The sequence below is a fragment of a genome, unplaced genomic scaffold (genome assembly GCF_019419815.1).
Source record: "Pyrus x bretschneideri cultivar Hongxiangsu unplaced genomic scaffold, Pyrus_bretschneideri_v1 Contig17, whole genome shotgun sequence".
NCBI lineage: Eukaryota > Viridiplantae > Streptophyta > Magnoliopsida > Rosales > Rosaceae > Pyrus > Pyrus x bretschneideri.
Genome location: NW_025999468.1, coordinates 1322279 through 1383226, shown reverse-complemented (window position 1 = coordinate 1383226; position 60948 = coordinate 1322279). Strand labels below are relative to the sequence as shown.

Sequence of the window (60948 nt, the reverse complement as noted above, 5' to 3'; positions counted from 1 at the left end):
ACCTTCTTGTTCTTCACTTTCACATGGTATCAGACTTTCATAACATGTTGCTCTATAATCAACACCACCTCAACGCTTTCCAAAACATGTAGGTCCAAACGCAATGAACAATCCAAACAAGCACACATGCTCAACCAAATAAAGTATATAGAACATCCAGTATAGAAAATAACACATAGGCACAACAAAAACAATGAGGGGAAAAATAGTTGTAAGTCACCTGAACATGCTCTTTTGTCAATGGAGGAATAGTTGCAATCAGTCGGTCCCCATCCACTTTAGGATTTAACCCCAATGGAGATTCAACAATGACAGTCTCTAAGTTTGATAAGGCTTCATGAGCCTGAGCTTGAAGATGCAAGTTTTCCAATTCCAATGGCCTATACGAGCTCATTGGCCAAACGACACCGACTTGCCGTGTCTTCGTCACGTATAATCGAAAACATCGTCACCTCTGCCACCATGGCTGAGACCAATTGCAATAAGATATTCTTGTAGGCACCGCTATTTTGGCTTCATTTCATCGTCGATAGGAGCAAAAGGCTTAGAAATTGAATCACAATTGCATGTATTCTTTCTCAGACCAAAATTTTCATAAAATCCCACTTTGGTGAAGATTTAATAAACATTTGTCCAATTGTTAAAATTGCGTGATTGTTTGTTCCTTCATCCAAGCTCCAACAAAACCAAGACACCATTAAGCAAGACTTTGGGAGTGAGAATTTCAAATTGGGCAACATGCTTGAACCACCCATGCACGATGGAATTTGAAACTCGAATTCAAAAGATCCAAAACCCAACTCCATCAACCACACGAACACAACAATCCATCCCAGAAAAACAAAAGAGAAAACCTCAAACATTAGTTGAAGAATTCTAGTGCCCAGGATCAAAATATGATCAATGACAATAATAATTAGAATAATCGAATTTATTAAACATTCCACCAAAAACTATGTTCTAATTCACAAAACAAACAACTCAAAACATTCCCTTCTTTGAAAAGAAATATATGAATGTTATGACCAATGAGTTACAATTTCATGCAACCTAATTCATGTAACAATGTTTATCAAAAACCCATTTTGATGTGGTTTTGAAAAGCAATTGCCCATCGAAGCAATTCCAATGCTTCCTTAAATCTCTTCAAGATATTTTGCAAACACTGAGGATGGAGTGATATAGGTATAAATGTTAAGATAACTAAGTTTGAATCCAAGTAGACTATCCTTGCTCTGATACCAAATGTTAGACCTATAAATGGTTAGTCTTCAACAAGGTTCACAAGCCACATATCTTAAATATAACATTTAAAGAGTGGGATGAAGAAAGAGATCGATCATACGTGAGGATGTCATCAATCAAGCAGCAAAGATAGCAAAACCAAGAGAGTCTTCTACTGATTGAGGAACCTGATATCAAAACCCTAGCGATAGTTCTAGATCTTGTTTGGACGTAGTCTTCTTGTGAGCAGGGACACCTCTTATATAGGCAAATTACCCAACTACATCTCAACTATCATAGGATGGTTAAAGCCTAAAAACCCTCCACGTTTATTTAGTTGTAAAACCATAACTAATGCATGTATACTTAGTGTCCTACAAACAAGAAGATTAGCATCCTTAGTGGTTTTAACTTTAACTAATTAATTCCACGTCAATTATTCTTATCATGATAGAGTCCTTACAACCCCTGGTTTGCTGCATTGTGGTGGTGGCGTTTGGTCCTGGAGTAGCTAGTGGTGGTGTTATGTGATGTTGTTGGTCGTTGTGTGCTTGACCATCTTTTATTTTTAATTAGGCTTTTGTCCTCTTTAGGCATGTTGTAATTTTTTTTTTTAGTATCTTTATATTGCCTCTTTAATTGGATATGTAGAAACTGTGTTGTATACATTCTTTCGCTGAAAAATTATACATCAATTTCTTATCATGCCAATTTGTTGGGCTTTTCAGCCATTTCCAACTGAAGGGGCCTAACACAACTCTTTTCATAATTATATCTTTGTAGGAAATTAATTTTTAATTAAAATTATCAGACCATATTCATATAACATCTCGAACTAAAATGGCTAAACATAGCTCTCTTAATAATTTATTATTTTTCTAATGATCAGCCTCCTTAATCTTCATTAAGGTGGTGGCAACTTGGCAATAGTGTGTTAATGACTTACCATCCATGGGACTGCCAAAAGGGCAACTTTATTTCCTGCCATAAGATTTTGGGCATTAGGTTTGAGGTAGTGCAGTAACATAATTGGGATATTTGATGCGTTAGAGAAATTTACTGTCCGCGAATTCCATTACTCGAAACTAGTTTTGCTACTCGTGTATTTCCTTGATCATTTTTCCAGAGAATGAAGAAAACAATTTCAAATTTAAGCAATCAAAATGTATGTATGTATATTAATGTCTGAGTTTGAAAAAAATCAAAGGGCTCATAGTCACACAATATATATGATATTTATCCATTAAGACCAAATAAATGACTAATAATAATAAATAATAACTATTCAAGTTTCAAGTCATATCCTGTCAAAGACAGAATCAAGTAGTTTCACATACAACAGGTAAATTGTTATTAGAGTGTATGCATTGCATCACTTAAAATTACATATGAGGAGATGAAGAGAGAGAACGAGAAGATAGCACAAGTAGTAGTACTTGGTGAAGAGAGTGAAGGATGTCATAGTCAAGAGCGCTGAGAGTTGGGCAACACCGCGATGGCAAATGCAAAGAAAAAGGATGATAAGAGTTGACCAAGAAATATTGGCCTTTGCTGCAGACAAAGAGACTGTTGTGTTGGTCTTGTGTTGGATCGACGATGAGGATGAGGAGGCGGGACAAGATTTCAAATGATGATTTTGTTGGAGTCGAGGATGAGGAGGATGACCAGGAGTATATAGGTAATGATTAGAATATCCAGATAGCATGCAGCACCAACCCAGCAAACGAGTGGGTATCAGGCGAAGCTTGGCCAGTTCGATAACTCTTTGACCATATTTTGGCCTAGTGAGCTACATTGATTTTTAGCCTAGCCTTTAGCTGGGGATATATTTTGTTCAAATCAGGCCATATTTTGGCCCTTTAATCTTTTCTCTTTCTCCAACGAAGATGACCTTAAACTTCCATCTTTATAACATTTCTTTTATTAATGAAGTTCATGTTGAAAAAAAAAAAAAAGTACTTCGAGCAAAAGCATTCCTAAATGTGTCTTAGCCAGTTAGCCAAACGACATATCATTGGTAGTATGTTGTTCCCAATGACAACGTCTCAACACAATTCCCGGCGTCGTGATGCTATTCACATACCCTTTTTAACCTTCCACACAAACTTTGCTAATTTTTATTTTTCCAATACTTTAATTCATTCAATTTGATGGCTGTAAATGGAAGAATGTGTGAAAGGTAAAAAAATCAATATAATTACACTAACACCTCTTAAGGTTTATTTAAAACATTACACTAACACCCCCTGATATTCTAATTTACTTACGTAACCCCTCAAGGACATGTTTACCTCTAAGGTGATGTCAGAGTATTGTATAAAAGTGAATCAGAACCTCAGAGAGTTAGTGTAATGTTTCAAACGTGAGAGAATTTTGTAAAAAACAATAAATCAAAAGGGTGTTAGTGTAATTATGCGGCACCACCCTAACAATAATAAACTACATTAACCGATCAGAGAGTCCCTCAGACCTCTGTTTGGAACAGAAAGTGCAATCCGAGAAAACGAGAATCAAACATAAAAACAAGAACAATGGGAGAAGAAGAAATTAAGGAAGTCGAGTTTCCGCGGTCGATGACGAAGGCCCAGTTCCTCTCCTGGAAGCGCCAGAAGGTCCCTCTCCTCCTTTTTTCTCTCAATTTTTGACTTTCTCGCTTTAGATTTGTAGGCAGTACTGGCTAGGGTTTTATTTTCTCCCATTTTATTTTCTTTCTATTTCTGGTATCATATTGCAATAGTATACATTACATAATATAGATTGAATTGTTTATAATATGTTAATTTAGCTTTAATAAAGGTTGGTCAGATATACAAATGTTTGTGAAAATTTGATTTCTTTTTTAATTGGGTAGTTGTGTTTTTGTGTGTGTATGATTTTTGTTCGGATTTGCAATGTCGAATATGAGTCGAGTTCTTGTTTTTGTTCGGAATTGTTTCTGTTTGGTGGAACTAATGAGATTGTTGTGTAGGCTAATATGTTGAATTTTTTTTTTTTGGTAGGCTGATGATGCATCTGCTAAAAGAGCTGAAGCAGAGAGGAAACGCGCGGAGGATATTGCTGCAGGGACAGTGCAAATGAATGGCCGAGAGCTTTTTGTGCACGAACCTTGGGTTTTTGATAACACTATGTATTGAGGTTAGTTTTTTTCAAGAGAGAGATTCTGTTTTCTTTTTTGTTGAATGTGTTAAATTGGTGGATAACTTTTAGAATGTATTATTATCTCATTTGGATTTTTGTCATTGGGCTTTTGGAAATGAAAGTATAGTGAGTAATCAGAACCTAGTTGAAATAATATCACGGATGCCAAGTTCACTCTTCTTTGTGGACAAGCGTAAGATCTATGCCCCATCGCATAACACTGATCTTTTGACATGTTTCCAACCTTGGAAGTCTTGACTTAGCTTTGTAGACCAATCCTTTCCCTTTTGCATTTGGATTCAGCACCCACAGAGTTCCTACCACCTGTTCGAGTACTTGGAATGTCTCCTTGATCACTTTGAATGCCTCGAGCAGCCACTGGCTCACCTTGCCAACCTGTGTCTAGGGGCTTAGAAACAGCTCTCTTGTTGCCATGGCGCAATACCCTCTTTTCTTAGATATTTTTCAGTGTGCCAGGGACATGACTCGGTAAACCAAGTGTCATAATACAACTGTTTGGATATTTGAAAAAAAAATTTCAACCACTTGTATTATGACATTTGGTGTACCAGTCTGTCTTCCCATATGTTGATTTTGGGGTTCCCTTGTTGAGCACGCAGTTCTTCAACTCTCTTCCACCATTGACGTGCAGCACTCTGCAATTTGAGCTCTACAACCAACACTTTTCTATCTTCTGCATGCATCTTGCCAAAAACAACAGCAACTTAATCCTGGACCGTTTTCCAAAGCACGAACCAATCAATCTTCGAATCTGCCTCACACCCATTATGGGGTCCAGCATCATGAAAGGGGTTTTCGTCTTCCACGTTCTCTTCTTCATCCTTCTGGCTACCTTCCAGTAGGTTGAAGGGTCTGAGTCCGCATACCGGAATCTCCATACGGGCCTCTGCATGTTCCTGTCGTTGAAGAGCTTGCAGTACTCTTGACAGATCTTCAATCATACACCTCATCTCATCCATCTCTGCTTGATAGGTTTGGTTTCCACGGCCACAACCTCGTCCCCGGCCAGCCATGGTGCAGAGCGAAGCGGTGAACCTGCCCTGGTACCAATTTCGTGCTGCACAGCAGCTTAACGCTACTGTCCTGCATCACCTAGATTTTAACTCTCAAAAGGACTGGACATACCAGAAATTAAAATCTTGTTCGAGGACTCTTAGTACAGAAGTACAGCGGTAGGCTAAGGGGTTCAAAGCCAGTCAAAACATAGTACACAAACCAAATTTTTACATCTCTGCAGCAAAGCACCCGGGAAAACCGGAAACAAACTCTGTTTGAACACCGAACATAGAATCAGGAATACACAAGTATGAAGCTCTAGTATGAGTGTCCCTGACCATCTACCAGACTACAGAGCCCTAACTGCCTCCTGTATAGAAGAAAATATCCGCTCTTCTATTTTTGCATCACTTACAGGCCATCTATTTTTTCTTTGTTTCCACAAATGGTAATTCAAACCTCCCTAGACAAGCTTGATGCTTTAAGCTTATATGGACGGTTGTTTGTATAACAGATTTACACCTAGTATTCTTTCCTTTCAAACAGATCTGTGGTTTCATGTCCATTCTATCTCCACCAATTATGTTCTTCCTGGCCACTACCCATCCAATCAATCAAATATTAAGCTAAGAAACAATAGCATTTTGGTGTTCCTATTTCGTAACGGATGTTCTACGAATTTTCAGTACTTATTGGCATTTGACCTATTGCACATCCTTTTCCTTGAAACTAAGGGGATGATGTGTTCTTATGCAATTTTTTCCTCAGCCATAAAAAATAAATTATGATTGTATATAGATTTAAAGCATCTGCATACACGAAAACTGCAACTAGATAGAAATATTTTTTGGTAAAAATTTTAAATAAAATTCTTAGGAACCTTTAAGAAATCCATCAAGGAAAGACCTTAAACAATTGTCAAGGACTATAATGTCAGAATAAAACTGGCATTTTATTATTGAACAATAAATCACGGCAGGACCACATCTTGCCGGACAAGTTAAAGGTGACCAAGCCAACTATTTCTTTGCATGAGGATTCGGCTGGGGTGCTAGCAACATTCGAAGATGCGGGTCAATAGGCAATCCCATCGCCTCAAATGCTGGATCATAAAGACTATTTTTAATTTGCCTGAAATCATAAAAACTATAGTCAGCTTAAAGTTTACCAAGAACAGAAAGATGACCATTCAATAAAACTTCAAATACCTTGGATTAGGAGGAACTGAATAACTGGTGACTAGAGTTAATTCTTTTTCTTGCGGTTCAAAAGTACTCCTGTTGACTTCCCTACGACTAGAAGCTGCTGAAGTCCTCTGCATTTCAGTGAAGGATGATTTCATCAGTGATCATAATACAATGTTGATTCTGAAACCCTTTCCCATGGTTAAACCGTTGCAAAACCTAATGCAATGCGGTACTGAAAAGTTGCTACCTTTGAGCGTTTGGCCGAGGATGACACTTTTACTGGTCGTTTGCCATGTCGTTTTTCAGAAAACCCCTGTTCTGGTATCTCTCCCTAAAACATTTTCTATTCTTCAGAACCCTTATTTATGAAAACATATTCAAGAAAAGAAACCACATATTAATAGGATTTTTCTCTAAGTGCATCGAAGAATGTTTATGCGGATTGGGGAACCCCTTTACACACTATGGTAGAGTTCTTACAATATATTATATACTGCTAACTTATTGCTTGGTGAAGACTCATGTTGGTTGGGAAGTCAAAAATCAGTGTGATCCTTATAAAGTTTCCCAATGAAAATAATGTAGGATATTTGACGATAGATTCAGAAACTTATTTGAATTGTTGAGTAAGGAAGCCTCTTACTTGCTCAGTTGGGGAGTTTTGCAGTTGACTGCTCCTCTTAAAACTGCCATCATTTGTAACATTAGATTGATTCATTATCTCTTCAAGTTGGATGGGAGGAAACCTGCCAAAAAAAAAAAAAAAAAAATCAATAAAAGCATGAACCTGAACCATTAAAAGTACTGTTCCTAGAAGATACTTGTGATTAAAAGGAAACAATTCTGTAAGGGTTTCTTCATAAATTTAAGCGATTAACATAGGGTAAAATGTTTTGGACATAAAAGCACCAAGAGAAGGTTGATAGGCCAAGATCTGGTAGTGCGTCGTAAACCAACATCATCTTAACTATGAGATGACCTTTGCATAGTCCAAAGTATTTTAGTTGGTTGGTGCTATCCATACACCTTTTTTTTATGCACACTTTTTCTATTTCCAGCCTTTTGATTGAGTGAATTGAAGGAGTTTAAAGGACAGAAATTAATAAAAAAATGTAGAGGAGGAGAAGAGGAAAGTTTTTTTGTTTGTTTGGGGGGGGGGTGGTGTGTGGTTGGGGGTTGGCTATCGTGTGTATTGAACATCGCATCACCCTTTTAGTTTCAGTGAAAGGTTTATTTCTAATGGGCCACGTAAACAATTTTATGTTCTTTAAATGAAATATTAAGAATTTACAGAATTCTACCAATCTCTCAACTTCTGGAGCGGCAAGTGAAACAACCCCCACAAAAACAAAGAAATTGTTTATGACTGGCCTATCGTTTTATACATCTGAGAAAACCCTCCGTGCTGCATTTGAAGGCTATGGAGAGCTTGTTGAAGTTAAAATAATAATGGACAAAATTTCCAAAAGGTCCAAAGGTTATGCATTCATAGAATACACCACGCAGATCAGATTCAACAGATAGAGGTTCATCGTCTACTTGTTCAGAAAAGATGACCTACCGACATTTATCTAGGGATTACAAAGTTGAGCAAAAGGTTTTCATCTTAGAGGTTGAAGATAAGTCTTTTGGTGAAAGGATTCGTTTAACAGAGACAACTAGATACAGAGGGTACCAGATTTCTTTCGATTTGGGTTGCGCTGCTTGGCTCATTGATCAGTTAAAGGAGGCGGTAGTTACAAGCGGTCAGAAATTCTTCAGAAAATATAGAGGTCATAATTATCAGTTTTGGGTTGAAAGATTCCACAACAAAAACGGGGATTTCCTTGTTTTGTCCAAAACAGAAAAGGATGGTTTTGTCAGGAATATCTTCGTCCCTAAAGGAAGTAACTTTTTCGGCTGGAGAAGTTTGGAAGACCTACTGTCTGAAATCCTTCGAGGGGGAAAGAGAGTCGGGGCTTCTCAGAGGGATGGAATTGAGCCTTTGAGCAGCCACTCGGGGTTCGGCCCTAAGGTTTCGTATAGAGATGCAGTTCTCGAAGGCAAGACGTTGACAAATGAGGCATCCCTTCAAAACGTCAGAGAGGAAATATGGATCAAGAAAAACTGGAATATGAGAGATATTTTCACGGAATCCTATAGTTAGGGAAGTGTAATCGTTTGTGAGAGACTTGTGGTGCATCAGCCTTGGAGAGATGTGGAGGCCTCACTTCAAAATCTGCTGGGAAAGAAAATTTGGCTTTCACCGTTCCAATGCAACAAGGCCTTGTTTGTTTGTTAGAACGAAGAGGAAGCAACAAAAATTGCTCAACTTGGACTTCTAGCCATGAATAAGTTACCAGATGTGGTGTTGTCTGGATGGTGGGACAGTATCAAATCAAACGACAGAAAGGTGGTTAGTTATGGTGGATGGGTTGCTCTGGAAGGTTTATCGCCGCACCTTTGGACCAATGATTTTTTCCAAAAGATTGGCGATGCATGTGGTGGTCTGGTAGAAGTTGACCGTAGAACAGCTAACTTTGGTTTTTTGCTTGAAGCAAAGTTAAAAATCAAACCTAACAACACTGGCTTTATTCCAGAGTTCGTAAATGTGGCAGATGGAGAATCAGTATTCAGGGTAAAAATCCGTCAACTTTCGCCAGCAAAGAGACCTAATCTTTCGGCAGCAGATTGTGGTGTAACCAAAATACCAAATGGCTCTTTGAAGATTGAATTGAAGTTACAAAGGATCACTGAAATTATCCCTCTGGCGAAGGCAGCTTTACAACAGACTGCCCCTATATCGGGGACACGTGTCTGCTTTCAGATTGGAGATTTTGAATGCCCTGTCACTGTTGGATTTGAAAGAAAGCAAGGTGAGAGCATGCACGTGACTGAGGGTGCGCGGGTTGAGGAGCCTGCAATTAATGTGCCTACTTTTTCTGTAAGAAGGCATGGTGAGCAACAGTGAGCAGAAAAACTGACAGAAGCGACGGAAACGACAGAAGCTGTGGTTTTCACAGAAGGAGCAGAAAAAGGCAGTTGCAAGGGATTATTTTAATAATTCAAAAGAGAAGGGACGTCAGAAAGAAGTGTTCTATTTGGATAAAGGCAAGGGCTTGAAGGTATGTGGGACAGATGGTGGCGGTGGTATTTCCACCGAAGGAGCACAAAAATAAACGAAGGGGTTTTATTTTAATAGGACAAAAAGGGAGGTTAATCTCAAAAGTGGTCTCTTTTGGATTAAAGAAAAGGTATTGGAGGCATGTGGGCCCTCCATTAAGAAGGAGAATTCTTTATATGACTCTGCAAGGATGGTGGGTCTTGACCCACAAAATCTTTTTGCTGGGCCATGTCTAGGCCCAATTAATCTAAAATTCAATGGGCTGAGATCTCAATTACAAGAAGGAATAGTTTTGTCAACCATGGATAATACGCAGACACCCTTGTTGGTGGAATCAAAGCACTCGAATTGGTTGACAATAGGAAGCAGCAATTCAAAGTATTCAACAGTGAACAAATCTCACTGCCCTTCGGCTAAGGAAGCTCATCGCAAGGGTGTTTCAAGAAAAACCCCAATTTGTTTCAAATTGAATTTCCATGGGAGATTTGGCGAATCTGATAAATGTGGAAAAAGACTGAAGCTTGTTCTTCCAGATGAGTTCGGATCTTATCAGACTCCTTTCGAGAGGCCTAAATTGAAAGAAATTCAATCTCCCAATCTCACTTTCTTAAATACTGATTGTGAATAGATGGAAGAAAAGGAGAGTGATGTCGATGAAGTTCCAATAAGGCCATCAGGCAAGTTGATTGAGGAGGAATCATCTGAACAAAGGATGAGGTTAACAGAGGATCTTAGTCTGGATTATTCTCAATTATCAGATTTTGTTGAAGACGAATACATGTCACAATCATCAGATTCAGAGGAGGAGCTTGGTTATTCTTCACAAGACGAAAAAGAAACCTTCGATGTTTTTGATCGCTTTAACGATGTGGTTCACAATCTCTTCACTGATACAACAATAGAAACAAGGACGACGTTGGATGAGGTACCTTCTCAGTCGCATCATGTAGCAGATTTAGACACTGTGGAACAAGTTGAATACAAGGATGCTGGAAAAAACAAGAAACTGTTAAAGTACAACAGGAGGAAAAGGTCGGCTTGCGTATTAGTCAAACGTGAAGCACAAAATCGAACTACCAAATTCATGTCAAATATGAAAATTTCTTCGGTGCCACTGAAAAGGTCTTTATTTCATGAAAGGAATACTAGGAAAGTCATTGCTAGCAAGCTTGTGGGTGGAAACAAGACAGAAAAGAAAATTCAAAGGGGCATTGTCAGATTTAATGAAGATAATTAGCTAGAATGTTAGAGGATTGGGAAGTAGGCAGAAGAGGTTGATTTTGAAACAACAATTCAGGCGCTTAAAGCCCGATATCATTATCTTACAAGAAACAAAGAAAGAATCAATTGACAGGTCGCTTGTGGCTAGTGTTTGGGGAAGCAGATTTAAAGAATGGATTTATGCTCCTGCTCAAGGAAGATCTGGGGGTATAGCTGTAATTTGGAACACCAAACACATCTCGGTTATTGAATCTTTGGTTGCAGGTTTCTCTGTCTCCATAAAAATTAAAGCCCTCAATGGGTTGGACTGGTGGTTATCTAGTGTCTATGGTCCCTGCAAAAATAAAGAGCGAAGGGAGTTATGGGAAGAAATGGCTGGCCTTTACGGTCTTTACAGACCAAGATGGTGTGTAGGAGGAGATTTTAACGTGGTGAGATTTGTAAATGAGAAATCAAATGGGGGAAAAATGACTACAAGCATGAGGAATTTTAATGATTTCATCCAAGATACAGAACTCAAGGATCTGGAGTTGCTCAATGCTCAATTTACTTGGTTAAACTTCAGAGAAGAACCTGTGTGTTGGAGGTTAGACAGATTTTTGTTCTCGGTAGGTTGTGAAGAGATTTTTCCAGAGGTAAGACAAATGGCTTTGGCAAGGGTCACTTCTGATCATTGTCCAATCCAACTAGATACTAACAAGGTGAAATGGGGGCCACGTCCTTTCAGATTTGAAAACATGTGGCTACAGCACCTAGATTTCAGGAACAATTTCAAACAATGGTGGCAATCTTAGCAGGTGGAGGGTTGGGAGGGTTATAAATTTTTGTACAAGTTAAAAGTTATCAAAAGAAAGTTGCAAAGATGGAGTAAGGAAAGTTTTGGTGATATCGAGAAACAAATTAAGGATGCTGAGGCTAGCATAGAGGATTTAGATAAGAGAGAAGGGTTGGAAGGGCTAGATGTTGCTGCTAAAAGAAAGAAGGAAGAGTTACTTTTCCTTGTGGAAGATTTGGCTTATAAGGAAGAAGTGAAGTGGAGACAGAGAGATAAACTGGAATGGGCTAAAGAAGGGGACGGTAATACTAAATTTTTCCATAGAATAACAAGTGGGAGAAGGAAGAGAAACTATATAGAAAGGTTGGAAGTGGATGACAGGGGAGTGGTAGAGGATGCAGAAGAGATAGAAAAACATATCGTTAACTTCTTCAAGTCCTTGTTTAGTAGCAACGAAGAGGTATGTTGGGGCTTGGAAGGCATCAATTGGGCCTCAATAAGTGAATCTAAGGCAACTTGGCTGGAGAGGCCTTTTGAGGAATCGGAAGTACAAAGAGCAGTCTTTGATTGTGGAAGGGATAAATCGCCAGGACCAAATGGTTATTCCTTGCAAATGTTTCAACACTGTTGGGAATTCTTGAAAGTGGATATTTTGAAGGTCATGGAGTTCTTTGAGACTGGGATAATAAATGCGATGACAAATGAAACATTTATTTGTCTAATTCCGAAAAAGTCAGATTCTTTGAAAGTGACGGACTACAGGCCTATAAGCCTAGTTACTGGTTTATACAAAATTGCGGCGAAAACCCTAGCTTCAAGACTAAGGGAGGTTATGGGAAGCACAATCTCTCCACATCAAGGAGCTTTGTTAAAGGCCGACAAATTTTGGATGCTGTCCTTATTGCAAATGAGGTGGTAGAAGAGGTGAGGCAGAAGAAAGATGAGGGATTGGTGTTCAAAATCGATTTTGAAAAGGCTTATGATCATGTCGAGTGGAGATTTTTAGAGGAAGTTTTACAAAGAAAATCTTTGGCAATAGATGGAGGAAATGGGTGCAGGGATGTCTAAATTCTGCAAATTTCTCTGTTTTGATCAATGGGAGGCCTAGGGGAAAATTTCATGCTTCAAGAGGTTTGAGACAAGGCGACCCACTGTCACCTTTTCTTTTTACCTTAGTAGTGGATGTCTTGAGTAGATTAATGGAGAAGGCTCAAGAAAACCATATAATCAAAGGTTTAGGCATTGGGCAAGAAAGGGTGGAGATCTCTCATCTTCAATTTGCTGATGATACCATTTTCTTCTTGGCGGAAGATGAGGAAGTTTGGAACAATTTATTAGAGGTGCTCAATTTATTTTGTACTGTTTCAGGGTTGAAAATCAACAAAGCAAAGTGTTCTTTGGCTGGAATAAACTCAGATGGTGAGAAATTAAAAAGGTTGGCAGATTCTTGAGGTTGTGTGGTGGGTAGTTGGCCAATAAAGTACTTGGGTCTCCCTCTTGGGGGGTAGGCCAAGAGCACTTACGTTTTGGGATCCAGTGGCAGAAAAAATGGAAAAAAGACTTCAAAGTTGGAAGAAGGCCTTCTTATCCAGAGGAGGCAGATTAACTTTGATTCAATCTGTTTTGGGAAGCTTGCCAATCTACTACATGTCCTTGTTCAAAATTCCTTGCGGGGTGATTGGACGATTAGGAAAACTAATGAAAGGATTTCTTTGGGAGGGGGTGGAGGAAGGAAAGAAAAACCACCTGGTGAAATGGGAGACAATTATTAAAAGTAAGGAGGAAGGGGGTTTAGGTGTGGGGAATTTGAGGAATCAGAATGAAGCATTATTGGCTAAGTGGTTGTGGAGATTCCCAAAGGAACCAAATTCTCTCTGGCACAAGGTGATAAGAAGCAAGTATGGGCTGCAGGATAATGGGTGGAATGCAAATCCTCCATTGCGGGGGTTCAAGTCGAAGCCCCTGGAAAGATATTTCGTGTTGTCTCCAACCGTTTCTACAATGTTGCAAGTTTGAGGTGGGCAACGGGGAGAGGGTGAGGTGTTGGGAGGATGGTTGGTTGGAAGGGGGACCATTGAAAGAACAATTTCCTAGATTATTCTTGCTATCGAGAATGCACAACCAGAACATCACAAGTTTTGTGGATCTTTCTATCAATTCTTTGAGCTGGAATTTTGATTTCAGGAGAAATTTGAACGAGGTGGAGATAGAAGAGGTGGCTAGATTATTATAGAAAGTGGAAAATGTTTGCTTGTCTCAATCAAGAGCGGATGGTAGAAGGTGGAAACTGGAATTATCAGGATTGTTCACTTGCAAATCCTATCGCTCTTTCTTGAGCAACAATGGGATTGTGCAACATTTTCCACCCTCTTCTCAGATTTGGAAATCAAAAGTTCCTCCGAAGGTCAAAGTTCTTGTGTGGCTAGTGGCTATTGGGAAGCTCAACACTTGTGATCAAATTCAAAGGAGAAGTCCTTTTATTTGCTTCTCTCCCCATTGGTGCAGTTTGTGTAAAGCTAAGGAGGAGAGTGTTAACCACATTTTTCTTCATTGTTCTTACACGATTCAATTGTGGTGGAAATTGTTTCAGGAGGTTAGAGTTAGTTGGGTCATTCCAAAGGGTTGTTTCGAGCTTCTAAGCACCAATTTTGAGGCTCTAGGAATTGGGAGGAAAGCTAAAGCTTTGTGGGGTTGTCTGGTGTTGGCAGTTTTTTGGAACATTTGGTTGGAGCGTAACAAAAGAATTTTTGAGGATTATACTGGTGTGGGGGTAGCAGATCTATGGGGAAGAGTAAGATATTGGGCAGCCTCTGGGCTTCAGTTTCGAATGATTTTAAGAATTACTCTCTTTCTCACATATTGTGGGATATGTTAGCAGTTGTAAAGTGATTCTGGTTGAGGTTTTCCTACTTGTAATCAGATCCTCTTGAGAGATTTTCTAGTTCTGTTCTTGGTGGATTTCTTATCCACTTCTGTGTATTTCACTTTTCTTTTTTAATAAACTGTTATAGTTTCTTCTCAAAAAAAAAAAAAAAAAAAAAGAAATATTAAGATTAGTAATATGTTCCATTCTTTTCTAAATTCCTTGTACTTACCCCGAAGGAATGAATAATATAAGCAAATAAGGATCATGCAGGTACCTAAAAGATATCTGAGTTTTGGAAGGTGCAGAGCTGTGATGCGGAGGATCAGCTATGTTAGGTAGCACAGACGGCCTCGGCCTTATAGGGATAGGGATAGAAGGTCGTGACTTAGCCACTCCACGAGGCCTGAAAAAGACATAGATAATCGTAAGCACACCCCTCCCATCAAGTAATCTTTTTACCAATTTCCCCCAAATTTTTACGGCAGTATTACACTTTCATATATAGATTCATAGAAGAATTAAACTTTTGATTGCTAACCTAGACTGCATGAGAGGATTAGAATTAGAATTTTGTGCCTTCCGTGCAAGGGCCGCCTTCCCTTTGTTAATTTGTTCCTGTTGTCCAGGCTGGGCCCTGCATTTCAAAATTAAGATTGAACTATATTACGATATGCTTTTCATGGGAGAAAAATTGGTAATGTTGCATTACTAAATGCATAATATTATACAATTAAGGTTTGTGTCTATGATCGATTGTTATTTTTCTGATAAGATGCATTTGAAAAATAAATTTGGAAAGAAGAAAGATCAGATACCCGGAATCCTCCCCTACTTGAAAAGGATTTTCAGGGACTTGGTTCATTTGTTGTGGCTGATTCAGCAACTGTAGGGTGTCTTGGGGTTGGGCTCTAAATCAGATGCATACGTGTACAAGTTAATAAAATTCCCATAAACAAACATGTTTCCGTGTTCACTTTGCAATATTTGATTTATGTGTACCTTATTTGTGCAGCTCCATAGGGTACGGAGTTGTTCCCTTGTGGGTTAAAAGCTCCATAACCTTGTATAACTTGATTATGTTGGGGCCTAAGTTGAATCATCACATCAAAAGTAAACATACGTCAATGTTATAAGACAACTAAACAAAGATTGTGATTATGTCAGGTCATGTACCAAAACCCGGGTGGAATCGAGAGCTGTGCAGCAGGATTGACACTCTGGGGACAGAAGAAAGCAGCTGGCTGCTGGTTGAGGTAGGACGGCCTCTGATTCCCACCACTGTGGCCTGCCGTCATCTGGTCATGGAAAACAAGTATACGGCAGTAGTATCAATGTCATCAATCTTGGTGAAGTAAAATGAAACTGAAACAGTTTGGGAATTGATTTCCGCACACCCATTTTCTCTTTCTGCACACCCCTCTTTATTTATGTCCATTGATTCTCCTTTGATTTGTTCGTTTCAATGACCAGAAATAAACGAGGTGTGTGCGGGAGAGAAAACGAGTGGAAATCACTTCTTATTTACGGTAGTATTTGAAGGGTCAAAACAGAAAACTCACTGTGCTTGTGGCATATTGATTGGGTCCCATAGTCAGAGACCTAAGAATCAAGCAATTTTTCATTCAATCAGAAATTATGCTTAGAAATTTATTGCAATGAGTTTTTTTTCAAAAGAATGTGATTGACATACAGAGGCAGTTGCTCCTGTTGGTGAAATGGGTCCACCATAACATCACCGACGGGCATCTGTTCGTCAAAATGTCCAAAGATAGTCAGTAGTGGTCTAATTATCAAAGGCATATCATAGTTTGTAGACGACTTGATGTAGGACGAAAATTTGGATGTGAAATAACCCAATTTCCGTCCTGTATCCGGACTGATAATCGTTGATGCGTATGAATCGCACACCATGCCGTTGGTACTTGATGAATTAGCATAATAGTAACATTATAAATGGAAAAGCAATAATAAGTTTGAGGTATGATACACGTACCTGCACCGGACGATACGGTGGTGTACTGCTTGATATGAGAGGGTTGAAGAAGAAAGGTGTTCCTTCGTTCTCGTTTTGAGGATATGGAAAATGAGGGTTAGAGGACTGATAGCTTGAAAGTTCAGCAGCTCCAGGCATGAGGTTTTGAGTTGAATTTGCTGGATTCAGACTGTACCAGTTATTTCCAGCTGATGATCCGAACTCTTGCTCCTCCTATGTGAAAAATGAAAAAAAATAATAAATCAAAAAGTAAAATAAAAAATCATCATCAAACATCAAATTAGCATAACCCTAAAAACATCACAACCTTCTTCATAGTTAGGGTGATGCTAAAATATATCTTCTTCTGAAGGTTTATACTATTACAATGTGCAGTCACACAAACTCGAAAATGAGGTTGAGAGATGCTTTATAATTATCAGAGTTCGACATGTTATGTTACTAGATTATTAGTCCAAGTCACGCATTCAAACGCGAATCCACACAAATATGGGTTAAAATTGATTAGTTTGACGAAACGTATCATATTATCTGGCAAATTACTGTCTTACCATGTGTGGAGGATAGGGTTGGCATGCTCTTGGAAGTAGATGACTGAAGGTTACTTCCGGCAATGGCGGCAACAACAAGTTCGGAGCATCAGAAATCGGAGGGAGTGAGTCTTCTAGATTAAGTTGAGCCTAAAAAACATCAATGAAAAAGAAAGAAAATAAATGTTATTGCTCCCATTCAAATTTGATTAACAATGCTTATACTACTAATGCACATAATTAAGCTTGTAATATTCTCAATGGTTAGTACAACATTATATTCCCAATGTCCCAAATTGGTTAATTAGGGTTTGGAGTATGTCATATCTACGCCTTCTGTTTGTAAAAGACAATTAAATCCAAAACCATTTTCTAATAACCAAAGTCTATATAATTATGCAATCATCATAATTTTGTTCCTTTACTAGACTAGAGCTATCTCCACTTAGGTTGTAAAACTTTATTTCGTTAGAACAATTTTTAGATTCGTTAAACGCAATGCGTTGAACTTTAACACTACTCACGTGAGATCTACACTATCACGTGAGATCCACCACGTAAAAATGAATTCCAAACACAGTATTCTGGTTCGTTCGTACTTAATTGAAGACATAATTCAAATGAGTAACAAAATATACCATTATTTGAGGGTCACTCCCCATTGCCTCAGCAAATAGATTAGAAAATGAAATCCCATTTGGTGCCAAGTTTGCAGCTTGCTCGTGGGAAGGGTTGCTAAAAAAGTTGAATTCTGCCTCTGTAAGGCTTTCTGCCGACCTTGTCGGATCCACAGGCAGAGGGCTATCGGTTGATGATCCCAAGTCAACAACATCTTCCTGCTACATCAAAACATTACGTCGTAAAATAATTAGAAATATAAACCTATTTGTATCATATTTACTGTTTGTTTATGTAACATTGATTATTTACTCGTGCCAAATATCATATCTCGTAAACTGGTTAACTAAACTAGTGAAACAGAAAGTGTTAGAAATTTAACAAAAAATGAAAAGAAAATAAGTGTTTCACCGCAGTATTGTTCTCCAAGCTGAATTGATGCTCGAATGGATCACTTCCAATGCCAGACGACTGACCACCTTCCATCTGATCACAGTTTGAAACAAGAAGTCAGCTTTATAGTATAAGATCATACTACAAACTATATTTTTATTTTTGTTTTTTTTTTAAATTTTGGTTGAATTGATACTACAAATATTGCATGTGTGTTTACGTAGAGGCCAAAATCTGGTTAATTACACTAAAGAGAATTATTCATTAAAATGATTTTCAACATTATATTTTTGTTGTTCTAAGTGAGACACTCCCGTACGTGAATCCAAATCTCACTTGGACAAAGCAAAACTTTCATAAGTGATGTTATATAGATTAAAGCTATGTTTGGATGGGGATTTTCAAGTCCTGGAGTTTAAGACTAAGTTAATAAAGAATGGTCTCCAAAAATTGGATAGAAAATATTATAATTCCTTTACCCAAACATAGCCTAACTGATCATCTTTATGCCTTAAAAAGATGATTATTCCATGCAAGTTATTTGATTAATCTAGTGTAAATTGACATAAGCAAGCATAAAGTTTCTTTCATTAAAAAAGCATAAATTAACTTTTTTCTTTCTGGGGTAAAAAAGAAGCATATATTTCTTGTTATATGAAGTAAGTGGTGTTTAGCCATACTACATGTATAAATAACCATATTATTCCTATATTACCATATAAAAACCAACACAAAAGTATTGATAAAATTAATCGACAGAACCAAAACCGAATACTTTGAGAAATAAATACATTTTTGTATAATATATATGGGATTTGGTAGTAAAGACAAGTGATCAGTTCATAATTACATGGCATTTATGCCATTAATTATGTTCACTAAAAAAACTATTGTTTTTTATAGGAAAAATTAAAAAGAAAAAACCCATCGAACAACTAAAATTACAAAATTTTTAAAACCAAACCAATTCGTCTCAATTTACAATATATAGGGATATTTTGCTCACCACATTCAAGTGATGGTGATGCTCACTACTTTATTTATTATCGTTGAATGAATTTAAATTTCGAGATCTGTGTAGTAAATAGACACAAATCTCAAAATTTAACCTCATAATAAGTAGAATGGTAAGCATTATTACCACTTGAAGGTGGGGAGAAAAATACACCCTACGTATAAGATGATAAAAATATAACTCCTCTAAATACAAAAATAATTAATGAAAGGTGAGCGTTTTTTTTCTTGTCAAAGAGGTGAGTATTTTTGAGGAAGGATATTGTTTGACCGAGCTCATCCCACTCATGATAGAACAATTTGTATGGTACGGATTCATCACTGTAACAGTAACTTTCTGGATCAATAACACAAGAATATGTGGAAAAATACTAATCAATGCTCATAACACAAAAACATGTAAAAAAAAGTTAATACATATTCGTATATTATTAACATGTGACGTCATATGATGGTGCATTAATACCCAGCAAGTCCTTCTAACGAAAAACAAAAGCATAGAACAAAAGAAAAGAAAGATTATAGGTTGCCGGAGAAGTTTTATTTTATTTTTTAAATTCTTTTCTTTTAGTGAAAAATGTATTTAAACTGGAGACGGGCCCATGAAATAGACCTGGTACACTTTTTGACAGAAGGGATACTTTGACATTGCTCAGATGGAGGCAAAGGCCAGCCATTTAAATCGATATTACCAAAGAAAATACTTTCGAAAAGAAAAGAAACCAAATCAAATAAGAACGATTATATGTGATATGTCTCATAATTTAATAACATCTTTCAAAAATCATTTTCTAATTGAATCACAACTCATGCAAAATACACATCAAACAGTAAAAAACCTAGAAATTAAATAGTCAATTCAAAGAGTGACCAAAAATTATGTTTGATTTTCCCGATTTTCAGAATGCAAAAAGTGACAAGATTTTGACAAAAAAAAAAAAAAAAAAAAAAATCAGTGGCTATGTGACTGTTTGGGGGCAGAGAAACAATTCTCTCTCTCTCTCTCTCTCTCTCTCGTTTTCATAAACTTTACTTTTGGATAACATCGTACATGTAGCACCACCTGCTATCTGAAATCCTTGAAATGGATAACAAGAACTTTACATAAAAGAGAATCCAAAAAATCAAATAGATTGAATCCATCGTGCAAAGAAACCAAATCAAAACCAACTCAAATGGTAATACAAATTTCAACTGGTAGTTCTTATTTTGTTTAATTTTGTATGAGATTCTTGTGAATTACCTTGGAATATGGCTTCACACTCCAAAGATTTCTGCATGATAAAATGAACAATCTATCAATATATGGTCATTTCAACTTTGTGATGTATATCTAAAAATGTGAAATTTGACATAAAAAATTCAAACAAAATTACACAAAAATAAAATAGATGTACGGGTGGTACGTTCTCTGGCCTAGGGCATGCAGTAACCTTCTAGCTATAGGAGAAAGGGGAGAAGGATGCGGATGGTGACTGATTGAGTGAAAGGGAAAGTGAATACCTCTAGCTAGTTGTTAAACGGGAAGACAATCACAAGATAAAATTCATTAGTTGTTTGTATCCTCAGATGGGTGAGAGCTGTAGCTTATTTATAGCCAAACAAACCAATATGTGTCACAAAAATAAAGGAGGTTTGCTGGTTACTTTTTTTTTTTTTTTTAACATTTTCCGAACTCAGAAAATAAAATTAAGTGTGACATATTTTCATTTTCTAATCTGGTAATTAGTGGAAGACTTATCTTTATGACACTAAAATTGTTACAAAGAGCACACTTTTTTTTTGGATTAAATAAGATAAAAGTGTTTTGATATATGACTATTTGTGCATAAATTTTTATTTTCAAAATGGTGCATTTCGCGCGCTTTATACTGCTTATATATACACTACATGTAAAATTTGTCGGGAATATGGAGTACTATATAAACAAAGTGGAAATAGTGCTACTCTTTTTGAAACGTGTACGTAACTATCAGTTCAAATGATTGATTCACTTCCAATACTTATGCATGTCCATAAACGTATATTTCTTTGACCCATCAGTATGTCACATTGATCATGTACTTTCGATACTTACGCGTGTCGATTAACATTTTATTTCTTCAACCTCATCCACAATTCATTACTATACTTGAGTTTTGTATGGAAAGTCTCATTTGTCAATTCACATAACATAAATTCCAATGGGATTAATTAATTGATGCATAAGCACATATTTTCCACAATGTTATTTAATAACCATATAAGGGAAATTCTCTTTTACATCACATTATGTGTATGGGTGTGGTTTGGGGGGTTTATTAGTGTAATGGTCCTGGAGGAGCTTGAAACTTTTGCCGTTGTTCTATCACGATGCATACTTAGTCTCATATAATTCATTATCATGCTTAATTATTTGAATTTGGATAGGGAAGTGTTATTGGCACTTCAAAAATCTCATTCTACACTCCTCATAAGTGTATTTTTCTTTCCAATTATAGAAAGTTTGAGATGTAAAATAGATTTTTGGAGTGCCAATAACAATTTCCGTTGGATATAATATATATATATATATATATAATTTCTTTAGTGATTTTTATAATGAGTAATTAAAAGATCAAATTTTTAAACCAAATGATGTGTCACTAATAAGAAATAAGTACATTAATTAATCAACATTAGTTAATAATTCAATCATCTACAACCACATCATTTAGTTTGTTAATTTAATTTAAAAAATTTAATTTCCGTAGCATTACCTTTTTATAATTCCCCTAGCTAAATGAGTAAAAAGCACAAAGTTAACTTTGAAACTTTGTGTGGTAGTACAAAGCAAGACATTGAGTAAAAAACGTTGGCCAATCCGGGTGTTTGCATGCGTGTACAAGTGTAACCTTGGTTTCAGTGGACTTAATAAAAGTGCCGCTCAAGGCCAAAGGACGAAAGTGAACCACACGAGTTTCTTCACACCCTCCTTTTATTTTAAATTTGAAATCAATTAAAATGGCCAGATTTTGTAACTGCAAGCACTCAGAGTCTTTTGCCACGCCATTGCCCCCGTAACTTTTCCTTAAATATGCATGCATGTGAAATTTGTCTTCTAATTGTTCTTTTTTTTTACATTTGTAACAAAGTTCTTGTACATAAAAATATGCTTTCTCCAGTCAACTTCAGTTCATTGGCCCAGACGTGAAGGTTGTTCGTAAAAGATAAGAATGAGTTATATCGGATCTAGAGTTTTATAAATTTTCCATAAAAAAGAAAAATGATTGTAAAGAGCTTGAACTGGTTTTTTTTTTTTTTTTCCTTTCTCTTTACGCTATTTGTTATCTGTGAAGCAATAATATGTAGCACCTAGAAGGAAAAAAATTTACTGGATCGAAGAAAAAAGATGGTACACAAAATCTAATACGATATCCATTAAATTTGGTGACTTAATAAGATTTTTGTGTTCATACTTTGAATGAGGCACAAATGGTAACCATGCAAACTTGCTTTTTCAACCATCCATTATATGCAACACATCATCTGTTATAAATGCGGTTTGTCACAAATGGAAACCCTGCGTTTCTATATTTTTCTCTGCTCTTCATTTTGGTTCTTACAATGTCAAAAAAAAAAAAAAAAAAAAAAAAAAAAGAGGGTAAAATAGATAAAAGTGATTTTTTTTTTCTTTATAAGATGTACCACTTTATATTTGTTATATGTGAAGCAATAAAATGTAGCACCATATCCGTAGAATTACTAGTACAAAATAGGGCTTTAATGACATTTTTTTAATTTTTTAATGACATACTTTTATTAAAAGAGTAAATTGTAGCAATAGTCCCTTAAGTTTAATCAAATTGGAGTAATGGTCCCTCAACTAAAAATCCATTACCATTGGTCCTGGAAGGACCAGTGCTACAATTAAGGTCCATCAACTCATCAAAACGTGTAGCTATAGTCATTTTCGTCAACTTCGTCAAAATTTTGTCAAAATGAGTTATATTGAAAGGACCATTGCTACAATTGAGTTAGAGTTGAGGGACCATTGCTACAATTGAGTTAAAGTTAAGGGACCATTTCTTCAATTGGGTTAAAGTTGAGGGGTCAATGGTAATGAATTTTTAATTGAGGGACCATAGCTGCACGTTTTGATGAGTTGATGAACTAATGATAATGAATTTTTAATTAAAGGAGTTAAAGTTAAGGGATTACTGCTACAATTCACTCTTATGAAAAACGTTATTATAGTAAATCAAAGACGCAGCTTTTTAAAAAAAAAAAAAAAAAAGGATCCATAATATAGTTTTTTGGAAGGATACGGTTAATGAGATAGAATTAATTAAACGGGTGAACCTTTCCAAGGCCAGGAGACTAACCCTTATTAGTTCTAATCTCACCGGGATGCCGAATCATGTAATGTCTTGTTTTAAGTGCCCCAACAGGGTAACAACTAAAATTGATAAAGAATGCAGAGATTTCTTTTGGGGGAGAAATACTAAACTCAAACCAATGACCTAGAAGAAGGTTTGTGCTCCAAAGAATCAGGGTGGTTTAGGAATCAAACAAATTGATCATTTTAACAATGCTTGTTTAGCCAAATCAGGTTGAAAAGTTTTAACCAACGAAGAAAATTGGTGGGCTGAAATGGTCAGAAGTAAATACTTACGTAAGTCCGATTTTTTAAATTCGAAGATTAAACAAAACTACTCACTTGCTTGGAAAAGCATTCTTTCTAATAGAAACATCATTCATGAGGGAGTGAGAGGGATTGTGGGTAATGGTGAAGTCATACTCTTCTGCACCCATCATTGGGTTTTTCCTTACCCCCTTTTTCATTTAATTCCCGTGAATGATGGGAATAATATTGATTGGAATCTTAAAGTAAGCAATTTATAGTTCATAATAGTTGGGATAGCATTAAATTAGCTAATGTAGTTGATGATGACATCATTAGAAAAATTTGCTGCATTCCTCTCCCTTTACAGGAGCCGAAGGACAAATTAATTTTGGGGGCTTAACCAATAATGGGAGCTTTTCCATTAAGTCTGCTACTTGGCTACAAAATTGGAAAAATCACTCTAGTAATCGCCTTACTTTGTTAAAGAAATTGTGGAAGCTAACTATTCCTCCTAAGGTTAAAATGTTCGCTTGGCTTCTGATTCAAGAAAGATTGCAAACCAAAAAAACGCTTAAGTCGTTTTGTTAAAAACATTGATAAGTTATGTCCGTTATGTAATATAGTCGAAGATTAGTGTCATCTTTTTTGTAATTGTATTTTTGCTACTAAAGTTTGGAGCTTAACTTTTGGTAGTTTTAATAATGGTATCATAAGTACTAATGATAATTTTTTTTGATTGGATGGAATCCTTAAGTTCTAATGACAAAGACGACCTTTTTTATCTTAGTAAAGTAATTCTGAACTGTTGGAAAATTTGGATATAAAGAAATAACTTGGTGTTCAGAAGTGTGCCCTCGATCCCGGTTCGTTGTGTTTCTATCACCGATAGTGTTGGTTTGCCGATAATGTTGGTTCGGCTTTTTTCGAGGCTAATGGGAAGTGTGGCTCCAATGAGGCTTTACCTATCTCTTCCTTTATTAAATGGCATCCTCCTGACCGACCTGATGTGATTAAACTCAATTTTGATGGTTTAGTTTCGAACAACTGTGTTGCTGCTGCCTTTGTGCTCCGTAACAGTAATTCACAAGTGATTGGGGCGAGGGCTCTTAACCTTGATGGCGCCACTATTTTGGTAGCAGAAGCGATGGTTTTGCGAAAAGGGCTCCAATGTGCTAGGATCAAGAGTTTCACCAAAGTGATGGTGGAGGGGGACTCTAAACTCATCATTGAAGCTGTGCAAGGTCACTAGGGGATTCCTTGGAGAGTTAGCTCTATAATCAATGGTATTCGTATCCTGGCTCAGTCTTTTAGTCCTGTTGACCGAAAACACATTTTCAGGGAGGCAAACTTTGCTGTGGATGCTTTAGCTCACCTTGGTCTCTCCATCTCGAATCCTCATTATTAGGATTCCTGCTTACCTGATGTTGCTCTTTCTGCCTTTAATTTTGATTGTATTGAAAATGGTTGTACTAGAGGTGTAGTACTTTAATGAATTTTCTTGCATAAAATAAATAAATAAATAAAAGCTTAAAAAAAAAAAAAAAAAAAAAAAAAAAGCTACATGAATGATTTATAAAAAAAGGAGAGCGGAAGATCCCGCGAATTCCTCAAAACTTGCTAAACCCTCACGTCTCCTTCACTCCACTACCCAGCCAACTCCCAGATACGTAGATAATGAAAGATCAACGCTCTCTTTCTCCTCAAGGCAGAAGACTTATGCTGCAAATTCCTAAAACATTCTTCATCACGAACACTCACTCTCTTTCTATCTCTCCCTCTCTTTCTCTCTCTCTCTCTTTGGGATGCCCACAGTCTTCATCAACCTGATTGATTGTTTTCCCCAAATTTCACTCAAAACCTAATTGTGTAAGGTAAGTTTGTTGGATTGGTTATGGGTTTTCTAGAAAATAATTTATATATTAATCTCTTTTGTGAAGTTGTATTGATTAATCCAAACTATGTGGCTGGACAGATTTTAGTTTGCATTGGCATTTGCTAAAAGCAGTTGTTACAGATTGTAGTTGAGATTGATTATTTTATTTGATTTGGTTAGTCACTGCCAAATTAATCACTACCATGATCATTTTTTTTTTTTTTTGAACTTTGTGAACCCCTTAATATAAATTCTAAATTAGATTAACTATTATTTTTATCATTTTTTTTCCTAATCTTTAGATTTGTGTTCTTGTGGGAGCTAGTGTTTATAGCACAACCAAGGTTCTAAAAAATGTTAGGCGCTAATTGAGCAGCGAGCTGGCGCCTAACGTCTAGGCGGCTAAGTGGGGTCTAGGCGGCCTAGATTGAGTTAAGTAAATTTTTTTTATATCTTGTAAATAAGTGCATATTGACACTTACAAAAAAATTATACTTGTATGAAATTCATGAATAAGATAATAAAAGAATGATAAAATACAAAAAAATATTATCTAACAAATCCAAAATTTAAAAACATATTAAGCATATATGCCATATAACTTAAGACATTTTGAATGATTATATCTAATTTTTAAAAAACAAAAGTAAAAATCCCACGTAGTGGGTTGGGTGGTTTATAATAAAGAGAAAATTCTGATGACAATATGGGTGGTTCATAATAATTTGCAAAATATTTTTTTAGAGATCATATTAATTTATGTTGAATTTAAAGAGAAATAAAGGTGTCAAATATGTGGATGTGGAAAGGGCACACTAGGACGCATAAAGATGGGACTCTACACCAAAACTTATTGGTAATGACATTCAGCCTCATCAGTTTTTATGAGAAAAATCAATGCTAGGACTGACAACCTATGGCTTTGTACAAAGAGCAAGTAATTTGATGCTAGGTGTCCAAATTTGATTGGAGAGAAACTAAGAAAAAAAAATTAAATAAGAATAGTATGTAGAGTGGTCACGTGGTGTGAAAGGAAGAGAAAGTAAGTCACCATCTTCATCTTTCCTCTTTGCCAAACCGAAAACCAAAAGAAACCCAGAAAGGTGATCTACATTCTTGAAAACATAACAAAGCTGAAATTCCTGGACCGCCTGCGCCGCTCAAGGGCTGCCCAGGCCGTCTCGGTGGCCGCCTAATCCCTGTCCGATTTTGAGTTAATCCTCATGGCCGGCCACCACCCAGCATCTAGACGGCCGCCTAGGCCGATTTTAAGAACACTGAGCACACCATGTGTTTGATAAAACTCCTCATAAGCTCTGCTTTTATTTTTTATCTTTGCATGCAATAGTTTATATATTGTGCCCTTGTGCAGAGCTGAGGGATGTTGAAGATATTGATTTGTGTTGTGGTACTCGAGTAATAGCAACTGTTTTTGTGTACACGAGTCAAGGTTCGAACCGGTCTTAACATATGGTAAATTAAAACATGTTTGGGTTGCACCTTATTCGTACCAACTGAAATATCGTTCAAAAGTAGCACATGAACAAGGATGGAGTAAAACACGAAAAGCTAAGAAATTCATTTCATTAAAAATCATCAGTAACAAAACTAATGTTGATTAATTTCTCTCTAAATCGTTTTTCCGACAACACTAAAATCAGTAGAAGTACAATGGGTCATATCTTTCCCAGTTCTTGTAAATTCTTGTGTAATCCGTCATATAAGTCGTAAATTATCATTGAGATATAAATGTTACAAAATTCAGTGTGGTCCATTACCCCTCGATGCGAGGGGAAACAATTGATGAACTCTCAATTCATAGATCCTAAGGTAAACTTACAGAGAGAGAACAAAATTTTAGGTTCAAAGAATGGATGAAGCTATAAAAGAATTAAGTCTTCTAGGTATATGAGGTCCACATACTCTTAAACGTAATTGTAGTCGGTCTCTTAATTGTTTCTAAGGCTGTATATAGTTCAGAGTCCAGAGGTTGTGTTAGTTTCTGTTATGGCATTTCCCTATCTTATATGCTACACGTTAATGAGTGATTATGATATTTCACTAAATAATTTAGCCTTGTTTTTTGCTGCTTTGTAAATGGCAATAATGTTATCCGCTATTACCTTTTGCGTTTGTATGAATGAATTTTTTACCGAAACCAACTAAGTTTTAAAATTTAGGAATCGGTAGTTCATCGCAAAGGAGCAGAGCAGTAGCCACGGAGGTACTAGGTAGACGAAGCAAATTTTAATTATCAAGCTTCCCTTCTTATTGCCCCAGAGTAGTTGGTATGTAAATGTTGTTGAGATTGATTGTTCATTTGATTTGGTTATAAATGCAAAGACAGTCTTGGTTTTGTTCATTAAATTTTCTATCTTCAAATCATGCTATGTGAATAATGATTTGTTGTTTGTTGAATGTTAAAGTTGCTTTTAAATGTCAATCCTAATTCGTATTAATGTGGATTTGGTCCGACTTAAATTTATTGATTTTCCTAATTATTTGGTTCATATATTGGTTGGATTTGTCAACTTCTTCTTTTTTTTTCTTTTTTTTTTTTTGTCTTCTGGTTGTCTTTCATTTGGTCGTAAGTGAAAAACTGTTGATTAATCCACTAAGGTTGTGTTAGGACAATATATCCTTGAGGACTCGGAAGAATGACATTTTTGTGATTGAAAGGAAGGATATTCGGAAATATTAATCTGTGGTGTTATAGTTAAGGAACCAGAGTGTTTATCTGCATCTTAATTTATAAGTTTTCTTTTGTGCTTAATTTAGATTTTGCACTTGAAGGAGACAGAAAGGACTATGACTTCGTGAAATCTAGTCTTTCATAATGTTGTTTACATTATAAGTGGTGCACGTAGTCTTACATATAGCCTCTGCAATTTGAATTTGCCGCACTAGAATAAAGTTCTTGGTTACTATAGCTTACAGTTTTCCTTCATAATTTGTACTTGGAAATTTTCAGGACGAGAGGCAGAAGAAGTTGTGCCGATTATTGATATAACTAAGAGGAAAGAAATATATAAAGTTGCTGCTGTTTTGTTCCTGGAACCTTGTCGTCTCTTCCTTATCAGGTATTTTATTATTCATCCTTCCCTAAATGGTATTAACATGTAGCATATTGTTAAATGATATATACTAAATCCAAATTGGGACCTATAATTTTCTCTTTAGAGCAAAGGTACTTATAATCAAAATCCAAATGGGGTATTTATTTTGACCAATTATCTGCTAGCGATATGCTTGATAGTTGTGAGTGATTTCCTTAGCAAGGATAACTTGTTTGTTTGCATAATTAGTTTCATTAGAAAGCATACACTGATTGTTGCCGAGATATTTTTTTTTCTCCGCGCCAAACTGTTTTGAATTTGAGTCGGCCAAAATCTAACTTATGGTTCAGAGAGTTAGAGTGACTTGAATTTGACTTTGAGTTGGCCAAAATCTCACTCATGTGTACAGGTTTCTATTCAATCATCACCCTTGTAAAGAATAAACCAAATTCACTTGATTGGACGTTCATAAAACTTAGGTTCCAATTTCTTAGGATCATGCTTTGAAATTTAGATAGAGGACTTGAATATGACTAGACCAATACATCCGAGAGTCATGCGAAAGTAGAAAATTTGTTGTAGCTTCATTTGTAGTGCTTTGAGTAGTTCATTGTTAGCGCTCGTTTTCCTCATTTTTAACCATTGAGTCTAAAGTCCCTACAACTTTGAAAGTCCCTCATCCAAAACACATACTAAGTAGTCTTATATAATCAAATAAGTAAACAAACAATAGTCATGGTAGATATTCAAATTAGCATAATGATAAAAGCAAGGTTGGGGTTGGGATCGATTCCTATAACTATAGATGTGTGTTGGAGTATCAACCTACGTATTGTTTATTGGGTTCGTGATAGTAGTAATACACATAATATTAAACATAGTAGTAACCTAATCTAAAGTTGAGAGGTGTTAAAATATCACAACACAAAACACACTCATTGATGTGTTTGAGCTCAAAAGTTGTCACCCAACAATGTTAAATTAAAAAAATACATAATCCCTAAATATCACCACTACATATCAGAAAATTTTATTTCTTAGATTGGTTTGAGAGTATATTATTAGTTGTTATTTTCATGCAATCTCGTTATATGTTTTGTTCTAATATTAATTAATATAACTGTTTTAGAATGGATAAATCTTGGATGTCTATGGATAGAAGATGACAAATGTATTCCAAAGGGGTGGAAAACTTTTTGAATTATGATATGCTTCATGCTACTAATATTTAACTATATACGTTGTCCGTGCCTAAAATGTGGTAACATTAAATCAAGGACGGTTAAGGAGATAAAAGAGGATCTCTATTTCAATGGTATAGCTCTAAGTTATTGTACATGGTATTGGCATGGAGAAGCTGTTCCAAATTATAAGAATGAGAAAAGGAGTAACCGGGAAGAAATAGTTGAAGATAACACCATCATGATGGTGGAAGCAGCTGATGATCATTTTGTTTCAAATCCTGAACAATTTGAAAAGTTGTTAGAGGATGCAGAGAAACCTGTATACCCTTGGTCAGATTGTACAAAATAAAGCAAAGAATGGGTGTAGTGATAAACTATTTGCAAATTTACAAGAATTTTTAGGAGTATTGGTCCCACAGAAGAATGAAATAACCCCCCACTGTGTATGAAGCAAAAAAAAAAAACATTGTTTTCTCTTGGAATTGAGTACGAAAAAAATTCATGCATGCCCCAGTGATTGCATCCTATATAGGAAAGCATTTAGATGCAACCACATGTCCTACATGTGGTTTTTCTAGATGGAAGGTTAATAGAAGTTCTGGGGAGCCTAGTAGGGGTACATGCAAAGGTATGGTATTTTCCCCTTATTCCAAGATTTCAAAGAATGTTGCCACTCAGTACTATGGTCTGGTGGTATTTATCTTCACTTGGAAGTGAGAGGTCTTAGGTTCGAATCTCATGAATGACGAATTCGATATCAAATTAGGTTGTTTATTATGTGGCTTAGCCGAACTCCCCCTCCCCTTAGTGTAAAAATGTCGATATACTAAAAAAAAAGATTTCAAAGAATGTTTAGCCAAGGTTCTAAAAAACGATAGGTGCTAGTCGGGCAGCGGGCTAACGCCTAGCGCCTAGGCAAATTTAGATAAATTTCTTGTAAATAAGTGTATATTGACACTTACAAAAAATTATACTTGTATGAAATATAAGGATAAAATAATAAAAGAACGATAAAATGCAAAAAGAGTATCCAACAAGTCCAAAATTTAAAAACATACTAAGCATATATGCCATATAATCATAATGAGGAGTATTGTAGGATGACATATGTACAACAAGTTCACAATTTAAAACCACATAAAATGCAAAATAGGAGGAAAATAAGGAAATATAGTAATTGTCCTTAATATCCCGGAATTTAAGTTGATACACACCAATTCTATAAAATTAACAAAATTTCAAGGTATAAACATATGCGCATGTAGGGAACAGGAACTTAGAAAGTTAGAATAAAGGTAGGATTTTTTTTTTTCAATCTCAATTTCAATTTCAAAAAAAAAATAAAAAAATAATAAAAAAAGGGCCTAGGGCCACCTAGAGCCCATTCGTTTTTTCCCACCGTTTTGCAAGAAAACGCCTCGACCACCCTCCGCCTAGCGCCTAGGCCGTTTTTTAGAACACTGATAATAGTAAGACGGCAAAGAATTTGATATGGCATGCTCAAGATAGAAAAGTTGATGGTAAGTTGCATCATCCGACTGACTCTCCCTCATGGAAGTTTGTTGACCACATGTGGCTAGAATTTGGTGGTGGCCCAAGAAATCTTCAACTATCAATTTCAACCGATGAGATTAATCCCCATGGCGCATTAAGCAATAGATATCGTTGTTGGCCAGTGATTATGGTCATTTACAACCTTCCACCATGGTTATGCATGAAGCGAAAATTTATGATGTTAACACTGTTGATATTTGGCCCTAAGCAACCAGGTAATGATATCGATGTTTACATGGGACTATTTGTTGATGACTTGAAAACTCTATGGGAGTTTGGTGTTGAAACTTATGATGCATACAATAAGGACAACTTTATGTTAAAGGTTGTGTTATTATGGACCATCAATGACTTTCTTGCTTACGGAAACTTGTATGGGTTTAGTGTGAAATGATACTTTGGATGCCCTATATGTGGTGATAGAACATCTTCTAAATGGATAAATTTAGGGAGAAAGGTAATCATTACTGGTTATAGAAGATTCCTACGACAAAATCATCATTACCTACAACAGAAAAAACCATTTGACGATACCCTAGAGTTTGGGTCAGCTCCATCTCTATTAGTGGGGAAGAAATATTGCATGAAGTTGAAGCAATCAAAATATAATGGGGTAAGAAGAATGTAGATCTCCCATCAATAAACAAAAATAAAAGAAATATTATGTCAAAAAACGGAAAGCTTCTTGGAAAAGGGAAGGTGAGGAATTGAACAACGAACACAAAAGAAACAGATAAGAAGGCAAAAGATATTGATAAAAAGGCTGATGTTCAAACTCGTTGGAAAAAAGAAGTCAATCTTCTTTGATTTACCATATTGGAAGTCACTGCATGTTCGATGTTGTTTAGATGTTATGCATATTGAGAAGAATGTTTGTGAGAGTATCTATGGTACATTACTTAACATTCCTGCAAAAACAAAGGATGGTGTGGCAGCTCGGAATGGTCTAATTTTTTTGGGTCTATGCAAAAATTTGGCACCAGAACATGGAAATAACAGAATATTCCTTCCCCCAGCACCTTATACATTTTCTAAGGATGAGAACATTTCAGTTTGCAAAGCATTGTCCAAACTCAAGGTCCCATCTAGATATTCTTCAAATTTCAGAAACCTTGTGTCAATGGAGGAGTTGAAACTGTTTAATCTTAAATCTCATGATTGTCAGATACTTATGTAGCAACTACTTCCCGTGGCACTTCGTGCAAGACTGCCAAAGCATGTAAGATTTGTTATCACTAGATATTGTCTATTCTTTAGTCACTTATGCTGCAAAATAGTGGACGTTGTAAGGTTAGATGAAACACAAAGTAAGTTGGTGATTACTTTGTGCTTTCTTAAACAGATTTTTCCACTTTCTTTTTTGATATAATGGTCCATCTCATAGTGCACTTGGTTAGGGAAGTTCGTTTACGTGGATCGGTTTATTTTTGTTGGAAAAATTAAAGGATTATGTGAGAAATATATATCGTCTAGAGGGTTGTATGGTTGAATGTTACATTGCAAAATAAGCTATAAAAGTTTGTAGCGAGTATTTATCAGGAGTAGACCCAATTGGAATCCTGTTGAAGATTTGTTCACATCATACAGATGTTGGCTATCCATTATTGGTTGGAATATTTTTTAAGGTGGATAAAAAGTATTGGCAGCAAGCACATCATTATGTCTTGGATAACACATCAAAAGTGAAACCTTATATCAAGTAAGTTCAGCCACTCATACTCATTTATATGGTTTAACTCATCATTGTTTTATCATTTACTTACAACATTTTGTATCCTTTTGACTAACTCAATGTAACCTAATTAAAAAAACTATCAAGGAGCATAGGAAATCCTTGACTAAGGAGCACCCCAAAAAATCATAATCTTTGAAGTGGCTTCAGGATCAACATAACCAAACTTTCATTTATTGGTTGCAAAAAAGGTATTAAACTCGCATTGCACTTATGTTCTAACATTTTTGTTTATGAACTCAAACTAATTATGCAAACATATACAGGTTGAGGATGAGTTTAATGTCCCTAATAATCACATGTTAGAAACCCTGAGATGGATAACACATGGCCCTTAAGCTGAAGTAACAAAATATTCTAGATATTCTATTAATGGTTGTAATTTTCACACCAAGTCTCGTGATGATTCACAAGTCACTCAAAACAGTGGAGTAAGCTTTAATAGTCAATACGATGCAAATTTCAAGCGCTAAGGATAAGAATCTTATTATCGCAGATACAAATTTTTATAGTGTGATTCAAGAGATATGGAAACTTAATTATAATGCATTCATGTGTGTAGTGTTTAAACGTGATTGTGTTGAAAATAAAAGTGGCATCAGATTAGAAAAGTTTGGGATCAAAATAATTGACCTCAACAAAATTGGACACAAGTCAAATAGTTTTGTTTTAGCTAGTCAAGTGAAGCAGATATTTTACAATGCAGATCCAGAAGGTTCCATGTGCAATGTGGTCGGTTGTACTGCCAAGGCCTTAGTATGATTGGCTACATGATGATGAGCTAGGAGATACTATAATTGAATGTGAATGTCTTACTACTAAATTGCTACCCGTTGAGTCATTTGATGTACTAACTACGAAGTATGATGACATATACATGGGGATGACTACAAAGGCATTTGGGTTGAAAATACATGGTCATATCATTCAGAAGAATATATACTATATTTCATATGTTATTGAATGCTATTGAATGCATATTTTTAAATTACATTAGGACTTTATATTTTCTCCATACTTTTGGATTTATGACTTATTGGTAAGGCTTAATTTATCTAGAGATTATTAGGCTGAGATGAAGTATGACTATAGTCTTTGTGGAAATGTGAGTTGAATTCATATTAAGTTTTATTATTTTGGATAATGGCCAATTGCCCTATTTCTTTATTTTTCTTTCTTCCTCAACCAAATACTGGCATGAGCCTATTCGTTTAAGGTTCATTCAAGGAACCAAACATCACCTTTAAGGTTCTTTATTTTTCTTTCTTTCTCATCTTACTAATTTGATCATTGTCTTGATTTAATATAAATCTTGCAAAATATCTTGATGAAATGACAGATTCAGAAGAAGATGACCAAGATTTTGTAACAAGGAAGCCAAGAGGTGCAACTCAATTGTAAAACTTAGTGCAACGTAGAAGTGATGGGGATTGGTTGGAGGTTGGATATAATAGTAAGGGACAATCGTGTGGATTTGCAGGGGCAAAACTAGCTGGTTTTATTGGCCTTATGGGGTGTACCACAGTTCCAACTTGGAAAGAAGTGGAGTCATCTTAAAAAAAAGAAAAAAAAAAAAAAAGATTTGAGATATGGTTTAGGTATGTCTTTAAAAATTAAACAAAAAAAAAGGCTTTTACATCTGTTAGCATTCATTCTTAATTTTTTTTTCTTTTGAACAAATAATATTCATTCTTGATCCTGATGTGATGTTAATTTTGTATAGTTCACCTGGTTAAAATTTGATAAAAATTAAAAAAAAAAAAAAAAAAAAAAAAAAAAAGCCCTTCTTGCTCCGTAAATACAGTTTACCCACACCGCAGCACAATTCAATTAATTTAAAAATTATTGCTCATGACCCACACAACCCATGAATACTTAACCATGGCCCATGAACTATAGCTCATTATATGTGGAGTATGGCTTGTCACTTACTATTTACTGAAAGCATTAAAGAGTTCAACCATCTTCACTAAATCACATGCATGAAAATCAAAACATTGTATCTATTAGCATACTTACCAAAGGAAGATTTTTCGTTGATCGTAAGGGTCTGGATGGATTTAGATTTTCAAATCCATTTGGTTAATTGACTATAAGATGTCAAATAATTGACTTTGTGAAAGTAATGACCAGTTTCTATTATGCATTTGTAGATAGCATTTATAGTACATTCAAACAGTAGAGCACATGTTTTGAAGAGTGCTGCATTGATGTGGCGAACGTTCAAGAGTAATCTAACATGTGAGTACATATAAAAGTTCAAAGATCAACCTGAAGTCTTAAAGAAACCACCAAAAATCTAAGATTTCATTCATTAGCTAGTATGAGATGAATATGTAAGGTTGAGATTAACTGAGAAGCATATGGTAAGTATATATAATTTCCAAATTAATTTAGAAGCATCTGGTACATATTTTGTTTTGCTATTATTAAAGACTAATTATTGGATTGCATTTGATAGAAAATCCATTAAGAACAGTCGAGGAGACGAGCTAAGCATAAGTACCCTCATCGACTTTCTAGAAAAGGCTATGCAAGATTGGAAGAACAAATAGTAATGTCCTGTTACTTTTTTATTCATTTAATTATTATACAAATCAAAACTATTTGATCTAATTTTGATACGTTCATCCAAATAGAAATCAGCTTACGGAATCACTGCTGACATTGACCGATCAGTGCTTTGGAAGCTTGGGCGTATTGATAAAAAGGGAAACTATACTAATGAGATGATGAAAGAACACACTGATAAAATAGTAAGTTTTATGTGTAATGTTAGGAAAGATACTTAATTGATATATTTCATACTGATGCCAACTGTTATAGGATGAAGTAACTAAGGTTGTTAAAGATGGGACTTACCAATATCTGGTAGCAATGACATATTAACTTGCTTTGGAAACACCTGAATATTCAGGTCGAGTAGGAGGTGTTGGAACTGTGGTCAGTCATAAGACATACTTCAAGACTCCAATGTGCAAAACTCAATCGAGTCAACAACAAATGATGCAAAGTAGCAAAGTTTACACATTGAGGAGTTAAATAAGAAATTCAATTTGATTTCTTCTTTGTTAACTCCAGATCCATTGAGCAAGATACAAGAGTTGGTCCAATCTAATGTGGTACAACCAATTGTATTTTTGAGAAAGCTTGTTGCATAGCAAGGAAAGAAAGAAAAAAATGAAACATCTACTGATAAAGTGAAACAGGGTGATCTGGTGGAAATCAGGTTTAAGAAGAGAGCAAAACATGGCGATGTGGCAGAAATCATGTTTAAGAAAATAGTGAAACAAAAGGATAGCAAGAATACTAAAACCATGGATAAGATTAAAGCTATGAAGGTATGTACGAGTCATTGCAAGTTTGGTTCTTCTTAACTATAATAAGTAGCAATGTTAATTTAAGTTTACTTTTCTTAGGTCAAGCAAAATGATATGGAGGAAATATCTAATTTGAACATCATGGAAAAGACAGACAAAATTGCAAATTCAAACGAAAAAGAAAGTGATATCAACAAGCATTTCAAGGTACAAAGTCATTGCAATATTTGTTCTTCTTGGCTATATTAAGTAGCAATTATTAATTTAATTTAATTTTCTAAGGTAAAGCAAAGTGATCAACAGAACATATGTGATGTGAACATCAATGAAAAGAAGAACAAAACTGCAAATTCCATGAAAAAAATATATGATATCAAGAAGGTACATGCCTTTTATGTCTTTCCTATTTATACTATAATCTTAACAGTAATTGATTTATTAATGAAATATTTGTCTTTAAGGTACAGCAATGCAAGCTCGCTATAGACACTACTAGGAACATTGTTGCATATGGATCAGTTTTCCCATTAGACGGGCCAATACATGGAGTTCCACTAGGGCCTATGAACCTACGTGTTTCTATTGATGTAGCAATTAAAGAATATGTTCTTCACCCAATACTTAGTTGTGAATCTATGAATATCAAACAAGCAATTGAGAGTCACATAGCTTGGCCACGACATCTTGTTGTGACAAATGATGAGGTATTACTATGTGAATTTCTAACAAATATGTGGAAAAAATTATAGTACTAATATGTCTGATTTCACAATATTAATGTATCTATGCAAAGCCGAGAACGAATCCCCCCTCAAACAAAGATCCCAAAAACAACCTTTTGATATGCGTTCATTTATGCTTATAGCTCAAAACATGTATAAGGATGTTGCCGTGCCTATCATCATGGAATCTCATCCATCGGAAATACAATTTCATGATTACAAACAAACAAAAAGACAATACAAAACTTACTCCATATAATTACATCTAATCAAACGAAAAGATAACATTCATGCAAAACCTTGCATCACTTTAACAGGTTTTCAGTAGCCGCTGGCCGCAGCTAAATTATCCTAGTTATATGTTTTGCTAATTACATCAGCTAATTAAAGTTAATATATCTGGAGCAACGATCATGAACTCTGCGCATTTTTTGCTTTGGTATTATGTCAATGCCCATTAAGCTGAGGAACTTTGTTTTCATGATTATAATCTGCAGCTTCATTGTAAGCTTGTACACTGGAGCTGCTAACTGGGATCTCCACCTGCTCATGTGGCATTATTTCTGCCATGTTGGAGCCTACCATCGAATGCTGCTTAATTGCATCATCATTTAGATTAAGTCACTTAATTAGCATTTGAATTTTATAATCCTAATTCACATCAAAAATATAAATTCATGACTTGCAAAAAAAATCACAAGAGGAGTACTTGGGCTGGAATTTCAAACATATCAACCAATCATATACATTAAGTTGTCATGATTCAGAGTGTACTAAAACGTTATGTTGGTGAACCATATGATTAATGTGTCGAAGTGAATCATAACCATATATTGATTATGATTTAACCATATTTGAATGTGAAATCATGTTCACTGTTCGTTAACATGCATATAAATTCACTGTCACATAAATCATAAACGTGGTAGGAACTTTTCTCTAATTCGGCAGTCATATTAGATTGTAATTTGTGAATAACAATCATTGGTTAGGTCAAATTATGTCTAAAAACCTAAATATGTCATCATGATTAACAGTTTGGTTAAAAAGAAAATTTTGTCTAACAATCAAGTATATATTTTGAAGTTGACTGTGAATCAGAACCTATGGCTAAGTAGAATTATGTTTTAAAGTATAGAATAAAATATGAATTTAAACTTTGATTAAATAAAATCATGTTTGTTAAAAAAAAAATCATGTTTGAAACAACCTAGTAATTAGGTGATTAACCGTATACTTTGGCACTCCTACTGAGATTGAAAGATGAATACATAGAATGCATGTAGAAGGTTGAACTAAACCTGATATTGTGGCAACAAGGTTGGAGAAATGAGGGTGGAGGGGTGTCCTGAGGAAGTAGTGTAAGTCTGAGGCCAAGATGAAAGCTCTCCATCACTAGCATTTGCGACACTCACATGACACTGCGCTATGGTACTTGGATCTGCATTCGAACTTGGTCCTTGTGAAAACGGATCATACAGTGTCGATGACAAATTCCTATATTTAAAAGACAATATCGTAAAAACTTTCAATAATTTTTTTTTCTGTATATAAATTAAAGAATAAAATGGATAGCTACATTTTACACCCTTTAAATTTGGGGTGATTTTCAAAATGAGACACAAAATTTAGGTTTCACATATTACACCATGATTAGGTTGACATTTAAGCAGCATTTGCACCACATTGACAAAAAAAAAAAGTAGATGATTAGACTTTCAGATATAAAGAGTGTATAAGTTGATATAATTTCAAAACCTCAAACTGCAATATAAGAAAATTAAATCTTCATGACCAATTTTGAAAACCATCTCAAACTCAAATGGTGTAAAATATAATTAACTCAAGAAATATAGTTAAGTAGGTACCTAAGTTGATGCTCCAAGGGAGCAGATGCATCGTAAATTTGGGCTTGGTTGTGACCAGCGCTAGACAACCAACCTGCCACCTCATTCTCGAAGGAGCCTGGCAACACTTGCTGTGCATGCATACATAAAATTATCAAGACTATGCTAACCTCTCAATTAAAAATCTAACTTCTTTTTAATTTTTAATTTTAATGTATCTAAGTACATGCTTAATGACATTCCTTTTTTGTTTTGTTACCTGTATTCCTGAGGGATCATAGGAAGATAGATGATTGCTCAACAAATATTCCTGAAATTTGAAAATATAGATCATACTTGATGTTCTCTTACTCATAAGAAACCAGATAAAAAAAAATTTAATTAAGTGGGGTGCCTCAAACCTTTCTCTGCATAACACTCGTCAATGTGTCCATTAGGCTTTTCTCACAGGATTCAATCTCCGCCGTAGATGTCATTTTTAGTGGATCTGGCTCATATATCCTATATACATTTAACATTCGTCAAATATAAATTTATATAGCTTAAAAAGAAAAACGAAGCTCACTGACAAATAACTGAGAGCGTAAATAGCATTTTCGATTTTCTTTTCTTTTCTCAAATAGTCAGTGGACACATTTATCATATTCATATATAGTTTGCAGGTTCTTTTTTATCTTTTACCTTATCTGCTCCTCAGCCATTTGAAGTTGTTGTTGTAGCCCACCAATTTCCTGTTGAAGCTCCTACATGGAAAGTGAAATTTAACCATGTCAAGGTTCCGACGAAAAAAATAACCACGTAACCATGAGCAAAAATTGGACGATGTACCGCAGTATTTTTTTAAAAAATTAAAAATTAAAAGTAATTATCAAACAAAATTTTAATATTCAGTTTTCAGAAAGTGAAAACCTGAAAATAAAAAACTAAAAAAAATAATTATAAACGTCTTATTATGTCCCCCTCGAATATTGATATTGCCATGTAGCTTACAAAAACAACCTCACAAAAGGTAACAAAGTTTGTACCTCAATTTCCGAGCTAACAGCAGTAGGACTACCCCCAGTCGAAGTAATCAGAGTTGACATCATACAAGGAAGAAACGAACAAAATCAATAAACTAATTTATAGCAAACAAAATCACTTGAAGGAATAAGGAAATGTTTTTTAAATTTGTTTTTTTCTTGAACTTTACTAATTTTAGAAGGTTGAGAACAATATGCGTTCTAATAACATGTAAGCAGAAGAGGAAAACAAACTTGGCAAGTTGTAGAGCAATATCATTTTCACTTCTTAGTTGCTGAAGGACCCTTAGCAAATACTGCAGAAAAAAAAAAAAAGACATCGTATACGTATGCCTTCATTTAATTTTCTCTTGAAAAATTAATATGAAAAACCACAAGATAAAATTATTGGGTACATTGCTAGATATCATGCATCTGACCTCTTTGTTTTGAAGATCGCTGCAAAAAAGACAATGAACAAATTATTTGACAAATTCGAGAAAAAAAAAATCAAAGGTTTAATAAAATGATGAACTTTGAGACTGATAATTCTATAGGGACCAAGAGCATACGGGTGTCTGTTGTGATCAGGAAAAATTATAGCGCTGCGAAAATAAGAAAATATAGGTATAATCAAATAGCTGACCAATGGATAAAATTCCAAATCATCCAATCTTTTTTTTTTATTTATTTGGTAATAAATATAGGAAGCTGCTATAAACACACTCATCTCAACTTCTGGTCATCAAATCGAATGAATTGAAACTACCAAAGGACAAAAATTAACTGAAAGTATGTTAACAATATATATAAAAATTAAAAATTAAAAAAATTAAAAAATAAATTAAATTAAAAAAACGTGTGTATAACACTACCCTAAATATAAAGTAATTCGAGTTTAAGCGCACATACTGCTCTCTTTCTTGGTCGGGGAGATTAATGTAGCGAGTGAACACATCCTCAATCCTGATTTCACAATAACATTTTTATCAGAACAGATAATTTGAATTGAATTATAATTAATAAACCCAAACCAATAGGAAAAAGAGAAATAAAATGATAAACCCGTAAGCTTGTATCAATATATGATTAAATAGCAATGGAACATCTATACTCTAATTTGGAACTAGTCAACAGGAGGTTGTTTGGATAATCACACTTAGGGAATGAACCAAAAAAATGCGAAATGATTGTTGCCTTTTAAGAGTTTTTTTCTTTCAATTGAATACTTTTTAAGGGATTTGTATTCTCTGCATGTTTTCTTGTATAGTATTGCAACAAAAAAACATACAGAGGTTCCTGAATCCTTTTTAAAAGCTTAATTGAACACAATTTCCATTTGCTAAACAAGAACATGCATTGTTTGAATATATAAATACACGTGGTTGGCCATAAACATACATAAATAACAGATTAATTATTTTAATACGCGTGCACGATTGTCATTAGCATTTACTTTCTCCCTAATTAGAGATGCAAAGGATGTTCAATCATTGTGGTCAATGATCCTATTCCCCAGGCTTATGTTAATGCAGGTGCAAATACCAGAAAAAATATGGATGTGTAGAAACCATGCCACTTCTTAGAATGATTTTGAAGACTATTCACTTCTATCACAACATTAATCACATAGTAAAGATTATGAAAATCCGGAAAAGCATATTGAGTTCAATTTAAGTGTACAACTCTCAACAATTTCTCATATATATTCATCACTTTCTCTATTTAAAAGAACATGAATCTGTTAAATGTTACATGCAAATTTAAAACAACTGCAACACATGCATCCTTCTTAAACGAATGAAGAACATATAAAAAGTGAGAAATTATGGATAGTAGAACCTTCTTTTGCCGGAAAAATGGCTAAGGCGACCAGAGGGAGAGAACATGATAAGAGCAATGTCAATATCACAAAGGATGGAAAGCTCATAAGCTTTCTTAATGAGTCCATTTCTACGCTTTGAGAATGTAACTTGTCGATTAGTGTTGTTTTCTATTCTCTTTATCTCCAACTTAACACGACCCATCTTGATCTGGCATGCGTCTAAATCTATGAGGGGAACAAAAAAAAGAAAAAAAAAAATCTAAGAGACGTTGTTTTAAGAAGGAAAATTGTGAAGTGTATCGTCTAATTCCTATATATGAACAATGCATGAAAAGAAGCAGCTTAAAAGAAGGGTGGTTGGGTTCGAGAGAGGGAGAAAGAGGGAGAGGGGAATATGGTTATAAATGTGAGGGAGGAGAGATAGGACAACATAGATCGAGAGGCCAAAGGATTGGACGGTCCATATACTAATGGAATGATCATTGGCTTATTATAATTCTTTAAAGGGTGATATTATTCACATACTTATTTTTACTTCTTATGCATCTTTTTTAATTTTTGATTGGTAAATCAAATGAATTCAAGAAGATCAATGACAAAAAATTAACAAGTGTGTGTGAGAGCTAAAAATCAGTGTATAAATAACACTATTCTTCTTTGAATGGGCCCCAAACTGTTTCACTGTTGAATATTGGGGCCCACCTTAATTCCATAGCATGAGGATTAGCATAATCTTGTATGGGTTTTCCTTTATTAGGCTCTTCACCGAATGGCTATAGGCTATATTTAGTTTTACAATTAATAAAATCAGTCTCCAATAAAAGGGTTAAAAGAATCAAGTTATGTTTTGCCGTCGGGTAAGGAACATGTTGGCCCAAAAAAAGGCTAAGTTTGGCTTCAAAAAATGATAAATATAAAGGATAATAAAATATAACCTTGCATTGTTAGAGATGAAAAAAAAATAAAAAAATTTTAAAGTAATTTTTAAAATACTATTTTCAGAGGGCTTAATAATAGTCAAGGGCTACGTTTAGCCCTTCCTGGAGAATTGGCCAAAAAGTAGTAAAATACGTGGAAAAATAAAATATAACCTTACATGGTTGGGGTCCTTGGGGGAAAGGGATCCTCTTCGGATTTCTTTCTCCTAATCTGGAATTTGTGCCATTAAAATTTGATTCAATGGCTGAAATTATTATAACTTTTAAAGTGGCTCCCTGTTTGTAACCGTTGGATCAAATTTCAATGGTACGAATTCCCTGATTTGGTGAATTAGGAGAAAGGGATCGTGAGATGGTCCCTTTCCGTCCTTAGGGATGAAATTCTAAAGTAATTTTTTAAATATTAATTTTGAAATGACTAAACTATAATAAAAAACTACATTTAACCTTCTATGACCGGAAATGACCTTACTTACGTACAATCCCCTATTTGAAAACATCAACAATAAGTTAATGTTCCTGCAGTTAGATGAAAAATACGACCGCAACAATAGCAGGTGCCAAAATCCCATGTATGCTCCTGCAGGATCCGAAAGGACAACCAAGGTTTACGTACAAGACAGCGCAAATGAATCCCCTGGCTAGCTAGTTGCCAAAGACCTACTTTCATCAATTTTTTTTTTGTAGTCTTGGAAATAGTCTGGCAAATGAACTCCTAAAAACTACTTGGCTTCCCCATAAAAGCCATTTTGAGTTTCCATGCATTGTACCCAGTGATCTCTTGTATCTATATATCTTTCCATATTCCCTTGTGACGACTATTTTTTTCAGTGTATTTCGAGTATATCACGTGATATGGTATAAGCGAAAGACATTAATATATATATATATATAAAAGATTGGAACAGATCAATTCGCCCATCTACTTATCTTATAAGTTTATAACACATGCCTCGGTTTTAGTTTGCACATTTTGTCTACAAATTTTGTCTTCTTAACATTACCCTTATACAATATGTTCGGTTTTAGTTTGCAAATATTGTCTACAAATTTAGTCTTCTTAACATTACCCTTATACAATATGTCCAGATGTCATTGCTCTCAATGTACAACCAATAAGGGACGTCAAAAAGGAATTGGCCTTTTTGACTTCGAGCCATTAGAAGGAGAAATTTTTCATTGTAATCGGAATACAATTGGTATACTACATGTTTCTATATAAGTAATGGAAAATTTTATTTTTTAAGTTATTAATTTTTTAACACACATATCCCACAATTTGTATAGTTACACGTAGTGTACCATCCTGTGTATCGATCACACTAAAAGATCTCTCCACCAGAAGAGCCACCGGAGGAGGTTGAGAAGGCTGTTGAGGGTATGCTTGTAGGAATGGCTCAAAAGAAAGCCAAGAGGGAAAAACTTTTAAATTGAAAGATAAAATGCTGAACAGTGGGTTTAAGAACCTAAAGCCTAATGTTTGAAAAATTAGAAATGCCTTATAAAGCAATGGAAAGAGATATGCAAAATGATCCCTTCTAATTAGAGATTTACAAATATCTCTCGCATGCTTTTATGGAAGGCAGAAGACATCTTAACATCGTTCATCTAATATTTTGTAGATCATTTCTTAATACTTTGGTCTAAATAATCCTTTAAGACTTAAAAATCCCTTACTTAAACATAGCGTAAATACAGTCCCTTTCATGAGCTATTCTATTTTTTTCAAAGTTACGTACCCACTAATCTTTATAGTAATAGACCAATCTTAATATTAGTGAGTTGTTCGTAATATCTTTCCAATTAAAATACGTAAATTACCAAACTTTCTGGGTAAACTATTGTCAATTATTTCTTTCTTTCTTGCAACACCACGTAACCTTAATTATTGGTTAATTATTGCTTTAAATCTAAACTACATATTAACAAAGAAAAACACTCATTGTCAATCAAAATCCTATAAAATTACCAGTTTAACTTTTTAATTAAAACTGAACATGAATAAGAAATATGGACAGAAATGTAATTTCACATAACCAAAATTTTGCTGTTTTTTTCAAAGTTTCACCTACATGTGATTCTACCATAGCTTTTAATAAAAACTAAAATAAAAATTAAAAATTAAAGCTCTCTCTCACTCCCACATTCTCTCTCACTATCTTCCTTCTTCCACTTTAAAAACAAAAAAACAAATAAAAAAAAAATTCAGACACTGCATGTGGCCTTATGCTAGTATGCATTAAGAATGTACATAGCACTCAGATCTACTGCCACAATACCCAAAAAAAACAAAAAGGCCAAAAAACCCACTTTTGAGAAGAGCCCCACTTACCAACATATAATAATTCAGATTGGATATGAGTAGCTGTCTCATAACAACCCACACTACTTTTCAGCCAATACCATTGGATCTCAATTCGATCCATACTATTTAATCTATTTCAGTCATCGAATATATTCCTAAATTTGGTCACCAAGCAATTTACATTTTCGGTCAAGATGATGCGTATTTTACATCCTTCACTGAAAATATTTTCGACCAACAAGTGATGTATGCGTGTTTTACATCCTAATATACACCCTCAACTAGAAATATTGATATGACAAGATGTTGTTTTCTTTAGAAAGGGTTATATTTTTTTTTTTCAAAGTCCCAAAATATAAAAAGTTTAAAGTGTCGAAATACAAATAAATAAAACATGGAAAAATTAGTATCTGGTCCCTAATTTCTAATATTAATGTACTAAGATCTTATCAGTTTTTAGATTTTGATCAAAGTCCCTAACATTAATATATTAATGAATTACATGTAAGTTACGTAATTTTTATAATACAAAATTAGTAATTGATTTAAATTTTTAATACTCACACCCTTATTAAACTCCTAATTAATTTTCAATTTAAACATTTCTAAAATATATATAATATAATTAGAATAAGTTTGTACCCATTAAATTTTTATAAAAAAATTTCAATTTTTTAAAATTATATGTACTATCATATCCCGGCTCGGGCCCCCACCACATCCCTGGCTCGATTCTACTGTAACACGATATTGTCCGCTTTGGGCCCCAACCAAGCCCTCATGGTTTTGTTTCTGGGAACTCACACGAGAACTTCTCAGTGGGTCACCCATCATGGGATTGCTCTCACACGAACTCGCTTAACTTCAGAGTTCTGATGGAATCCGAAGCTAGTGAATTCCCAAAAGGCCTCGTGCTAGGTAGAGATGATAATATACATATAAGGCTTACATTATCTATTCCCCTAGGCGATGTGGGATGTTAGAATTCACCCCCTTAAGGAGCCCGACATCCTCGTCAGCACACATTCGGCCAAGGATTGGCTCTGATACCAAATTGTCACATCCCAGCCCGGGCTCGACTCCACCGTAGCACGATATTGTCCGCTTTGGGCCCTGACCACGCCCTCACAGTTTTTTTTCTGGGAACTCACACGAGAACTTCCCAGTGGGTCACCCATCATGGGATTGCTCTCGCGCGAACTCGCTTAACTTTGGAGTTCCGATGAAATCCGAAGCCAGTCAGTTCCCAAAAAACCTTATGCTAGGTAGAGATGGGAATATACATATAAGGCTTACATGATCCATTCCCCTGGGCGATGTGGGATGTTACATGTACCCATTCTTAAATATACCAATTTGTTATATGAAAAATGTACTTTTTTTTTAATATAAAATGTACCCATTTTTTATATAAAATCCATTCAATTTTTCTCTAATCCATTTTTTATACTTATATGGGTACATTCTATTTATTAGAAAATGTATCATGTCAAGCTTAATAGAAGAAATTTAATAATGTTATTAAGCCTAATATCTTTTTTTTTTTTTTTTTGTGTGTTTGAAAAATGTACATATGTTTTGGTACAATAAGTTTTTGGTTAGTTTTGATGAACATACCCATATGTGTGTGTATATATATATATATAATATATTGAAGAGTATAATTTATTTTTAATATTTTTATTCCCATAAATTATGAGTTTTATTTATAATCTCATTAATATAAACAATTACAAATTTCATTTTTAATTTAAAAATATAATAGCCTACATAGAAATACATTATTACATTAATGTTAGGGACTTCAATAAAAAAACAAAAAACCACGAAGGTTTGAATAAAAAAATATTGGTAGTTAGGGACCACATCCAAATTGTCCCATAAAACATTATCACGTCATTTGAGATTAAAAAATTCTCAAATTTGCTTTTGGATAATGTCACATCTCGGCCCGGGGCGGAACCACTTCCCGGGCCCGCTCCACCACCGTAGCACGATATTGTCCGCTTTGGGCCCCAACCACGCCCTCACGGTTTTGTTTTTGGGAACTCACACGAGAACTTCCCGATGGGTCACCCATCCTGGGAATGCTCTCGCGCGCTACTCGCTTAACTTCGGAGTTCCCATGGAACCCGAAGCCAGTGAGCTCCCAAAAGGCCTCGTGCTAGGTAGAGATGGGAATATACATATAAGGATCACCCCTGGGCGATGTGGGATGTCACAATCCACCCCCCTTAGGGGCCCGACGTCCTCGTCGGCACACACGCGGCCAGGGTTAGGCTCTGATACCAAATGTCACATCCCGGCCTGGGGCGGAACCACTTCCCGGGCCCGCTCCACCACCGTAGCACGATATTGTCCGCTTTGGGCCCCAACCATGCCCTCACGATTTTTTTTTTGGGAACTCACACGAGAACTTCCCGATGGGTCACCCATCATGGGAATGCTCTCGCGCGCTGGGCGATGTGGGATGTCACAATCCACCCCCCTTAGGGGCCCGATGTCCTCGTCGGCACACACGCGGCCAGGGTTAGGCTCTGATACCAAATTGTCACATTCCGGCCTGGGCCCCCACCACAACCCGGGCCCGCTCCACCATCGTAGCACGATATTGTCCGCTTTGGGCCCTAACCACGCCCTCACGGTTTTGTTTTTGGGAACTCACACGAGAACTTCTCGATGGGTCACCCATCCTGGGAATGCTCTCGCACGCTACTCGCTTAACTTCGGAGTTCCCATGGAACCCAAAGCCAGTGAGCTCCCAAAAGGCCTCGTGCTAGGTAGAGATAGGAATATACATATAAGGATCATCCCTGGGCGATGTGGGATGTCACAGATAAACCATAGATAAAACTCAAACTCTATGACTAAAACCCACCTACATTTCTGCATTAATTCATTAATTAATCTATTGCTGGGGCACGTAACTAAAAAGGGTTTTAACATTCTTATATCTTCATATGAACCACGTATTCAGCTTTGGCCTAATCTCTGAAAATATTGCTAGAGGTGTAAAAAAATATTGGTTAATATTTCTCTTGTAATCACAAAAACTCCACGCAAATATGACAGTTCAAACTTCTAACCAAAACCCATGAACAAAACGCATGTCAGCCTCACATAAAACACAATTTTGTTAATTAATCCATTTTTTTGTTAACTACATTGAAATGTTTGGAATTGAAGAGAAAATCAAGAAGAAACGATGAACAGAAAGATGAACATAGAGATCTTTGAGATAAGAGTTTAGAGAGATAAATATGATTTGTATTGACTGAATTAAATGAAGATTACACACTTTGTTTTTATACTAGTAAGCCTAACACACTAGTAAAAAAAATCCCTTGTGCGATGAAATTCAAAACTTCGTCGCGCAGAGTCTTGCGCAACGAAACACACATCATCGCATGAAGTCACTTTGAACAACAAACAATATCATCGCGCAAAGTCTTGCGCGATGAAACACACTTCGTTGTGCAAAGTCTTTACAAAAATAAATAAAATAAAAATTTTATTTTTTAAAATCTTTGCGTGACGTAATCCAAATATTTCGTCGCCTAAACCAATTTTTTTTCGTTTTTTATTTTGTACGTATAACACTTAAGAAATTGAACAGTATATATATTTATTAAGTAGCTTTAAATTTATTATTTTAGTTAGGATTAGATTTTTTTTAGAAAAATATATTATTGTAGTTCGGATTGAATTTTTGTTAGAAAATATATATTTTAAATTGATAATCGAATTTGTTCATTGTATTCATATAGGGTCAAGGATTGTAGCTGCAAAAACTCATCAAAATCAAAGTTGAAATAACCGTTAAATCGTGATTTTTTGTTTATAACCATTGAAAAGTTTTGTCCCATTACTTGATATCTGAATGTTTGTTTTTTCCGATGTTTGGCGCATATGATCTCGAAATATATACAACGGTTGGATCGTTGAAACTACTTTCATAGAATGCGTATCCCATCGAAACAATATATTCACTAACAATTAAGAGTTTATTTATACTTTCATTACATATAACATAAGACTAGTGTAAATATTTTAAATTGAAGATCAAATTCAATTATTGTATTCATATAGGGTCAGGGAGTGTAGCTGTAAAAGATCATCAAAATCGGAGTTAAAATAACCGTGAAATCGTGATTTCTCATTTATAACCGTTGAAAAGTTTTGTCCCGTTACTAGATTTCTGAATGTTTGTTTTTTGCGATTTTTGGGCTATATGATCTCGAAGTATATACAAACAAGTTTGACGGTTGGATCATTGAAACTAGTTTTGTAGAATGTGTATCCCATCAAAACAATAGATTCACTAACACTTTGAGTTTATTTTCATTCATTATATTCATATAGGATCAAGGAGTGTAGCTGTAAAAAATCATCAAAATCGGAGTTAAAATAACCGTTAAATCGTGATTTTTTATTTATAACCATCGAAAAGTTTTGTTCAGTTACTTGATTTCTGAATGTGTTGTTTTGCAATTTTTGGGGTATACGATCTCAAAGTATATACAAACAAGTTTGACGGTTGGATCGTTAAATGGTGTGTGTGTGTGTGTGTGTATTTATTAAGTAGCTTTAAATTTATTTATTTTGTACGTATAACACTTAAGAAATTGAATGGTATATATATATATATATATATATATATATATATATATATATATATATATATTAGTAGCTTTAAATTTATTATTGTAGTTAGGATTGGGTGTTAAAAAAAATATATTATTGTGGGTTTTATGTAAAAAAAAAAAAAAAAAAAAAAAAAAAAAAAGAATTTGAAGGGAGTAAAGTCAAATTTTCAGTAAACTTTATAATAATTTTTTTTTAAAGAAAAATATGACTTGTGCGATGCCACAATGGGGTCGTTGCACAAAAACCAATAGCGCAACGTCATAATGTAAACATGTGTCGGGCAAACCAATTTATTTTTTTATTTAATTTTGCATTATAAATTTTAAGATATAGTTGTTTTCATAAGTTTTTATTATTCTTCAAAAATTTTGCTCAACGAATATCAATATTTTGTCGCCTAACCCTTATTTACTTATTTTTATATTTTATATTGTTAAACTAAATTATTTCTTTATTTTTTGTTATTTTCTTTGCATGATGAAAACACATTTGGTCGCCTAAACCCTATTTATTTTAATTTATTTATATTTTAAATTGTAAAATAAAATTATTTTATTTTTTATTATTCATAACAATTATTTTTACAAATATTGCGCGACGAACCTATATTTTGTCGCGCAAAACTTTACGTGACCAACACTTCGTCGCGCAAAACTCTAAAAATTTTGGGGGGCACCAACAATGGACACAGGAAATTTTTGAATTTTTTTAAAAAAAAATTTTAACACTCTGCGGAACCAATATTTCATCGCGCAAAATCCTTAAATTTGGACGGGAGCCAAAAATGGGATGTGGGAATTTTTTATTTTTTTAAGACTTTGCGCGACCAATTTTTCGTCAAGCAAAACTCTAAAAATTTGGGCAGGCACAAAAAATGGGACGCGGGAATTTTTTTTTAATTTTTTTAAGACTTTGCGCGACCAATATTTCGCACAAACTCGTATCCTTCGTCGCGCAAAGTGATACGGTTTTTGAAACCAAAATAACTCCTCAACCATTTTCTCAATGGCTTTCTCTACTTTTACCTCTCATCTCTCTTTCCCTCTCCCCAAATCTAACCCTCTCTCTCACACTCACTCCTCTAACTTAATCTATCATCTCTCTCTTCACTATGTGCCACTCTCACTCACTTTCTCATCACTCTCTTCACCATCTCTCTGTCACATCCCGGCCCGGGCAGGACCACTTCCCGGGCCCGATCCACCACCATAGCACGATATTGTCCGCTTTGGGCCCCGACCACGCCCTCACGGTTTTGTTTTTGGGAACTCACACGAGAACTTCCCGATGGGTCACCCATCCTGGGAATGCTCTCGCGCGCTACTCGCTTAACTTCGGAGTTCCCATGGAACCCGAAGCCAGTGAGCTCCCAAAAGGCATCGTGCTAAGTATGGATGGGAATATACATATAAGGATCACTCCCCTGGGCGTTGTGGGATGTCACACTCTCACTCTCACTCACTCTCTCATCTCTCTCTCATTATCTCCTCTAATTCTCTCACACTCACTCCTCCCTCTCATTCAATCTTGCCAAAATGTATATTCTCCGCAAATTTTAAATTTTTTTTCATTAATATGTGTTTTTGGAGTTAGTTTTAACTTTGTGCGGGGTTGGGGGTTGAGTATAGGGTGAGGATTGGAGTTTGGGGTATACCAATTTTAGGGGAGATTATGCCAAATTTTTGTTATTATTTTATGTTATTTTTTTGTTATTTGACCATATTTGTTTTTTTGTAGGGAATCGTCGAGACTTTGATGGTTAAGGATTAGGATGCTATCGAAACATATCCTCCACCACTACCACCACAATAGACTTGTATTATGATTTTATTATTGTACTTTGTTAATTTATGTGTACATTTTGAATATATTATATATATTGGATAATTTGATCACTATTTTTCATATGTAATTTTATTTTGAATATGCCAATTTAAATTAAAGTAATTAAAAAAATAAAATCATACAATTAAATTAAAATTAAAAAGTAAAAATTCGAAAAAATTAATATAATTAAATTAATATAAGAGAAATCATAAAACAATAAGTCAAAAACCTTGCATGACAAAATATTTCATTGCTCAAAATATTAAATTAATTTATTTTAATTAAAAAATTTTAAAACACAAAAATTAAAAAATTTGAAATTTTTCGTCGCGCAAAGTGTTTTTTGTGGTAGTGACAACTCTAACCAAATACTAGCAAACTTGCTAACTGTATTGCTAACTATATTTCTAACTGTATTGTTGACTTGTACCCTTAATACTCCCCCTCAATCTTAACTAGGGAAACCCAGTTTGAAATCGGAAGAACATCTGTAATCACTACTATGAAACCAGAAAACTGCACATAGAGTTGAACAAATGCATCACAAATGTTAGAAAAAACTGCTGCTTCAACACTCTGGACTCTTCTGTACCTATCTTGGGGTCTTTGCCGAAATGAACTCTCTTGTGGCCACCCAACGCTTGGCCTATTGCGAACACCTTCAAGTAGATGGAGCACTTGTGACCCATATTCTCAATAACTCTTTTTGTCTTCTCTTCTCCTGCTGAATTATCACTGCATTCAAGCTTGGCAACACCCTTGAAGAACCTATCTTCCATGTCGACACTATTTTCCTCATCATTATCAAACCTAAAATTATTTTTGCTAAATTCAAAAACTTTCTTCTCAACAAAGACATTCTTACAAACTGAAATGCAATCAACCAATTTCACAGTATCACCACAAACAGAAACACCACCCTTATTTCCCATGATCCAATTCTTTAAGCCTGGTGATTGAACCTCTAAAGACAAGGAATTATTATTCAAAGACTTAGTGTTAGAACTAATTCGACCCCAATTGCTTCCACAACCAGATATGATCATCAAACAAATTGCCCTTTCTACTACTTCTTCCCCAAATTCAGTGACATGCTTAGATTCATTAACACTAGAAAAAGAACAACTTGAATTAGTAATCTTGTACCTCAATCTTTTCGACCTTTTCATGAACTATGCTACACACATCCAAAAGTCCAACATTCCTCTGCCTTTCGTAGGAGCTTCAATCAAAGAACAACCTCTTGTAAAGTTGTAACACACCCTCATGCCGATTATCATAATTTCTTGTAGGATTACCCTTCATGGGATATACCGTCAACAACATCATTTAACATTAGCTTTGGCCTTTAAAACAGAAAATTAACAAACTACAGTGTGGCATCAGCCTTAGCTATAGTACCACGAGATTGCCCTTTGTGAATTTCACCCAAAAACAACTACTCTTAACAATGGCATCGGCCTTCACAATTTCAACAACAAAAAATCAACATCTATGTAGGATTACCCTTCGTGGGATTTACTTACTTACATCACGGAATTACCCTTTGTGGGTTTTACCGTTAACAACTTCTTCTACCCTTCATGGGATTTACCTATTCACATCACAGAATTATCCTTTGTGGGATTTACTGTTAACAACTTCTTCAAACTTCATTGTATAACCGGACTTACAATAGATACATGCTAACAAATGAGCTAGTTAGACTCAACATTATAGGCTGAGATAAGAGAAAATTACTGCACTAACTCCTTAACAGAATTGTAAAAAATCAGTGAGCAGAGATACAAAATTGGATACTGCAAAATTTTATGAGTAATTCAACAATGAACACCCTAAAGATATTAGTAGCAATTAAACCCAAGAATCCATACCCATTTCTCCAAACATATCAATATTTGCATAACCATTAAACCCAATAAAGAGATTGAGCAGAATTTTAGTAACAATCTGGAGCAACAATCTCTAACCCAAATATCAGACACAACTTGAAAAAGCCAGAAAAACTCACAAGAAAATTGACTTCGTGCAACAAATTAATTGAGTAACACAGACACATTCAGTCACTAAATCTTTCATGAATTTAAGAGAACGAAGGAAGATAGCATTCCTAGCAAATTCTCAATTCTCACTGATTTATCAGACATATTGATGACTAAACACTTTCAAGAAACAACAATGTATTCCTAACTTTCACGAATTCTCAAAGAAAACAACTCAATAGTTTCAACAACTCTACAAATTCAACAAATGCTACTTAATATACGTAACAAATTCACTAACTTTCTGACTTCGACCTTCTTCAATTATCAACTTCAATGAATACTATATACTCACACATTCTTGGCATCGGCCTTATCAATTCTCAATTCATAAAACTCATAAACTTCAACAATTGACAACTCTCTGAACAAGCAACTTCATAAATTTCTTCAACTACCAACATTTCTTGCAATCAGCCTTAATCATATACTCAAAACCCTAAAATATATCATATCGAATTCACACCAACACTGCATAAAATTTCATTGACCCAAAAACACAAACACCTTATGTGCAGAATTAAGGAAACAAAGAAATGTAATGACCTAATTCCAACAGCGCCACTAGAAAAGATTATAGCAAGATCACCAATCCTAGAACAACAACTAAACTCCAAGAACTTCAAGAACCATACCTAAATCTAGTGCAGGTTCAGTGAAACATTATGGAAGGTAGAAGCAGAGAACCATACCAAAATCTGCAAATCTTGATCTTGCCAATGAAAGTGGCCATCAACATGCAATTGCATATGTCAATGGAAAAAAGATCCTCCAGGAAGCTGCCCGTGAGAAAAAGCTTGCTTCAATGAGGAAGAAAAGATTGATGCACTCTTCCTCAAGATTATCCACTAAAGGTAGACCACCCAAGATACCATCGCATCCTGCCAAATATATCACTTTACTGAAATTTCATTGACGCATAAGATTGAACACATGATAGACAAGAACCCATTAGGGAGGAAGAAGACACAAATTCCAGATTCCAGCAAACAAGAATCACAAGATTCTGGTGAAGCAGCACAAGATTCTGAGGAAAACCCCAATTCCGATGAAGATCAAATGTTAGTGAACGATTCGGGTCGTCGTTGGAATGAGATTGGAATCGATGGAGCTGCCATTTCTCCGAAGTTGAACAAGCTGAGAGCTTCGCCTCTATGCTCAAGTTTCAACTTGAAGATGCAATTGAGAAGGAAGATTTCATGGAAGCTGCAAAACATGATGCTTTGAGATTGTGTAGATACAGAGGAAGTAGACTGCTAGGTTGGTGGGTTGGCTACCCAAAAAAATCAGATGATCCTTTCGAAGACTAATATGAATAACTCCTAGCGTGGGTAGATTCGTTAGAAGGTGAAACACCCACTTCTAGAAATATCTCCGATTCCAGGCAAGAACTTTCACCAATTTCCATTTCTCTAAACATTCCAAGAGTCACAGAAAATCAAACCCAAAAATAGAGAAAGATTCATATCTTTAAGTAAATCTTTTGAAATAGTGATAATCGTGGTGATTACCATCCCCAGTGAAGAGAGCTCAACCTCATTGTACTACTTTATGTACCTCTTAGCAAGATTGACATAGAAGAAGAGTGGTTTCTTGGCGTTGGAGACCTGAATTATGTTCGTCTTCGATGCCTTAACCGATTGCGACGATGGAGATGCAACTCTTTGCATTTGCTCCGCCTCCATTTTTGCTCTGAAATTTTCTCCAACTTTCGATCTCTTGCTTTCGATCGGGAACGGAGAGACTCATGAATTTGATCAGAAAGAAATCAGCCCAGAAATAAAAGAACGATCGCGGAAGCACCCAGAAACGTATCATAACATCTAATGAAAATTTGGAAAGAAATTAAGCTAAAAACAAATGAAAAATAATGGGAAGTGGAACCACCAAAATCCATGGCGTGGGCCTAGTGGCTTTGATACCATGTTAACTACATTGAAATGTTTAGGAATTGAAGAGAAAATCAAGAAGAAACGATGAACAGAAGGATGAACACAGAGATCTTTGAGAGAGAGTTTAAAGAGAGAAATATGATTTGTATTGACTAACTAAATAAAGATTACACACTTTGTTTTTATACTAGTGAGCCTAACAACTCTAACCAAATACTAACAAACTTGCTAACTGTATTGCTAACTATATTTCTAACTGTATTGCTGACTTGTACCTTTAATATTTTTAACATGATTATTTTAGATATATTAATAATCTAGCTACATAACAGAGCAGGCATTAGGATTGTCATCGCTGAACATGACTATGTAGCGGTCGTCCACGGCAGTCTCAGTGATGTTTGAAGTGTCGGCAACTTTCCTGACCATATTAGGAGGTGCCTTCTTGTCATATGCCTGAGAAATGTAAGGATGAGCCACCAGATTGTACGGAACATAAGGCCACAACTCACACTTCTTCTTTGTTGACTGAGCTGCCTTCAACACTTTCTTTGCCTCAACATTATATCCAGTTACAGTTGCCTTCTGCTGCTTCAAGTCGACGTCCACAGATTTAGCACCTGCAAACAATCATCATAGTGAATTAATTCACACCAAAACCAGAGGAAGTTTAGTTTCCACACTAAAACTAATTGTGAATAGGAGGGAGAGGCTCGAATTTATTTAAATCACTAAGGCATACATACGATAGCCTATTGTGAATAAGTGAACATTCCAAACTAAAGTTTTAGATTCACAGTCTAATAAGCGAACATTCCAAAAAAATATATGGAAATGAATTAATTAAGCGCACCTTTTACGCCGGAGAGGACATTCTTGACCTTGCGGGCACAACCTTCACAGTCCATCCTGATTTTGACGGCTACCGTTTGCATTTGCTTCTTCTTGCCTTTTTTGGCACTACTTAGTACATCTGATAAGTACTCCAAAGTTCCTTGAATTCCCATTTTTCAGCTTATTGTTCCAAACGCTCCGGCTAGCTAGCTAGAATGGTTTCTCGTTGGTCTTGGACAAGCTTATATATATATATATATATGTGTGTGTGTGTGTGTGTGTGTGTGTGTGTGTACTAGCGAGCTACGTACGGATGAAAATATTTATATATAGCTAAAGATCCTGAGTTTGAAATCCTCCTTTATAACTTAAAAAAAGGAATTAAGAAGACTTGAAGATGTAAGGATTCAAGAGCTAACTTACCAGAGAAAAGCAAGAGATGGGTGTTGATAAGAAAGAGTACTATATATACTACTAGAAAATTTTTAATTTATTCTTTTCCAATAAGTGCATGAAAGGAAAGAACAAGCTATAGAAGCAATAGAAAAGGTGAATGAGCGACTAGGAAGAGGAGGACACCGGTATTGGAATGCACTCTTGCTAGCTTCTATTCTTTGGTTTTATACCAAACAGATGGCTCATAGAGAATAATATCCAATAGAAATTAATAAAATAAAACAAATAAATTAATAATTAAAAAAGGAGGCCAAGTTAGCTGCTCTAGTAAGGAAACTGGACTAATAATCCATAATAGATTTTTTTTTTTTTTTTTAACAAACAATATTATCTATACTAAAGGGGTAGGAGAGTGGGTTAAGCCTCATAATGACCTAGCAAGAATGTGGTTCAAATTCGCATTTGGCAAGAATCAAACTTAAGACCTTTCACTTATAAATGAAGAGGAATATCATTAGACTGTAGTACTTTTAAAGATGCTATATCAGTAAGGCACCTTAGCTCATATCGTTATAATAAATAGACCTCTTCTTATATGGAAATTTTATTACGTGGCCACGAAAATGAGAATAACTTATACATGAAATATATTTAGAGTTATTATGATATTTCGTTGATATAATACATTGTTATATAGAAGAAACTTATATATAACATTGCATTATTAAACTATGATGTTAATTAATAGCGAACTTATTTCATGTAAGTCATTCTCCATAAAAAGACATGAGCCTCTAAAAAAATCAACAAAGGACAACGGTACTTTGAGTATAATTTGGCTGAATTGGTGCATACTTTAATTAATTAAGCAAACCTAGCTATCTAGTTTTTCTTGCAAATTAAACCTGGTTGTTTTTGGGTTTTGAAAGTTTTCCATGGTTAGGGTGCACGAAAGCAGTTAAACAACACATTAAATTTTGAGAGTAACGCTTGTCAAAAGTTTGAATCTCTCTCTAACACGCATGATTTCATAGACAAAAATTCTACCATTATCAAAGGCACCAGCAGCTACCACGTTAAAGATCTTGATGGTTTACACAGATATCAATGGCTGACTATGAGCCAAGTGGCAAAATCATCTTCAAATGGAGCTGGTGGTTACTGCTTATTCTTGTTCACGAGCAATTGTCCACTTGTGAATGTGTATTGGTGAAATAAAATAAAAAATTTGAGCAACAAATGCGTATGACTGCTTTGCCAGGTGGCAGCAAGAAGGATTGTGAGTCGTATGACTATGAGCATTTGAAAGCACCATGAAACTAAATTTAATTAATGTTTAGGGTTCTTTACATATAGACCTTTGCAACTCTAATTTCTTATATAAAAACTCATCTAATCATAAACGTCTAAATAAAACCTAAATTTAAAAGTGATTGCCATGTAGGAAAGTAATTGACCTATTAATAGAAAATATTTACAACTTGTACCACGATATTCAAAATAAATCAATAAATATTATTACTCACCTTAATTACAATGAATAAATAATTTATTGCATATTATTACCCCTAACACACACACACACACACACATATATATACGTTCAAATGTATATAGTACTACCATAAGCTCAATATATATATATATATATATATAGTTTACCTATATATATTGTGCTACTATACGTTCAAATATATATATATATATATGTATATGCACAGTACTACATATATGATCAAACATATTACACTAATTAATCTATATATATATATGTAAATTTATGTGTACAAAAGAATAGGTAAAATAGTATTGAATAAAATAATAATATTTTTTTATGTAGGTACATTATTTTGCATACATTGGGTTTGCTTTATTATGTAGGTAAATTATTACGTATGCCAGGCGTTTTTTTTTTTTTTTGTTATATACATGTGTGTGAAATAATTTTCCTACCTTTATATTTAAAAATATAATTTGTTGACTTAACTAAGCATGTATTATTACATATATTAGGCATGTTTTGTTGTTATTATATATTAGGCAATAAATTTATTATTTATTATTTTCGTAAAATCATTAATTCTCTCTTACAATCTATATGGAACTACTTGTGTACATCAAACATTTAAATAGGAGTGTTTTGGGCATTGAAAATTTTTAAATGTGTAAAGTCAAATATAATTAATGAATTTGTTTATGTGGAATCTAGTTAATGGGTTTTATTTGAGTAAAAAACTTATGACGGGTTTTATGTGAAGAAAATTAAATATCAAGGGCTAAAGTCATATATTCAGTAATGTTTAATTAAGCTCCCTCCATCAGTCCATCTACATGAAAACGAAGGCTTTTCCTTTGGCAGAGAGAAGGAATTGACTTGAGAGTTACTAATTTAATTAGGAGTTGCACCTAAATCACACCAACATTTTGGGATTTTGGAATTAGATATCTGTACTTAATTAGATTTAATTAAATTGGTCAGTTTGCTTTAAGAAATCTAGCTACATATCTTGAAAATAAAGGGAAATCGAAAAACCTTTTGGATAAATAAAGAAAAATCTTGCATGATCGAATTTTCTCGTCCTAATTCAATGGAAGCCAATTTTGGTTATGTAATCAAAAGCCAAATGAATTAGGTATCGATATATGGGAAGTTATTATTTAATATAAGAAAATTGATTTTAGAAGTATATCTTAAGATTTATTGTTGTTAAATGAATATACTACACAGCATTAGGTGTTTGTGTGCAAAAAGAGTTAGGTTGAGTGCAACTATACATAAGCTCATGATCAAAGTTGTCCTTTTCATCATGACCAGAGTTAGAGGTAATAGTGAAAAGCCTTTTGGTATACTGAGAATTGTCAGTCTTAAGATATATTTTTCTATTCTCATCTCGCAAGGTAATTTCATGATCAAAGTCGTCCATTTACCAAGTCCAAATAAAAAGGAAATTATTATTAGCACTAAAAAAATCTGATTATATACTCCAAACTTTTTATATTTAGAAAGAAAATATATTTGTGAGAAGTGTAAATGAAATTTTTTTGAGTGCCAATAACAGTTACGTTTTAAAAAAATCAAACTAAAAAAATCAAACAAACTGATGGTTATCACATATAAAATTGTAAAGCTAACCTAAAATCAAACGGTTCATAACACAAATTTATATTGCAAAATGAGAATTGAAAATGTTAGGCTAAGTAAAAATTGAAAAGAAGCTATCATTGATCTTTTCTCTAATAAGAAAATTTCTCTTCAAATGTTTAGTGTTAAAGGATTCATTTTTGTTTCTCAACTAAAGAAACAAAAGCACACATCATGTTCTAAATTATTTCCCAGCAGAAGTTGGTTCTTCAATATATTAAAGAAATGGCTAAATAGCCAAAATGGTCTCTGAAATTTAGATAATCAATAGAAATAGTCATGGAGATTGAAAATCAATAGAAATGCTCCATGAGATTGTCCACCATCCATGATTATGGTTCTTCCGTTAAAAACTCTTTGGGCAATTTTCAAAGCTTCGTAACTCAATCGTTTCTTAACCAAATTCGACCCATGATATATCAAAATGAAGATAGGAAAGTGTAGAACAAGATTATACCTATTTGGAAGCCTAATGGTTGCCGGAGATGGCCATAAAATAGCTTGAAAGGTGACTGGTCAGCAGGAAAACTGGAAAACTCAGTGGAAACTAGGTAAACTTTAAACGTTCATAACTTCTTCAATACTAAACAAAATCGAGTGATTCAAAAATGAAAATCATACATATTGACGAGACGAAGAGAATGGTACCTTTATCGACAGCTAAATCGACGTGGTTTGACCGAAAAATGGCTCGAAAGTGGCTAACTCGAAAATGGTTAGCCACTTTCGAGCCGTTTTCCGGCCAAACCACGGCAAGTTAGCCATCAAGAAAGGTACCTATATCTTTGTCTCGTCGAGAAGGACGATTTTCGTTTTTTAATTACTCGATTTTGGTGAGTATTGAAGAAGTTATGAACGTTTAAAATTTACCCAGTTTCTGGCAAGTTTTCCAGTTTTCCTGTAGACCAGTCACCTTTCAAGCTATTTTCCAACCATCTCTGGCTACCATTAGGCTTCAAAATAGGTATAATCTTGTTGTACACTGTCCTATCTTCATTTTGATATATTATGGGTCGAATTTGGTTAAGAAATGATTGTGTTACAAAGCTTTGAAAATTCCCCAAAGAGTTTTTAACGGAATGAGCAAAATCATGAATGATGGACAATTTCAGGGACCATTTCTATTGATTTTTAATCTCAAGTACCA

The 60948-nt window shown here is 34.9% G+C and overlaps 4 protein-coding genes and 2 long non-coding RNA genes across 6 annotated transcripts; 2 read left to right on the top strand and 4 right to left on the bottom strand.

Moving 5' to 3' along the window:
• The first annotated feature begins 3675 nt into the window (after positions 1-3675).
• LOC103937316 lies at positions 3676-16051 on the top strand. Its single transcript, XR_665795.3, has 3 exons — positions 3676-3836; positions 4224-4359; positions 15696-16051. It is a non-coding gene; the product is annotated as an uncharacterized LOC103937316 (long non-coding RNA).
• On the bottom strand, positions 4361-15676 carry LOC125475909. The gene is made up of 7 exons (XM_048581294.1): positions 15531-15676; positions 15347-15439; positions 15070-15165; positions 14806-14934; positions 7210-7312; positions 6588-6694; positions 4361-6510 (listed from the first exon to the last, which is right to left on the bottom strand). Exons 1-7 carry the CDS (start codon positions 15647-15649, stop codon positions 6399-6401), a joined length of 759 nt encoding a protein of 252 aa, XP_048437251.1. The 5' UTR covers positions 15650-15676; the 3' UTR covers positions 4361-6398.
• Positions 16052-26408: 10357 nt separating the features above from the next.
• On the top strand, positions 26409-30704 carry LOC125476100. The gene is made up of 3 exons (XR_007257435.1): positions 26409-26640; positions 27718-27825; positions 28509-30704. It is a non-coding gene; the product is annotated as an uncharacterized LOC125476100 (long non-coding RNA).
• A 6848-nt stretch (positions 30705-37552) lies between these two features.
• On the bottom strand, positions 37553-42174 carry LOC103937323 (agamous-like MADS-box protein AGL104). Its single transcript, XM_048581829.1, has 12 exons — positions 41796-42174; positions 40866-40919; positions 40526-40558; positions 40370-40412; positions 40209-40270; positions 39978-40005; positions 39634-39695; positions 39354-39453; positions 39212-39262; positions 38974-39083; positions 38407-38602; positions 37553-37696 (listed from the first exon to the last, which is right to left on the bottom strand). The coding sequence occupies exons 1-12, from the start codon at positions 41978-41980 to the stop codon at positions 37553-37555; spliced, it is 1068 nt and encodes a 355-aa protein (XP_048437786.1). The 5' UTR covers positions 41981-42174.
• A 9821-nt stretch (positions 42175-51995) lies between these two features.
• LOC125476069 lies at positions 51996-52664 on the bottom strand. The gene has a single exon (XM_048581801.1). It carries the CDS (start codon positions 52662-52664, stop codon positions 51996-51998), a length of 669 nt encoding a protein of 222 aa, XP_048437758.1.
• A 2896-nt stretch (positions 52665-55560) lies between these two features.
• LOC103937315 (heavy metal-associated isoprenylated plant protein 24-like) lies at positions 55561-56839 on the bottom strand. The gene is made up of 2 exons (XM_009347252.3): positions 56283-56839; positions 55561-56049 (listed from the first exon to the last, which is right to left on the bottom strand). Exons 1-2 carry the CDS (start codon positions 56434-56436, stop codon positions 55751-55753), a joined length of 453 nt encoding a protein of 150 aa, XP_009345527.1. The 5' UTR covers positions 56437-56839; the 3' UTR covers positions 55561-55750.
• Between the last annotated feature and the right edge of the window lie 4109 nt (positions 56840-60948).

Excerpts from the sequence above, each read along its gene's own strand:
- LOC103937323 (XM_048581829.1), bottom strand. The coding sequence starts at position 41,980 with ATGGGTCGTGTTAAGTTGGAGATAAAGAGAATAGAAAACAACACTAAT. Across the intron at positions 40,559-40,865 it reads CCCGACCAAGAAAGAGAGCA|CGCTATAATTTTTCCTGATC; the intron begins GTATGTGCGCTT and ends TTATTTTCGCAG. Across the intron at positions 37,697-38,406 it reads CCTTGTTGCCACAATATCAG|CATTCGATGGTAGGCTCCAA; the intron begins GTTTAGTTCAAC and ends GCAATTAAGCAG.
- LOC125475909 (XM_048581294.1), bottom strand. The coding sequence starts at position 15,649 with ATGTTTACTTTTGATGTGATGATTCAACTTAGGCCCCAACATAATCAA. Across the intron at positions 15,440-15,530 it reads TATGGAGCTGCACAAATAAG|AGCCCAACCCCAAGACACCC; the intron begins GTACACATAAAT and ends CATCTGATTTAG. Across the intron at positions 14,935-15,069 it reads AATCCTCTCATGCAGTCTAG|GCCTCGTGGAGTGGCTAAGT; the intron begins GTTAGCAATCAA and ends TGTCTTTTTCAG.
- LOC103937315 (XM_009347252.3), bottom strand. The coding sequence starts at position 56,436 with ATGGGAATTCAAGGAACTTTGGAGTACTTATCAGATGTACTAAGTAGT. Across the intron at positions 56,050-56,282 it reads TGTCCTCTCCGGCGTAAAAG|GTGCTAAATCTGTGGACGTC; the intron begins GTGCGCTTAATT and ends GATTGTTTGCAG.
- LOC125476069 (XM_048581801.1), bottom strand. The coding sequence starts at position 52,664 with ATGAAAAGGTCGAAAAGATTGAGGTACAAGATTACTAATTCAAGTTGT.